At 38.3% G+C, this 72,089-nt stretch overlaps 1 long non-coding RNA gene across 2 annotated transcripts; it reads left to right on the forward strand.

Annotated features, from left to right (window-relative positions):
- Positions 1-15,786: 15,786 nt before the first annotated feature.
- On the forward strand, positions 15,787-40,082 carry LOC135412949 (uncharacterized). 2 transcript variants are annotated; one of them, XR_010430041.1, is made up of 5 exons: positions 15,787-15,901; positions 16,092-30,502; positions 34,204-36,638; positions 37,672-37,696; positions 39,179-40,082. It is a non-coding gene; the product is annotated as an uncharacterized LOC135412949 (long non-coding RNA). The 2 variants fall into 2 exon arrangements; XR_010430046.1 differs by having other exon boundaries at positions 16,092-27,417.
- The last annotated feature ends 32,007 nt before the right edge of the window (positions 40,083-72,089 follow it).

The following is a 72,089-nucleotide window of genomic DNA, read 5'->3' on the forward strand; positions in this document are numbered from 1 at the left end:
ATGTTTGTGGCTGTCTAAGAGATTGGTTATTTTTTTTCCTCTTTCTGCTATTAAAAAAATCAGATAAGACCAAGGAAGTTTAATAAGCAGTTGATTATGGACATGTTGGAATAAAAGGATAATGCTATTACGGACAAGATTTTCAGAAGCAAAATAAAGTTTTAATCCGTTGAGGTCAATGGCAAAATTCCATTTAGACTCAGAGGGAGTAGGATTTTAAACACTGCCAAGTACTTTCCAGAATCAAAGTTCTTATTTAGAAAGCGGAAAAATGATTTAACAAGTGACAGCAGTTTTCAAAAAATCTTAGGAAAGTGCTACTGTATGCCCTATTTTGCACACTGAAAAAACCAAAAAAATCTATTTTTTCTGAAATGGCGCTTATTTTGCTCATAATAATAGCTAGTTTAAAAACAAAAGGAAACTGCATTGAAATATATAGCTTTTTTTGTAATTTATTTATTTCAACTTCCATGCCCTTTAGCTTCAATGTCACTTTATTTTCATGGAGCTGCTTGAATTTTATTAAGGTTTCTTTTTTCTTGATGCTACCATATTTGTGTTGACATAATTAGAGCTTGTGGTCATGGACTAACACTTATTTGGATGAATATTCAGCATTTATTCAGTACATGTCCTGTTTCATTAACAAATTCTAACCTACAGCTCTTCCTCTCCAGTAACATAAAGCAGAGTTCATGAAATTTGCAGTACATTTTCTGTGAATGAATTCACTTAAAACATTAGGGTTTTTGTTAGCAACTGTATTCCCTGAGGGAATTTCTGGGTGGTAGCCTTGGGTTTTTTGCATATAAGGAAGACTCTTTTTGTTTTCAGTTAAAATTCACATCAGACTTTCTTACTAGAAATAGAGATACATGGCATTATTTTCACACAAGGCTGCATTTATATAGCAGGTTCATACAATTTCTAGCAATGACATCAGACCTGTGTGTTAAACACGATATTCCATGTGATAAATAGTCCAGTGTGGCACTGGTATAAGACACGAGGTCCTGCCCCATCATGAGCAGAATGCAAAAAAACCCATTTCTGCAAAATACTTCGAAGATTTACTCTTGTACGAAGCAGTTGCTTACTCATGAGTCACCTCCTCTTGTGGTGTAGGCAACCTACTGTAACAAGCTAACTTGTACCCAGATCTTTTTTTAGTTCTCTCACCTCCTTTCAATCTGCCTATCAGCTTTCAAGAGCTAGACATGTCCCTGTGCATGTAAAGAAGCAAAAGCAGCAGTTCATATCACCTGGGTGGGTATTTGTGGATTTTGGAAGATAGAGAAAATACCTGTATGGATATAAGCACAGGAAAAGTTCAGTCTTCAGTGGACAACTTGTTTAAGTTCCAGTGTAGGTGTGCTCAAATTAACAGGGGTCTGTGATTTTTGGCACAGGTCTGTAAAAGGAAGAAAGAGAAACTATAATATAGAATAAGCTTCTTATTTAACAAAGTACACATCTCAGCATGAAAATTCACTTATGTTCCTCTAAGATAAACAAAACCTTAAATTAACTGGGAAGGAAAAAAAATAGAACAGGCAACATAGCTTAACTGAGCTGTGAGATTGTGGTAGGGCATATCTACAGAGTATTTTTTCAGACAGATTTGATCTCACACTTCCCATTCCCTGAGCCAACTGCAAACCCCAAATCTCTGTATTGGCAGACATGTAGCTGTAGTCTTCACAACACTCATTCTAAACTAATAAGTCTGGCAGAGGGAGAGAGTATATTAGCTCATTCTTAGTTCCAGCAGCTACCCAGAAGGCATTACAACACACTTGAGATATATCTCATACAAACTACTGATATGCCTGCACTGCACAGAAGTGACTGCAGTGTGCTGTAGGGACAGCTCAGGCACCAGGAGTTCTGACAGCTAAAAGTGAGGTATTATACCTTACATCCCAGGCAGGCTACTGCTGAATTAAAGCTGGTTTAGCTGTAACTCCTGTGGTTGAACCTATGAAAAGAGTCCAGTTTCTTCCAAAAAAAAAATAAAAATCAGTATTCCCAGGGCAGTGTGCATGCTTTCTATTCATGAGCTCAACAAGCACTATTTTAGCCTCAGGTACCTCTGAACATTTCCTGGGTGTAGAGTTCGTGTAATATAACTTCTAAAATGTGCCTTGGTTACAATGGGAAAAAAAACGCTGTAGGAGTGGGATGAGCTAGGAGAAAATGTAACATATGGTCAGAGGAAAGAAATTGGCACTTTGTTGTCCCTAGCATTAAGCTAAAGAAAACTGCACACTTAAGAAGAAAATGAGCATAATATTTTTTTTTTTCCAGACCCCAAGTAGCATATCTGGAGCTGTCAGCTGAATTCAGGGCAGAGCTCAGTATTACTGATTCAAAAGCAGGGCCACCAGTGGTTTGTTTACTCCTTACAGAGACAGAGGTTGAAGGTGCTCGCCTGGGGGCCAACAAGGCCAACAGCACCTGAGGCTGTATCAAGGGCATCACGGTCAATGCATCAAAGGGAGTGATCAGTCTCCTTTTTTCAGCACTCCTTGGAGGGCATGTAGAGTACTGTGTCCAGTTTTGGGCCACCTGGTACAAGAAAGACATGGATCAAATGGGGCAAATTCAGTGGAGGCCCACTAAGATGGTCACGGTCTGAAGCACTTGCCTTATAGAGTAGAGGCTGAGGGACCTGGATTTGTTTGCCCTTGAGAAGGGAAAGCTCTGGGGGAACCTAAGCAGGGCCTTCTAAGACCCACGAGGAGGATACCAAGAAGACAGAGCTGAGCTTCTCACAGCAGTATGTGGCAGGAGGAAAAACGACAGTGAGCATACATTTAAATAAGAGGAACTGGGACAGCCCACAAGTGGAAGAGGTAGTCTAGGGGCTCATGCAATCTTCGCACTTGAAGGTTTGCAGGACCCAGCTGTATAAAGTCCTGAGATATGTGATTTGATCTCATAGCTGAGCCTGCTCTGAGTAAGAGGTTGAACTAAAGACCTCTAGAGATCCCTGCCAATCTCAATTATTTTGTGAGCCTATTAATCCAACTGTTTTTTTGGAGAGTTACAGGTTACTTTGGAGGTTACAGTGCTCTCAAGCACTTCCATGGCTCAGACTGCTCATAAAGCCTCTCCTAAAGGCAGTAACTGTAAGCAAACATGTTTTGATCAAAATGCTGGCTGAAAAAAATAACTGTTTCTTTCAGGTTTTACTCTGAGTTGACATTAGACCTTTTCATGAGTTTCACATGCAAACTAATGCATGTGAAACTTCTTTCAGCAGCAGATGTCTTTTTTTGCAGTCCTTCATCACTGCTTAGTTCCCCAACTGCATTTTCCTTCTCTTCTCAGATTTTTCCTTTGTTCCCAAGCCCTTGCTACATGTAGATATAAATTCTTTTACTGAAATTCTTTGTAGTAGAATCTGATTCAAAAATACACACAGGGGAAGGAATTGGGTGGATTACCAAACACCATCGGATCTGCAGCAAGAAATTACATACTCTCAGCCCATTGAAAACTTTGTAAGAAGCCTTTTAGCTTACGTTTCTTACATTTGTTTGTAAACTGAAGTCTTGCTTCACCCTTCCAATGAACAAGAGAGTGTGCACTGGTGTTTAGTAGATAAGCAGTAAAGCTTTAGGGCAAAATTTCTTGCTTTGGGTTTCTGGACTCTTTTTCTTTCAGGTTACTGTAGAACACCACTAAAGAGGCCAGTATGATATATTCAACCGAGAATCAAGGAAGACAGTTCTCCTGACCTCAGTGTCTTCCTTGGTATGAAGGACAGTTGGTAGAATCAGCCTTATTAATTGAGATATTTATATACTTACAATGTATCTTCATGGCATGCTGCTTTCGTGCATAGTACTCTCATGTGTATTGTATAACATCAGAATAAGCTCTGTGTCCAATCTTTGAGTATTCCGTGTACAAGCTATTTTGAACATTCAGTTCTGTTAAAACTGTGAATAATTAGAGAAAGAAAACAGTAGTTTGACCTGAGGCAGAGAGGGGGAAACTGACTTGAGAAATGCTATGAGAGGCTGACCATTAAGTTACGCCCTATTTAAAAAAAAGTAAGAGTCATTAATTTCTACCAATATAACACTGGAAAAAAAAAAAAAGATGCTTCACATGGACATCTTGCTTACCTTGATGTACTCTAACATTTTTTCCTGTGTTATCTAAAATATAGCTAAGTACTTTCCCAGCACAGTTCTGGTTACCTGCAGTTGGCTACAAATGGCACCTGATCACACCACCTTTATTCAGTATAAATCAAAACTGTCTCTAAACCCTGAAATTGGTATTTTCAAATGAAATTGCAGGATTTAGGCATCCACAGCCCTTCTACTTTTATTGGGAATAACAGTATTTGGTTTGGAGTTTTTTCTTTTGAGAATTTCAGCGTGAATTCTTCAGTTCCCAGAACATAACTATGCTCAAAAGTAAGACAGTTTTTTGTTGTTGTTACATAACAATGAGTCATTATTACATTTAATTCCTAAGAAATGGACATGCACCACAAAATGAACTTTTTCTTTGTTCTCAATTAAACCCACAGGTACAGACATTTGTCTTTAGACTGAGACGTTGGTTTGTACTATTCCAGCTGAATAAATATATTTAGACATTTCTCATTCATCATTGGTCATTCCCATGCCTTTAGGTAACAAGTTAAATGTTGTTGAAGTCAAATTATCAGTCGACTGAATGTCTTGATCTAGTGTACTGGCATAACTGAAAGGCTACATAATGCTGACTCTTTAGTTAGATGGTCAAATGGTATCATCTGTTATTTCTTGTGCTTTGATTTGGATGCAATGAACTAAATTTTATAAGCAAGAAATTAAGTATGAAGACTACTCATAGGTCACTTGTAGAGGTCACCTGGGCTGCAACTTAATAGCATTGCTTGCATGTAATTATGTCAATAGCTCGAATGTGCCTTTACAAGGCTGAAGTTGCAAAGTGGTGCTACTTCTGGATCACATCTTCAGTCCTTGTTTGAGCACTGTTGATATGAAGCACTCAAGAATAAAACTACATAGATGGAATTTTCCCTAAATAAAAGGGACTACCTTAGAAAGAATTAAAGTAATCAGCAGTAATTTACTTCTGCTCTCAATCAGTGATAAATTTAGCCATTATGAGCTGCTGAGAGAGTTTCCTAACTGCTTACTTTTACAGACCACACTTTAGAGCAACCTATGGGCTTTTTTAGCCTGTGACAGCCTGACTTTCTTTAGCTTCTGCTCAGCACTCCCCATCTTAGGCAGATCTTCACTGGTCTCACAGACTTACACAGAAATTATTCTGAAAAGCCTAATTATTTCCACTCGCAAAAGGCTAAGGCTAAGGAATGAAACCTAGGTCATTTTCTTTGCTATGCTTGTGACTGAAAGTCTTGAGGTGTGCTTAGTTCAAACAGCCTTGCTTCTCTGTTTTCCGCTGCAGGTAACCACTCCATAGCAAAGACAGCTGAGTACGTCCTCTGAGCACTTCTCAGTGGGTCAGTTTGCACACAGGTGGACTTCCACATGCTTTAACTACACGCCTCAGCAGGTCAGTGCTTAGAAGATCTATATCTTACCAACTTTATTTGCTGTCAGTCAGGGTTGGTCTTAATCTAAGAGTCTAGTCGTGAGATCTGAGATGTTGCGTGGACAACACAAGAGGTAGAGATAGTAAAGGAATGGTCATCTGGCTTCTGTAGTGGAGCAAAGAAAGTCACCCTTATAAAAAACAATGAATGAGGAGGACAGGAAGACCCTTCCTGGCAGTAGACTAAAACTTGTTTGTTAGGGTATTTTAAATTAGACAAACGTAGTCAAACTGAGACTTACTTCACATCAATATTCAAAGTGAGAAACAAGATGTACTGTGCTGCCTTCAGACTGATGAAGCAATAAGGTATTCAGTGAAGTGAGTCTTAGAGTATCCAACAAACAAGAAGGTACCTGAGAAAGCCACGGATCACAGGTTTTGATTGTTATCAGAGAATCTGTCTTTCAAGCTGCTTATCTGTGCTAAAAATTGGTTTGAGCACTTCAAATTGCAAGTGCCCAATCTGCACAAAATGGAAGTAATATGCTGACAAAGTCCTGTGCAAGTACCAATCAACATTATCCTGGATGAGCTACAATATTGCTAAGATGTTTTAAGGAGGACCTGCCAGAGAAACATTACAGTAATTAACCCTGATTGTCAGAACGTTGGGCAGGCCTGAGTTTCAGGAGCTGAAGCATTCAAATAAATAAATAAAAGGTTACTTGATGTACATCACTGCTTAGGGACTGCAAGCCTGAAACTAGCATCCTGAGTCCATAAAGATAATAGCTTGCTCACAATTGATGTGAATGGAGGACAACGGGAACCTTTAAAGGTGATCTGTAAAGGCAGGAGGGAAAAAAAAGGGTTTGCACCATTTTCACTTTTTTTTTTTAATGACTAAAGAAGGCTTGAAAGCCTCTGCTTCTCCTCACATTTCACATCTTATCTGATCTGCTTTCCTAGATGATTCTACAACAGACTAGAGGGAAAGTATAATTATGATGCCACATCGTACCACGGAAGTGATACTGAGTTAGGAGAGAAAAAGGAAATGTTTTTTTAAAATTAGAGCCACTGAGCTCTTGGTAGGGTTTTTTAAATGCATATTTTTGTTGGCAACTAGTTAATTTTGAACTCCATTCTTAGACATTTCAGTTCCATTCCTTTCAAGATTCAATACTTCCAGTTCTACAAACAAATGCAGAAAAAATTGATAAATCCATTTCTTTGTGTACTCCACAGATATCTCCCAGGATATAAAATGAAACCTGATATTACCAGTATGTTTAGTCAAAAAAAAAAAAGAGTTTAAAATAAGTGTGAAGCTGCCACTCTGTGTTGTCACACAGCAAAACAAGGAATGATAGTAAGTGGCATAATGCCATTCTTTCTGCCATCTTTGAATCTGTAAATGTTGCAACATTAAAAGATGTGTGTTTAAGCTCTTAAATGAGATATCGTGTAAATAGCATCAATATCTGACACATTAGCATACAGAAGTTGCTACAGCAGCCTATTTACTCAACAGGATTGATAGAAACTTGGAGATAAAAGCCATGTTCCAGAAAAAAAGTACACTGCACAAAAATGTACAGGGCTGGGTTTTCCTGGCAAATTACATCAAGATTGGTTTGAGGGAGCTTTTTTGTGACTAATGTTATTGCTCAGCAACAGCATTTACTGCCTGAGAGGGAGAAGGAATAATCAAAGCTGACCCAAACACTATAAATAGATATTCCACATGGGAAAAAATTTTGAATGATTTATGATAGCCAAAGCATACGTTAAATCTCTCCAAAAATAAGCACAGATAGGGAAACAGTCACAGATGGCCAAAAGATCAATCAGAAAATAACCCACAGGAAGCTTAGTGCCAAAAGTAATTGACATAATCATCAAATCAATTTCTGATGGTACAGACACTTTTGCATTCAGTCTCCTTCCTTATGCTGTAGATCATTTAGCATGTCATTCTGATCACTGGCACATGTTGCCCAATATAAGCTTGTAACATTTTTGAGAAGTCCAGGTACTTTCTGGAGTTTTCTTTCCCCATGCTCACAAAGATGTCAGGTGAGGACCAGGTTATTGTTTCTGGTATGTGAGCATTTATACAATATTTACTTTTGAGATGTAGCTTTATCACCAGATATTTTCCATTTTGTGTACAAAAATAGACAGCCCTAGGGCACTGTGGACCTTTGTGCAAGATGTTCCCTCACAATGATTACAAGAAGGGAAGAAGTGCACAAACCTGGTTGCCGACGAGCTTTTCAGGCCAAGCCTTTAGGTCACTGGTCAGAGCAGTAGCAGTGCCTTACACAGTTCAAAGATTACTGCAAAAAGTCATAATGGAGAACACTTCTCAGAAAAAAAAAAATCTATTGTTTCATCATAACTAAAGTACTTTTCAAAATCTGAGAGGTTTAAAAGTAGAAAAACGAGCACATTGTCGTATGTGGCAGGATAAAGCAGAGAGAAAAGAATTCTACTGGGAGATACACACACTGAGGACCTGAATCCAAAAAAGAGTTTAATGCTTCTTTCAGGCAGTAGATTGCCAGCTGAGTAGGAATATATTTTGTTTGGTGGTGTGATCAGTAGAAATCACACAATAGTAATTTCCAACTGCCTAACTGTCCATAAAGTGCTTATCTGTGCACTACCCAGAAGTTTAAAATTGTTCAGAAGCATAATAGTTGAAAAGTGTTTGAGGTATTGATGGATATTTATGTCTGCTTATCTGAGGAAAGGAGGCCTCTGCTTATTTCAATAGGCCTGAGCACAAAACTATAATGTTTTTTGTGTGCTTGTGCAATATAAGAAACATATTGAGAGTCCTAATTTGTGGTACATCATTCAGAAATATCTTGGCAATCTAGGAATCTCCTGTGTTATGCAGCTAGTGGAGATTTCTGTCACTTTGGGGTTGGATTGGATTTTTTGGACAAAAGGGTAATTTCTGCTTGTCACAAATGTTTGCTGCCCCTTTTGGGAATGAAAGACAGAAGAGGCAGGTGATTCTTCCGGAGGCACGCCAGGATGGGAAGAATCCTTCTACATGTAAGAAAATAGGAAGCAACATACAGACAGCTAAATACAACAGCGATAGAGGGCAGACTGTCCTAACTAAGATGATATCATTCGTCCTAAAACATTTACCAAGACAGTACAAAGGGCTGAGTTCCCAGCGTCCCACGGCAAGCCTGAGCGCACTCACTACACATAATAAATCTGTAATCTCAAACCTGAGTCCCTACAGCTGCTCAACAGTAACCCAAATCTGGCCCAAGAGATAGACCCAAGTATTTCCAGACCTAAAAGCATAGGTTCCTTAGCACTGAGCTAAAGGAAAAATGTTGCTGTGTGTTGCAACACCAAAAGTTGTAATCCCCTGAGATACACATACACATTTATACATACATGCGAACATATATATAAAATAGGCCAGAACTGTTAGCCAACATCCAGATATATCTATTTGCAACCAGATAGCACAAGTAAGCAATTTCAAATCCTGTAATGTAAAGAGGAAAAATGAAACTTTTCTAAAAAATGATAAAGAATGAAATTACACTTCAAATTAGATTTTCTAAAGAGATTTTTCTTTTTAACTTGCTCATACCACAGAATGCTGAAAAACTAGCAGGAAATATGATTGAGATCCAGAGTGTGTACTCCAAGGATGGAAATCATATTTGTACTACGTAAGTCCCAAATCGTTAGGGGTTGAAATGAATCAAATTGATACATATAGAGACATCATGTGGAAAGGCCTTTTCTGTGTTGTGAATGATGATGGATTCATGGAAAAAATAGACTTTCATAAAAAATAGAGTATAATTTGGGAATGCCTAAAGGAAGAAAGCAAGAAGTATCTAAAAAGTGGGTTTTTTGGGTGTTGATTTTTCTCAAAATTCATATCCATTACCAGAATAAAGAAATACACAACAAATATGATGCATGCAGTCAAAGAAATAATGCAGTAAATAATATATAATTTTGGTCTATATTTCATTTTTGTGATTTCACTTATATTTTAAGTCCAAGATGTTCAATGATGAGTACAGATTTTGGATGGACAAGATGAAATACTGTAGTTATTCAGTGTCTGAAATGCCAAATTGACATGCTTTCCTCCACCCTCAACACCCCAGTCACTTTTCAGATTTCTTTTGTAAACAAGTCAATAGTTTCTTCTCACACCTCTTCGTCTGCCTGTAAAGGCCTCCCTTTGCATCCACCTTTTGCTGAGGGGATACCTCAGTTCACATCTCCTGGTTCAACAGGTCAAAACAGTTCCCTCAGAGCTACTGCAGTCTATTATTATGTGAGTATTGTTGCCTTGATGCAGTAAATATGAAACCTACATTTCTTGCAAGGAATTAGATTGTATGGTTTCTTTGCTAGACTTAGTGAATGAACTAACTCCCTCCTCTAGTAATAAATAGTAATAAAACCTTTTGCTGACATTTTAAAGAATAGTGCAGAATGCAGGTAAAACACTGCAGAATTGATTTTGCACTTATCAAACAAGAAGAAATGTAATTATATTGCATTTCCCCAAGGATAATTTTCTATTATCTAGCATCTTTCTTTTAAAAAACTTTAGTATTCAGTAGGTTTCTATGGAAGGCAGAAGGATTCCAAGCCACTTCAATTCCTGTATTTTTCTTAGAGAGGCACATGCTCCTTAGAGGGACCAGTGTGACTCTCTATTTGTGCCCTTTTATTTCAGAAAAAAACAACTGGACTCAATTTTTCTGTGGAACTATGGGTTCTAAAGTGAAGAGAGTTTCTGCTTTGCCCTTAGATCTCCTTTTACAGCCTGCTGTTTTGCAGACCCTTATGTCACTCTGCTAAGATAGGACTAAGAAAATTTCCTCTCATTCAGCTCTTGATCAGGTAAGCTTTTTTGCTATGTTTTGGACCACATGTACACAGGAATAACCTGTGTTTTACATTCCTGTAGAAGAAAATTTTGGTCTTATTAATTTTTTTTACTGCATTCTCTTCTTGGAATGAACGGGATGGAGCGGGGGGAAGCTCTCACTGATATGAGGTAATAAAAGAACAACAAAAAGAATTTCAGTTCCTATTACTACATGTAATTTCTCTGTCCTTCTGAATCCTGCCTCTGTCAGTCGTTGGTGTTAGCAAGGCATCTTGACCCTCAAAGAAGAGGTCTGTGCCTTTGAGATAGTGTTGGACTAGAAAGCCAAGCAAAATTCATCTAAATAAAGGTGAGGATGGCTGACCTGTTGGAAATAAAGAAGTATTACTTCCAGGTTCTTCTTAGTGGTGCCAACTAATAGAACAAGAGGTTATGGGTAGAAAAGGATGCACGGGAAATTCTAACTGAATACGAGAAAGATCTTTACTGTAAGAGTGACTGTGTACTGGAACAGGTGGCCCAGGGAGGCTGTGGAGTCTCCCTTGCTGAAGATATTCAGGAACCATCTGGGCACAATCCTCTGTCATGTGCTCCAGGATGACCCTACTTGAGCAGGAAGATTGGATCATATGACCCACTGTGGTTCCTTCCAGATTTACCCATTCTGTGATTCTAAACCTGTCTGGAAAGATAACCATTGACCTCAGTGAGTGTTTGCTCTGACCTGAGGGATATCCAAATAAACTTTGATACTATTGCATTTCAAATAAAAACTCAAATACCAACCAATTCATGATTTAAAAGCATGAAAACTATTGCAAGCGGTTATCCCTTTTAGTATTACTTTGCAGTTTCTGCAGCATCACAGAAATAGTCCAATGAGTGAAGTTTGAAAATAACAGATAATTTTAAAAGTCTTAAAAAAAATCATTTAATTACTTTTCATTTCTCCTATTTGCACTTGATAAATGAACATATTAAACTGTGAAGACTCAGGAGCCTCTAAAAGCCTTTGATGTGTATAAGAATAATCTAATAATTAACCTCAGGATTCACCAGCATGACTCATTGAGGTGAAGTGAAACAGTGCTTATGGTGAAGGGAATTCCAGATCTGTCAGCCCCAAGGAACCAAGCTGGCTTCATTCTCTTCTGCTTTGTCATGGAGAGCTGTGAGCTCCCCTTGATCTACCTTTTTTTTGCATTTCATTCTTGATGAGAGGATCTTTTTTCAACGCAGTGATGCTGGGTGCATAATTTTTAAAATGACAACACTGAGAAGTAACATTTGGCTTACATAATACATATGCAACAGGAAGATATATTTTCTCTCTGGACTATTTTTTCCAGTACCTGATATTAAAGAACACTGTTCAGCCTGGGGTATCTATTAAATACTTTATATTGATGTGGTTACCTGAACTAAGCGTGAGCCCTCTCTTTAAAGTAAGAAAGCCTATGCTCACAACTTATCCTGCTTTGGCAATTACAGCATGAATACTAGTCTTACCTCTGCTCTAGAGAAGTGGCTTCTACAAGTGCCACTGAAGAGGTGCCTGTTTTGTGTTAATAAATTGCTCCCCTTGCCTTTAACTGCAAGCATAACAATTCATAATAATGCAACTTCATATTTGTACCAGGGCCAGAAGTGGTCGCTGATTTTATGTACTCAGAATAAGTAAGTACTTTCATCCTAATTTTGTAATGTACTGAAAAGCTTCAATGCCAATTGGACTGAATTGTAAACGAGGGCATCAGCAGCTCCCTGAAAATGAACACTCAAAACCTGGAATTGATTAAGGAGTGGACATTTAAAAACCTGGGCAGCAGTTTCTGTTGTCTGTGACTATCTGAGTGCTTTTATAATACGCTGTGGGAGCCAAGGTAGTCTCAGACTCACTGAAGATGGCCACAATGATGATACAGTTCAGGAGGGAGAGGGTTGACAGAAATGTCTGCAGATTTGTGCAGCAGCAATACTAAGAACAAAATTACACAAATCAATGTTTTAATCTAGTTTGAAGATTACCTCTCTGTAAGCATACCCTGTCTTAGAGCTGCATTTCCAGAGTCCTTTTCAAAGCAAATCAAAATATGCACAAGAGTGAGACTCAGCAATACTATGTACAATATGTTCCCAGTTTCACAGATTTTACCTAAGTCTTTAGAGGAATATCTAGGAGAAGTCAGGGTGAGGAAGGATTGCCCTTGTTGAACCAAGGAAGAACTAGCCAAGGAGGTAAAACTTTTGAGGTGTCCTAATACTGCCCCTTACCCTTGAACACCAAGTAGTAATTTCTCAATGTTAACAAAAGTTGTCTTAAACCTATAGTTGTAATGTTGCATCAGGGAAGGGGCAATATATGTAGTAATATGTTATCACAGAATCACAGAATAGTTTGAGTTGAAAGAGTCCGTAAACATCACCTATTTCCCACTCCCCTGGGCAGGGACACCTTCCACTATACCAGCTCGCTCAAAGCCCCTTGAACACTTGCACAATTTCTGTGGATTTCCCATCCCTGCAAGTGTTCCAGTGTCTGGATTGCTCACAGACAGTTGTGTTGCTTCCCCAGCAGATATCTGGGTGGTTGAAATGTCCCATAAGGTTAAGAGCTTGTGAGCATGGTGCATCCCATATCTGAAGGAAGAAGTCCTTATCGACAGGCTCCCCCAATCAGGCACCTGTAGTAGACATCAACAACAAAGTGCCCTTTGTTGGTCCTGTCCTTGATTTTTACCCACAATTTCTCAACCTGTTCATAGCTGGTTTGTGCTCTTATTCTCTCTTCTTAGTCAAGGATTCACCAACAGTGACCGACACTTTCATTTGCAAAAAACTAATGAATTTCGTTATGCCTTGAACTGAGGGTCAGAGTCTCACAAAAGCATCTGAAAGTACCTCTCAAGAAAGCAGATAGATGCTTGCTTTCTCTCTCAGAGACACTATATTAAATACATCTCCACTGTACATCCGCTACTTCCCAGTGCACATCCAAGTCCAAATCTTCAAGATCACTGACACACCAAATTAATCTATGGTTTTTTTCAACTGACTGGTTTCAAAGCATTTATGTCTTTCAAAAACAATGCAGTTTATCCAGATTAAAGGTAGTATGTTTCTTCTGTTGAAGTGAAGCAACAGATTTATTCAAAATATTACTTGTATTAGGGCAACCTGAGATTTCACCCAGGCTGCCTGGGTGAAATTTCCCTCCATCTGTGATGAGTCTGACTGAGTCATACTGATACTGAATTGATAATTTATTTATTGCTGTCAAAGGAGCTTCCTTGCCTTTTGTACTTGAATGCAGTGAAAAATCTTAGATGAAATGTAGTTAATAATGGTTTATGGTCAACCTGGGAGGGCACTTCAAGCAGTCATGTTTGCTTTTGACCATGTTCTGTTCAATACTGTCACTGCTGATATGGCCAATGGAGTAGGGGGAGTGCTTGCATTAGTTAAGAGGTTCAGCATTTGAAAGACTACATAGGATTTCAAAGCCAGGTGAATATCTTCAGTTTGGAATCAGCAAAATAGGGATTTGGAAAAAATAAGTGGAGCCTGGGAAGTGAGGATGAGGATTTTAAATGGGTCTGGTAGCAACTGGTTGGAAAATAATTCAAAGTTTACAATGTGCAACAATTGTGTATAAGGCTGCTGCAAAAGAACAAATCTCATTCTGGGATGCTTTAAGAGCACTGTTGGCTGTAAGACATAGGAATGAAATTATTCTGCTCTACTTGCCACTGGAGAAGCCTCAGTGGAAGCACTGTGTCCAATTTAGGGCATTGCACTTAAAGACAGATGTATACCAACTGGAGATAATCCAGAAGAAAACAGTAGGAATGATCAGCCAAGGAGGAAAGGCTGAATGAACTAGCCTCCTTTCATTTGATATAAAGGAAAGCAAGAAAGAAGGGTGATAACAACCTCCCATTTTGTAAAAGTTTGTTCTAAAAAGAAGGTGGTCAGTTATCCCTCAAACCTAAGAGAGGGAGGCCTAGGAGAAATCAACTTGCTTCCAAACAAATTATATTTAAACTATATAAAAGAGAGAAAAATCTAGTCACAACACTTATGAAAGCACTACAGCAAGATGACAAGATACAGGACAAATTTCAATTTTCAATTAATGAAGATTTTTACTTAAGCTAATTTAGGTGTGGTGGGTTAGGCATAATTGATTCTTGTTCTTTGAAGGAGTATGAAGAAGATGATCTCTTGATGTCCCTTCCAATACTGAAATTTCAGAAGTGTGAGTTCCACCTTCCCCTTTCTCTGTGCAAAGGTGTAAAATGGGAGTTCAGAGGTGGTGCTGTGATGGCAAGTAAAGACAGTCATTTAACTTTAAAATAAATTATCTTCTGCCATGTGTGCTTCGAACATGCTGTCCCATATCTTGACAGAGAATAACTAGAAATTTGGACCCAGAATAATAAATGCTGCAGAGTTAGGAGAGTTAGGAGCTGGTAGAGATCCATATCCCTAGAATTTGAGAGTCCGAATTCCTCCTGATTGCCTAATGTCCATCTGAAACACTTAGTAGAAATGTATCCCAAATTTATGTTCCCATGATGTTGCCTTTATGGTTCTCAATGGAAAAAAAAAATAATGTCAGTTCTCTGTGAGAGGATCAGGGCATGAACCGCATGAACTTTTAGACTGTTAGCTGAGACTACTTTTTTTCCCCTCATACTTCTGATGGATTTATTGAATTTGAAAATTTTGCCATGAGATTAAATCATTTTGTCATACAAAATATATCTAATCAGACAAAAACAGACAGCTAAAATTCACAGGATGATTTTCTATAGCAGGGATCTTCCACAAGAACATCTCCACCTTTCATAGTCTACAGGACCACATGACTGTGAAAAGACAAACTTGAAAATGTTTCCCTTTTAATTATTCAGCAGACAGATATGGAATTTCTGACTCAGCACAATAAAGCCTTTTCCCAATCAACACATACTAATGATTAGGAAGGCTTGGAAAGTGTTATGTAGGATTATTCTGGAAATTGCTGTCTGAGGCTGCCTTAATCAGGATATGACTGGTTTTGAATAAGGATGTGTAAGTCACTATCAATTTTCATCAAGGTGGCCCAAGCCTGTTTATCCTTTTGCTGTATGTGATGACACGCATTGCAGCCTAGGTGAAAATGTCCTGTCCATCTCCTAGAAAAGCTTAATAATTTATTTGTAGCCCATCTCATGCTAGACTAGTGCACACTGTTCATTCTCTGCACTTCACAGCTGTCTCTTAAAGCAGCAGTACTGCATGCTACAAACAACTTTGCCTGACACCCTCCTGTTTTTCATTATGTTGTTAAGTTATGTTTTCAAAACAATACAGAATGAAGTCAACACTGGAGATGTTTGGGAGAAATATCACAATCTTGGTTACAACTGGTACAACTCAGCAACCAAGCTGCAAAAGCAATTTCACCCCAGGACCATCGAGGTGAGGATGTAGATGAAAAAAGTTGCCCGCAACATAACTTCCCTATAGGGTGTTAGATTTAATATGTATCAGATGCTGCTAAACTAGCAGCAGCTCATTAGCTTTCTTCTCTTTTGTTGTGCTGAGCCCCTCTTTGCTGTGTGGTAACGCTTTTGGCATATGAAAACGTTTCCTCTTTTTTCTCTTTCAGGGAGTTTATGGTTCTATTTTACCAGACCAGTATGATGCTGTGTTCCACCAAGAAATGGCTCATGTCACACCTGAAAACACAGTGGGCTGGAGGAGGTGAAGCCATGTAGTCTCACAGCTCAGGTTTTCTGTTGTTCTCTTGCTTTTCTACCTGAGCAGAAAGTCCTACATTCAGCTTCAGGTTTATATCCAGATTTTTGAGATCTTAGCGTACAGTTGGTCTGTGATTCAGCAGTTCTCACTGCAGTAGTTTTGCAGGATCAGTTCCCTTAACACTGTAGCTGCAACTGTCCTGTTTGTGCCGCTTCCAGTAGCAGCCAGCTGCTGTGCTGCAGGGGATCCCATCACATGTTATGTTATTAAGTTATGTTTTCAAAACAATACAGAATGAAGCAGTGCACGTTGCACTGCTACTGGTCAGAGGCCTCCTGAAATCAGAATTTATCTAAATTTCTGCCTTTATCCCCACAATCACTTTTAAAGCATATTTTTATACAATTTCGAGAAGTACTTCTCTCACTCTCTGAGCACTGCTGAACACCCAGAAATTAGAAGCAGGTGAGAGCACTTAAACTAGGCAAGATGGTCTGGGACTGTAAAACTGAGCTACAGAGAGTCTCACACCCAAACTTCCCCCTTGCATCAAATGAAGTTACTGAATGAAGAAAAAAACAGACCAACAGCTTCGATAACTGAAGGGCTATCCAGGGCTGGATAACTTTGCAATATGCAAGTAGAAAGAGCGTTTTCCTTTTTCTCATTATTAAGTTCTCATTTTCTGACATCTGTGAGTTTGCCACTCTCTGCCTCAGTTTCTTTGCAGCAAACTACACTTCCGCAGATCATCTGGGCATTTTCCTGTTACTGCCTCCCTCCTCTTCCAGAGACCTTCAGTCATGGTAGTGTCCAGGTTCTCCCTTTCTGTGGCACACTGGGATTTTTAATGTTTTGGTCTTCTGTACTAAAGGACTGCATGCTCTCTAGTCTGCTTTGAAGGGTTTAGTGGCTTGGGACAGCTAGGGACATGTGATTAGATGTGGACATTAGATTTTGTCTGCAATATATGAGCGTGGACTAGATGGCCATTTCTAGACTCCATGAGGTTACTTCTCACCCCACACCACCCTCACTCTCCTCCTCAGTGTTTTCATAACTTAATACTTGTCAGAACCGTACACTTTTATGCCAATTTCTGGACTGATCATTGGTCTTTTCTGTAATGCAAGGTTAGAGAGCAAGCAGTATGTATGCACCATTACAGGGTAATAGGTTCTAATATTCAGAGAATCCAGGCTACTTTTTTTTCCCCATGAACTTGCCTGTTCTTTCAGACACAGTTGCCTATTCTTTTCAGTTCTTGCTGATAAAGTAAACAGGGCCAGAGCTTTTTCTCTTTCCCTGAATAGCCATGCAAAAACATATCTATGCATTTTCTTATCCTCCAATATAGCCTCAAGCTGTCACCTGCAAATGGTCTCTGGCCCATGTTAACTTCCAGCTGTACCCAGCATTGCTGGTGAGAGACCCCGACCAAAACAGCAGCATGAGTTGTGCCAGTGACTTGCTCATATGGGCACCCACATGCCAGGTGGCTGTGTTCTGTGTCTGTCTGCTTTATTAGTACAAATGTAGCCTAAGGGAGCCAGAAATGGCTGATCTTGAGGCATGCAAATACCAAGAGGCTGGCAAGAGAGACAAACCCACAGATCCTGAAGAAAGGTTGCATATCTAAGTGAAAATGCAGACACACATCTATTACACAGCTTGTATGAGGAATGATAGCCATGGGCATACAGTGGCATGAGCACTAGCTTTACTAGAAGCCAGAGGAGATACAAAGGATCCTCAGCAACAATATGTTCTGATTTGCATTTTGTAGAGCCAGTGCTGATGTGCTCTCAGTGCTCTTTTTACCTATACCAGTCTTGACAACCTAGCAGAATCATACTAGCTCATGCTCTAATTTAGCCCTCATTTTGCTGCACGGACAGCACAAATGCTGGATTGCCTGCAGTGCAAGAACAAGCCAACTCATAAGCGCATATTGGCTCAAACTAGAGGTCCCTTTAGCCCATTTCTGTGTCTCTCATAGTGGCCCACAGCAGATTCTCAGGGAGTAGCAGGGCATGCATCATATGTCCCAAAGACAGCAGCTGAGCAAATCTGGGACAAGGAAGACGAATGAAATAGTGTGTTCATCACTTTTAGAGTCTGGGCTTCATCCATGTGCTCTGGCAAAGGGGAAGAGTTTTCTGTTTACATACATCACATCACTTCTACCATAAAAACAAATGGCTCTTTCTGGCCTGTTGTAATGAACAGCAGAAATGGTACCATCCAAAGCACACTGCTGTTCTGCCCCTCCACACAAGCCTGACATAGCACAGCTCCTCACAAGCCATTGAAACAAGAGAGAGGCCTTGCTTTTTTGATTTCTTTGTTACAAGATCTATAACAGGATTCAGATCTTGTGGCACCTTTGAATCTGGGGATCATCTGGTCCAAGTCAGGTTGGATAAAGACCATTCTTCTCCAGTGTGCTTTTCCTGCAGCACAGCTGAAATAAGGAGCACTGTGTGCACACAGGCATCTCTTTGCTCTGAGTCTGGGCCTCACAAATCTCTCTGAGGCTGTGGAAAGCCTTCCAGCCCTCGGCTCCTCTGCAGCAACATCGTGAGCTAGTTCTGCTACCACCCTGCAGGCCACAGTTGTCTCATTGTTCTGGGGAGCTGATGGTAGATGTCCCATCATGAGTGGAAGAGTGTACCTAGGATGGGTCCATCCACTCTGAAATATTCTGGTTTTTTTCTCAGAAATCAGGATTAAACAAAGCAGGTCAAATTGGCTTGCCTGAATATACAAGGTGAATATACAAGCTTCGACTACTACTGCCTGAGCCTACCCCTAAGAAGCATCTTCAATGAACAGAAGAGAAGGCAGTCCCAAAGGTGGGTGAAGAAAAGAAAAAGAAGGAAGATACTAATGTAATAAGCCAATTTTCTAGGACCTAATGACAACAGCACATTTACACAGCTAAACAGAACCTTTGTGTATCCTCCTGTAATGTCAGGCCACTAAAACAACCTCAGCAATTTAATAGACTTTACTCTTCGTCTCACTTTTCCTCTCCTTTCCATACCAGTGATCCTCAAGCTTTGCCAGTAACATGTTAAAAGACAACCACAACCCATGAAGAGGTAGCTCCTGTCCATACACATATGTGCTGAGAGTGGTTTTGTCTAAATTTGTGTTTCTGCTCTGGTTGCTCACTAGAAGACTTGGGCTATAATTCTGAGCTTCATCTCAGCTTTAATAAGTGGAATGCTGCAAACCTTCAAAAACATCATTGTTTTGAAGCTGCCTCTGCACGTAACCGATAGTTTCGCTGTCCCCCAACACATTTACAAGAGCAGGTAGTAACAGGGAGGGAATGGCTTCAAACTAAAAGACAGTGGGTTCAGATTGGATATTAGGAATAAATTATTTATTGTAATGATGGTGAAGCACTGGAACAGGCTGTCCAGAGAAGCTGTGCATGCCCCATCCCTGGAAGTGTTCAAGACCAAGTTTTATGGTACTCTGATCAACATGGTTTAGTGAAAGGTGTTCCTGCCCGTGACTGGGAAGCTGGAACCAGATGGTCTTTAAGGTAGGCCATTCTGTGATTCTGTGAGCATTCCCACAGCCCTCATCATATACATAGTCAATGTTAGTTGCCTTATCATAACAAGATGGGCAAAACTAACAGAAATTACAGAAGGTAGCACTACAGCCTGCCAGCTACACCCTTCTATTTTACTTAGCCTCTCAGAGTCCCTCTGGCTGAGAGGGTGGCCAGACTTGTGCTGGAGGCTTGCAAGTGTATGCCACATCAGTTTACCCAGACTTAAAGCAGAGAGTCACAAGCAGAGGTTTGTCCTCATTGTTATTCAAAATAAGATACTTCAATACAGCCATGCTGCTGATGCTTTTGTATCAGAAGGCTCATCTTCTGTATGTGCCCTACAGCTGGTCTTATGCATGTGACTGCCATGTCTGAGCACAGCTTGAGCATGGGGGGGACAGCCTTTTGTGTGCTATTTCTTGCCGGCTTGGCCCTACAGCATGAAGTCATGATGCTGCAGTTGTTTCGCACCGTCCCCTAGTGGGCTCAGGCTTCCTCCCCTGAAAGAAGTGCATGTCCTGGAAGACAGGGAGGATGGACACCTGCTTAATATCAGTGCTTGGCTGTGAGTACTCCTCTGAACACCGCCAGCATCACTCAGCGAGGTTTGCCCCTACACAGCCAGCATCTCTCTGCTCAGTCATTTTTGGTCTTCCCTATCTCCTGTGTTCTTTGTGCTGCCTTGACTTTCTTTTTTCTTTCCCTACCTCTCCCCATTTCTTTTCCCTTTGGGACTTTGCTCTGCCTCTCCCCTTCAGGCTTCCTGTCTCCCCTCCAAGCCAGCACTTCCGACAGCAGGAATTTCAAGATATGGCATGCTCATACATTTTGTATTAGCTCTAGGCTCTTAAGCCTTTTGACATCATGGGGTTACACAAACTAGCAAGCACTGTAGCCCATGAATGTACCTGGAAGTAAGAGAAAAGGAGAGGGACTGGAAATTAAATGCTTAGAAACAGGAATGCCATACTTTTGAAAATTTAACTAGCTGTTCATTCAGTCTGAAAATGTTGATGCACTAAGAATTCACATTAGAATTAAGGGGGGGGCGGGGAGAAAAAACACTTGCTGGCAAAGGCTGAGGATAAACCCAGCATTTCTTTATCACTGCCTAGGGTAAAGAAAAACCTTAATCACAATACTTGTCTTTGAATAATATTTCAGTCATAACAGCACATTTCTCAGATTCTGCATGATAAGTGCATTAATATTTATTCATTCTCTACAGCCTTTAGATAATTCCTGAAGGATCTTATTTTGCTAGCGTTGATGGTTCCTTACTTTTTTTCTCCTTCTGTACACTTGTCCGAAGTTTGATCACCATATATCAGCATCTTGCTTGTCTTTGGAAACCTATTCCTGTGAACGTGGTAAACAAAACTTGCTGAGTTTGTTCTTAAGCCTCAAAACTAATCTTTGGGGCAGAGACCTTCTGCCATGGTAGACCCTGGTGGACCTCAGGCTTAGTACAGAAACTATTCCTGTTGAAACTGGTGAGACTGGGAAAGACTTGCAGTCAACCTTTTTACACTAGTTTTCCTTTCAATCCCAAATGTTTGCCATTCATGGATAGGTAGTTCTCTTTTATATTCCGAATCCACATCCTGTCTTCCTTACACAGGAGGGCTACTTTGGAGACTAGAAGAGTAAAATCATGTCCCTTTTGACTTTGCTATTTAAAAACATGTATCTTTGCACCTCTAACACCTTAGAAATGCTTTCCAAACTCTAAAAACTTCTTAAAAAACTTAAATACTAAACACAATTGAATTTGTCTTCACCTACTGACATTCAAACATGAAGGAGGTTTGGTGAATTTTTATAATTTAAACAATGGCTAGGTGAACATTTTTTAGTCTATGTTAAGGCCACCGTCTTTTCAAAATGTTTGGTTTCTATGAAAGTATTAGTACCTTCAAATTACATACATCTCTGTTGGTTTCCAGTTATAAAAACAGGATAGAGAAGACTGAGTATTCAGACGCTGGCACCTGGCCAGTTGATTTTGCAGAACTCATTTACAAATTGTATTTTGAGCAAAATTACTCATATTAAAAAGTCAGAACTAGATAAGACCACCATCCTCCAAACAGTTTATAGGCAAAGACAAATCTGTAGTCCTTCACCAAATGTCTGTGTGCATATTTACATAAAGCCAGAGCACTCTAAATTTCTAGAAGCAAGCACATTTGAATGAGACCATGTCTCTTTCGTTCGCTTTGATACATCAAATACTAACTCCTAATCATACTGTTCAGTCTTTGGGGATAAAAATGCAATTCTGAGAAGAGTGTAAATGCCCTTTATGCGAAGAAAAGTTTCTTATCAGCAGTAATTTTGTGAATAGGCTCTGTGATGATATCTGAAGTGCTGTGCTTCACCCACAGAAACTCTGACTCCCACTTTTATTTTTTGGATCAGTAATTTCCAAAAACTGGAGTGATAGCTAGGCAGAGAGAGGCCAACATGGGACATTTATTTTTATATCAGTGGATCACAGTCTCTTTTTCAACTAAACAATTCAGAAAAACAAAAGACACTATCTTTCTGGATGGTTGTATTTCTTTCATAAACAACGTCAGTTGATAAGGGCATATTTTTGTTCTCAGCTAAGGAGCATTTTATCATGCAAAGGTATCAAACTGTTATCTAGTCATGCACTTGTCCCAGTGGAAAAAAAAGCTTTTCAAAAGCTGAAAGAGAAAAATGCAATAGCTTTAGTATTCAAAAATCTCCTACTGACAATACGGGACAATAATGACATGTTAAAAGTAAATACTGGCTTTAGTTTTTTTGTAAACACAAATGATACAAATCTTTGGATCCAAATTAATTTCAGCTACATTTACAAACCAAGAAGAATCCAGACTAGTTGTGATGATTTCAATCAGGACTATTCAATAAGGCAAGAATAAAGGCCTTTTGCTTAGAGCAGGCACTGGTTTTAAGCCTACTTTGTACTTTGTACATGTCCTTGGATTTGTAATCTGATTTTCAGCTATCCTTAATATTCACAGGAGCTGGAGGATTTTCTTTAGAAACTGGAGTGGTTGCTACTCCCACATCTTAGGCAGCATATCGATCAAACCCATTTCCAAGACAGGAGTCCCAAATCCCTCCCAGAGCTTGGAGCCCAGATGCCTCAGAGCACTGAAATGATGGATCTCTTCCTGGGAGCAGATTACTAGTGCACAAACACTGTGAACACCTCTCTAGTAGCGTACCTTTCGCTGATGTCATATCTGGAAATGAATTCAATACATTTCATTTTTTCAGAGCATCTTGTTTCAAACACAAAACACAAGATTGCTCCCTCCCATACATGAGAAACAATATTCTGGCTGACATAAATAAACATATTACACAAATCATGGGTAAAAATCTCACAATATTTGTCTCACTAGGAATAGTCATTGTCTCTTTGCTGCCAGGCAGCAATACCCTGATGAGAACTTACCTTGGTGACCAGCAAAGTATGATAAAGCATTGGGACCTAGAGCAGACGTGCTTTACATGTAGTTCAGCATGCAGTACAACCTTCCTTTTAATCATGCAGAAATCTAAATGCACAGCCACCGTGAACATTAATGGGAAGTGAAAATCCATCATTAACCCATGCACTGACTTTCTCCTGGCTATATTGATGAAGAATAAACACAGCAACCTTGTCTAATATTTTATTTTAATTAGAGTAAAAGTAAACTGCAATAAGTACACAACACAGGGAATTAACAGAAAATTAAACAAGCTCCATGTGTAAACCTGTGAAAACACTCTGAGGCAATTTGAATTCTTCATCAGGCTGGGGACTGTACACATATTTATTTATTTATTTATTTTATTGAGTGCTCATGTTTCATTCCTGAGCAGGCCTGCTCGTATTGATTCGAACTCATGTTCAGTGAAGTGTGTGTGTGCAAATGTCTAATGGGAGCAGAGACCTGAAAGATAAAATGGTCTTTTTTTGGCCAGACCCTTTGAGATTTGTCTGGCCCAAAGAGGATGTTATTGCACAAATGGCACAACCTCTTTTTGAAGCCTAGAGGGGAACTCGTGAGGCAACATTTGTGCATTGCAGCTGAGAAAAGCTCTAATTTGTACTGCTTATCTCTGATTCATGCACAACAGATCTGAGAGGAGGATTTTGCCCTTAATTTGTTCCCTGGTGTCTACACATTTTAAGCATGTTAGATCAATGAACAATGTTATATTCCATATGTGCCACAATGCATAGACCAAGCTAGGTACACTGAAGATGAAGAGGCAGTATCAACTTTGAACATCCTGTCTGTAAAACAGCTTTAAACGTTAGGCAGATGAGTTTGTAAAGTGAATTAATTAGCAATAAAGACCAAAGGCATATTCTGTGTGAATAAACAACATAGATTTAGATCTTAGTTAAAAATAGTGAATGTCAGCTAATAAGGAGGTTCGTGGAGTCTATCGGGCTTTGCAAATCCTGCTTTTCTGAAAGGAAAAGTATTACGGTTCGTAGCAGAAAATGCCTATGTAAGGTTTGAATCTCCATGGTGGAGTAAGGCTTGAAGTTCCAAGATTCAGCATCTTTAGCTTTCTGTGAGAAAGGTCTTTTTATAGTTGTTTTTTGTTTAGCTAGGGTTTTCTCCAGGGAGGGCAAGAGGGCGTTAGCTCAAGAATTCACTTGATAGATTTCAGATCAGCAGCTAATCTGTCACTTCAAGGGGTGACAATGACAGGAGGGAAAGACTTCCTAATTTATTCATAAAATACTTTATCTGTCGATTCCATTTATTTAGTTCATTCTTCATAGGTAAAAATATTGAAAAAAGGAAATTAATCCTGACCTTGGAGGTGAGAGGTAGAATGCTGATAACTTCCACTCGGGGGCCATGAGTAGGCCAGGACTTTTTTCACCCATGAGTGTGAAAAACATGATAGACTGATATCTCATGCATTTTACCCCTTGAATTCTTGTTGATACCACAATACCACAAAGGCTTGACTGCCTTATTAGCAACACTTACTGGAAGCTCATATTCAGTATGTCAAGCCACGTACCTTGTTTATTATTTTGGCATAGCACAAAAATGCCTATAGTACATTTTGTCTGCCATTATGGACTTGCTGCCAGTGAACAGATCATACCATGTCAGAAATGTCAGAATTTTCTGAAGGAATTCTTAATAAAGTTTAAGAATTGACATATATTTTTCAGTGAGCTGCAGCTTATTTGTAAGTTCATCACAGCCTTGAAAGAATTATTGTATGATTTACTGAGCAAAGACTGAGCAGCAAGAATTCATTGGCCAAATCCCAATATAATTTTCTTCTTTTATAAGTGGTGAAAAAGCATTTAGAATTTAATTTCACTAGGACTCTTATGTCCTTAAATCTTAGGTGATGTAGCATATAATTTATGGAGGGCAGTATGATACCAAGCAATTACATTTTGATTTCATAATGGTAATATGGAAGAGTGTTTTGTTGCTAAAAGTTGGTTCTTCATAACAGAATAGAGTCTACTCGTTCAACCACACTGAGGTACTATAACTTTTCTTTTAATTGAAGACTTTTTCATCATCAAACTCCAGATGTAATGCTTATTATATATTACAGGAACACTGAGTCTGTGCAAAATAAGGTGTGAAGACTCGAGAACTTGATTATGTCTTAGCTAATGGAGTGAGCTTGATTGGGAACTGAACACCTTATTTACTGATCTACACTATCCTCTGAGGTGGTAGATGGCCCATCCTTGGAAACATCCAAGGTCAGGTTGAATGGGGCTCTGAGCAATCTGATCTAGTGAAAGATATCCCTGCTTATTGCAGGAGGAATTGGGGAGGATCTTTAAAGATCCCTTCCGAATGAAACTATCCTATGGTTCTATGACTCTGTGCTTCACTTAGGATGTTTTTTACAGACACTCCCAGTCTTTCTCTGCCGGATTTCAATCTTCAAAATTCAGATGGTTTGCAGTGAAGCATATATATTTTGGATAGTATGAGATTTTTGCAGTTACTCCAAAACTTATTGAAGGGGAAATCTTCACAAAAATGCATCTCTAAAGAAACCCTGAGGTATACTTTTCAAAGGCATATAATTTGTCCAAGTTTGAGTTTGTTTTCTTGGGTCTTTTTAGCACATTCAGTAATGCATCTTGACATGAGAATGTTTTCTTGTCAGGTGTCACAACTTTACACCAAAGAATGGAAACGTTAATATTTATCAAAATACGGCTGTGCAAATAGACGTAACAGTATCTCTTTCCTTAATCTCATTCTTGGAATGGCAAATCAGTTTTTAATTAATGTATTTAAAAAAAAAAAAAGAAAAAGGAAGATGCTAGAGGCATGTATTTCTTGTAAAAAACATAAGTTTGCTCTTTTAAATACAGCAAAAAATCATAACACCACCAAACAGAGAGCTACTATAAAAAACAAAGGGTATCACCATGTGAATTTCAGACAAGTTCTTCAATTGTGGAGATCTTTGTGTGTAAAGACATATCTCTCAAGAAATACAGAAACAGAAAACAACAGTACTTTACATGGTTGGTATATCTTGGCAGCACAAGGGACAAAAAGTTTTTTGGGAAGACTTCACATTTTTGTTGTGTGGCTTTTGGTTTTGTCCTTACAGAAGAGCAGGACAGGGAGAGTAGTGCACAAGTTAGACTCATCCCAATATGCAGTTGGGATGGAGCTGAAGTGCAAAGTAGGACCTTCGAGCAGAGACCTGTTCCCTGATCACATGGTTTAGACAGGAAAAGAAAGTCTTTATATATTAGCCTTTACAATTAGACCTCAGAGCTCTTCAGCTTTTTGTTTCCTTTTACTTCATCCACCCTTGCTCAAAGAGAGTTTTCCAATTGTTTCCTCAATCTAGTATTTTTCCCTAATTATTTGCCTTTAGCCCGTAATATCTGAAATTGCTAGATGGTCTCCAGTATAAATATTTGTTAGACCAGGACTCCATAGTACATAAATCACATGGGAACAAATGCACTCAATACTGCCAACGTGACTTATGTTCAACAAGTTCAGTACACACTAGCAACCAAGGTAGTGTAAGAAGATAATATTTATACCAAGGTCAAAAAAAATATAGCTGGTTTAAAGAAGATAAAAAGAAATGTGTATTTAAATGTAAGTCATGATTTAGTTATTGATTTATCAACTCAGTTATGCATGAATATATCATTAGGAGATGTTAAACCAGAATATCAGTGAAAGTTTTATCCTTTGAACTAAGCTAATGGTCACAGTGACTTGAATATATAATATGTAGGTTCATATATATAGAGATAAACATTTCTATGCCTATGCATAAATGTATGATCTACATATACATATTTAAACATAAACATTCACATGCCCATCCATAAACTCATGATCAGATATATGCATGTCAATACGTTATTGCATGTATGTACATGTATTTATAAATACATATGTGGAAAGCTAATGAAAGAGAAGCAAAGCACCTGAAATTACTTCTACATCTTCATTTACAGGTCTCTATGTGTCATAAAGGGCCACCAGTACTGGCCTCATGGCAAAAGCTACTCCCTGAGTGATCAGAGCTCCAAGGGCCCTTGTGTCACTGGAAGCTAGAATTTTGGAGGAGCTTGCTGTGACATTCATGAATCTAGTTTCCATTAATCTGTGAGACGCTTAAGCAGGTAATAACCATTGCTGTTAATGCAAGTTATGTATATAGCATCCTGTGATACTCAGCTGGGAGAACTGTACCTTAAAGAAAAGGTATTTACAGGTATAAGGATCACACCTGAATTTAATTAAGTAATTAGATTAATAAAATGGGGCATCATAACTCTTCTGCTTGGGAAAATTAATATTAGAATCCTAAAAATGGGGGAAAACTCAGCAAATGCCTGGAGAGAAGGGAGAAATACAAGGGATAGAGGGTGGATTTTTACAGTAGCAAACATTGGGTTGCTTTTTCACTGGTTTTGTCCTCTGGCTTCTTCAAAACAAATGGATATGAGTTCCAGCTATACCACCTTTCTTCTACATCTCTTCCTTGCAAAGCATATTGCAGTAGAGAGCTCCTCCGTCTGAGCAATGTAGGACATCAGGCAGAGCTGTACAAATGGTTATGATTTATCTATTTTGAAGCTATTCAGCAGCACCTTTTTGCATTGTATTGGGTCTGGCTGAGATGGAGTTAATTTCCCCATAGCAGCCCTCACTGCAGCTGTGCTTTGCATTGTTAGCTAGAAAGATGTTGATAACACACCAGTGTTTTGGCTGCTGGTGAGCAGTGCTGGCATGACGTGGGTACTGTCTCCCCAACATTCCTCACTATCAGTAGGCTGGGGGTGGGCAAGGTCTGGGAGGGGACAAACCCCCAGGTCAGCTGACTCAAATTAACCAAAGGGATATTCCATACTATATGACGTCATCTCAGATACGAAAGCTTAGGAAATAAGGAGGAAGGGGAGGGGCATTCATGATTTATTATGTTTGCCTCCCGGATCATCTACTCTGTGTGGTGAAGCTTTGCTTCCCAGGAGGTGGCTGGACATTGCTTACTGATGTGGAGTAGAGATTAAAATTATTGGGTTTTCTCTTTGCTTCTGCACACACCAACTTTCGCTTTTGCTTTAGTAAACTGTCTTATCTCAACCTATGAGTTGTTTTCCATCTTATTCTCTCTCTTCTGTCCAGCTGAGAAGGGGGAGTGATAGACTGGCTTGGTGGGAACCTGGAGTCCACCAAAGTCAACTGACCATACATAAATAGCACGCATCTGATCACAGATCTCCTTTGACTGCTGGCAGAGTTTGCCAGAGAAGAGCATCTTTTTGCAGAGTGAAGTTAAAAATGGTGGCTTGTGTTTTCTCAGGGTTTCTTCCTAGACGCTCCTGCTCCTCTTTTGTGACTGGATCTGTGGGAAGGACTGAGAAAAGAGGAGCACAGTTCAGAAAATAAAAGCAAGGGATAATGAATATAATTTGTAATTTCAGATTTACTAAAGATGTGGATAAGTGTTAGGATGTATTTTGTCCCTACCTACAGATCTTTGACCATAAGATAATTTGGAGAAGAAAGTTACTTGGGAGGGGGGGAACACACAGGCTGCATGCAGAAAATGGATAACCCTCAGAATGTAACATAGATCCAAAATTAGAGTGATATCTAGGTACTCAGGAGCTCCATTAGATGTCCCACTTTGCTTTCTAAAATTCTTTGCTCCTGCTTGCAACAGAAACTTAATTTTTAAAAAGGCTAGTTAACCCAAGTCACATTTTGAGTCATAGTATAATTATAGTCAATTTTTTCTATTGAATCAGCCTAAGAGTTGATTCTTTTGTGCTGGCCGAAGAATGTTACTCTTTGACCATTTTAGAAATACAGTATTAACTGTGTCTGAAAAAATGCAAAATACTTGCCATGATATGGAAGTGAGTCTAAGAAACTGAATATTAAATTCTATAATGAGAGATACAAGTGAGACAGATGATTTGATTAAACACAGAAATAATGGATCATGCTGGATTTTCATTTTCCTTGTTTGGGAACTGCATGATTGTGCCAAAAATAATTGTTATTTTTAAATTAGATAAATAAAGCCCCATTCAATTTTGCTTTCAAAATAAAAGTATTTCATCACTTTTATTTATATTCATTGAATTCCAGGGTTAAATTTCAGAAACAGTAGGATACTTACTTTGATGCTGAGATCAGAAAAATGTCCACTCTTATTTTTTCCAACACTGAATTGAACACAAAATACTTTCTGAAAATCAGTTGGGCTTTTTCAGCCAAAATTTCTTAAGTATGCCTGTTCATTGTAGAACTGAGGAAATGAGGAGAGGATAAAGACTGCTGAGGATTGTTTTTTTTGTGTCTGCAAAGCATTTTTTATCATTTTCCTTTGAAGCCTCTGCAAGTTATCTGGTGTTTGTGTTAACTTTTTATATGAAATGAGAAACTGATTTATCCTCCTAGGAACCATTTTAAATATCAGAGTAAGTGAAGAGCGGGAACGAAATCTACCTGACTAAACATAGCCCAGCACAGAAAGCTCAGCTATTGGGAGGGTTTGTTCTAAATTCTGACTTGACTCCTGCAATAGTGCTATCCAAAATCACCTCCTAAATAAGTGAACATTGCAGCTTCCACTACGATGCATGAAATTTCTCTCTGCATGCCTCAAGGTTCTTTTTGACTTATAACCGCTAGATTTCAGAGCAAGCATCTGCAGCAGGCCCATGGAACGAAGAAAAAGTTTCAAAGATGGAGAGAGCAGTTAAAACAGACACTTGGAGGGACAGTGACGCCGCAACACCCGCCAGGAACTGAAACATTGTGACGCTAGACATATAAAGACAGTTTTACGGAAAAGGGAGTTTTAATATTGTCAGTGCATGCGTTAAAATGGTTGTACCCTGTTTTTTTCGAGTTTATTGTATTTCTTCTCCTCATGTTTAATCCCCATTTTCCTATTGGTCCAAGTTTGCTGCATTGCAGATGTTTCCCTCATTGGTCCTTACTCATCTCATGTTCCCTCCTTCCTTCCCTGGATGGTTATCACCCCTGTCAGTCCTATGCTCCTCCCTATTTTCCAGAACCTTCCTACCATACCCTATAAATAGAGCTAGCCACCTCCAATAAACTGTGATAGCTGTGAGCTAACTACTACTCTGCTCGAACCCTGTGAATTTGTCGTGTCATTCTTTCCACAATCAACTGCGGCAAGCATCCATGGGGTAAAATAAAAAAAAAATGCAGAAAATACAGGTAGGAACAGTATTTATAGTAGTTCTGCACCTCTTCCTCTGTCTGGGCCTGTAAAGGAACACAATGCACAAGTTAGTTTTGCTTTCAGTGGAAATTAATCCCTCTCTTATTTCAGCCTTAACACAGGACATCCCAATAAGTTTATTTTAGGATCTCTAAGATTTGTTTGGCCCTAAAACTAGGGGAAAGATAATTGAGTGTATGGGATTTAGTCTCTGTAACTCAGATGTCACAGAAAGTCATAAGAGTCCTGACCTTCTGTGCTTGATTTCCTGATGATATATGACACATATGTCTGCTTAATTTAGTGCTTATTAAATGAATAATGTTAATGGTTAAGCACTATGAAGTCTTAATGAGATTTTGAAAGCAGCTAACTACTGTAGCAAAGAGTCCTTTATTCTGTATTTACCACAAGCATACCAGAATGACATCAATATAATCTGAGAAGACTAAAGTCAATACAGAAGCTGCAACCATTGTTAAAAACTGTTGTGTTATACATAATTTTAAAAATTTGATTTTGATTCTATCCACTGGTGGAGATTTATTTTTTATTGAGTCTTGAAAATGAATAATTATGGGAGACTTTAGATATAAAAGAACCAATTGACAAGGACACTAAGGATCAATTCAGCAGTTTAGAAACCGCTCTCAATTTGAGCTGCTCTACATCTTTTCAAGAGGTTACATTAGTTTATGTGTGTACTTCAGAGTTAGAGATGTTGAAATGATGCAAGAAATACTCTTGCAATATAATCACAAGTTGATGACCATAGATTTATTGCTACTCTTACCACAATAGCAGAAGATATTTCCAAATATCTGTGCCACAGTATTCAAAACACTGTCTGTGATTCTGTAATATTGTCCAAATTTGTACCTGAAGTGCATTGTTCATTGCACACTGTTCACTATTTGTTAGTCATAACTCATTATCTTTTGTTAATGTTTCAGTCAGCTAATCAAGAAACAGAAAATATACTGTATGACCAATAACATCCCACGAATAATGATTAATCAAAATGAGCAATTCCTGAACAGCACAGTGACTAAAAATCATTCATCTGAACCAGTTATCAAAGACATAAAATACTCATGTATTGACACAAATCAAGAGTAGTTTGTGAAAGTATCATGAACCAAAACCCAATTTAATTTGGGGGTCCTAATAGCACCAAAAATGAGTGTTTTGACATAAAATACCACTTTTGGGCATCCCATTTTCCTTTCTTTAAATAGTACCTCTGCACGCCTTATCAGAGTGAACTGGACAATCTCAGCTGACTGTAGAATTGCCACTGTCTTTAGTGAGAGAAGGGTTAGTTCCTGTATGTGTTTTATTAAGACCACTCGCTAGTTAATGCTTCCTTATCTTGTTTTCTCTGTACCTTTGTGTTTCCATGGATCTTTTCCTGGGTTGTAATTAACTTTTGTCATTTTCTCATACTATTTTAGCAGAAACTTTATTTTTTTAATTGAATGATGCAAGCAGGCATTTCTGGGACTGCGAATGTGACCCTATATCATAGTTCTAGTCATACATTTAAATTGACCATTTTTATATGAATTCAAACTAAAGAATAATTTTGCTACCCTTTAACTATATTTCAGCACTCTATGCCTCAGCATTTTGAAAGATCAGAATTTCCTGAGTTAGGGTAGTCCCATTATATGATGCATTAATACATTGAATGGATTATCCACTTCAAATAAGGCTCCAGTAATTCATGACCAAATTATATACTGCATCTGAAAAGAAAGTAGTTAAATTTAAAGATGTTCTGAAAAGACTGAGGAAAATATAAAGGCACAAGGTTTACCTTGGAGCTCCCCAAGACCTTACTATCATCACTGAATTATGTGACTTCTGGTTTGTTTAGATGCAATTCCATTTATCAAAAATGACAGTGGGAAGATATGGTTTCAACCAATTATATTTACTTATTTTTTCTAAGAAAGTTGATCATGATGCATTGTGCAGTTCCCTTTCTAGAACAGCTACACTGAGATGTTCTGAGATTCCTCTTCCAATTGATAAATCCAGAGATGACAATTTGCATCAGCCAGGAGGTCTAGTTAACTCAAAAGTGCTGGAGTAAGACAAGCCAAGAGCTTTTAGCATTGCCTAAACAGATTGTGCCATTATTTACCTGGAGAGAGTATTCTTATTTTTAGGTCATATCTAGAGATCTGTAGGTGTAAGAGGCCATAAACATAATCAAATTTAGTGTCAGAGGACAAGAACACCTGCTGTTATCTTTGCATGATGTCTACTAAGACCCTGAAGAAAAGCCTCTAGCTTCACATGTGAATATGCAGTATTATTGCCATATTTTATGTGAACATACATTTTCCACAATAATTCATTAAACGTATTTTTGCAGGAAAATACTGATATTTTTAAGTAGCTTCTTCAAAGAAAAAACAAAGACAGAATATTTATTTATTTATAACCATAAGTTACATGTAGTATGTTACAATGTCTTTGCAATGTAATAAGTGTCCTTTAAAGAAAAAGACAAGAACAGTAATACTACGTGAAGGTTTGCAAATCATAAACAATGCACCTGGTACCTAAATCCGAAGGAAAAAAAAATCCTTTGCATAGATATACACTGCATTTGTCAAACCCAGTCAGAATAACAGTTCTAATGGACAGCTCTTTCCCATAGGGGTTGAAGATGTTGATTCTGCAGTGTAATTCCCTTCAATTTTTCCCCTCTCTGAGCTGTACTGTGATCATGCAGAGCTATTCGCTGGAGAAATTGCCATTTTTTCCCATTAAAGGAAACTGGTTATCCTTCTAGCTTCCCTGATTTCATGTAGCAGATGATACCATGCGTTTAAGAGAGCTCAGAGTGACCTTTTGGGCATGATTTTGATGCTTTTATTGAGAAATGCTTCACACACATACATCCTTTAAAGCAGCACAAATGTTCATACATATACAAGAAAAAAAAACACTTAGAAGCTACAGCATGTTGGTGGTTATAATTCTTTAATTCATATGGCAATTAATTTTGAAGATTATCTACAAATGTTGTACTTCTGATAGTTTGGATGTCTTTTGTTTTACTAAGTGTTTTCATCCAAGTTTTCACATGAAAATAGTGGAACAAGACTAGAAAAAAAACCTGAGAAATAGGATGCATTTTTTAACATAATATTAACAGCTTCTACTACTTAATTGTTTAACAATGCAGAGTTGAATACAAAGAGCAAGAGTGGAAATGAAGGTACACAGTGTATGATAAGAAAATCCACAATCATTGGCTTGCAGAGGAAATAAGTATCTAATCTTATTTAGTGGGAACACTTCTTTATTTGTGAAAACATGAATTTTAAGGATTTATAAAAACTCTCCTTCAATTCTCTAGCCTCATATTTATGCTTCAAACAAAATTTGAAATGCTGTGACTACATATAGGTTAGCTATGCCTGAAGGGATAAACTCGGATGTTTAGAATAAGAATTTTCCCAATAAATAGTGGTAATATCTGGTGATTTCAGAGTTTTTGCTGGTTAACTCCAGATAAAAGAGAAACTGCTTTTAAATCAGTGATATTTTATCATTTACACACCATATCACTGCAATCAGATCAAAGGAGTCTGCAAAGTCCTATTAAATATAAATAGGTCTATCTCATCCTTAGTTCTGTTCTTATGGTATTTATTTCTCTGTGCTTTCTATTCACAAGGGTGAAGAGATCTCAGCGACTGAAGAGATTCTTGTTGCTTTTGCAATGGGTTTGTTCTTTTGCGGTTTTGTCTTATATGTTAGTGGCAATATTGGAGCGTACTGTGCTGAACTATCAGTAGGTGTACATTCAGAGCAGCAGAAGGAGGTCCTAGATGATTGTCTTCTTTGTTAGCTAAATAGTAAATATTCATTTATGCCCGCTATGCCACATAGTATAAACCAGTGCCTTCACTAGCTGGGCGTGTTCCAGAAGGCCAAGGAAGTCTCCTGCTTGACCAATTCCGCATTTTTCCGTGTTTCTCTAAAAAGTAAGGAAAATACCTCTGATTACATACAAGTTTTATGGGTCTTACCTAGAGGGCACATGCAAATGAACTACAAAAGCATGCCTGGCATATGACAATCTTTTCTCCATAAAAACATGAACAGCTTCCATTCACAAGTACAGAAATCCCTCTTGTTTCTGAAGTGAAGTAAGACTGGTTTGAGGTCTGCTGTCAGTTCTAAAGCATATATTAAAGATTTGTCACTGTTCGATCTAACTGTGATCTCAGAGATTCACAGAAACTTGCATTGGGTGTCACTGTGTAGAAGCTGACCCCTGTGAATCTGAAGAAGTGTTGATAAAACAGATAGATGCAAGGAATATGTTTTGGTGTTAAGATTTCCAAACATTGCTAATAAGCAATAAGACATCATTTATGGCTCAGAATTGGAACCAGAATCTTTTCCATTTGAATGTGACTTGTGATTTTATCCCTTTGGAAGTGACTTCCTTGCCCATATATATACACACACACACATACACATATATATATATAAAAAGACTTTTGATGATATTACCCCAGTGCAAACTTTGCATCCAGGATAGAATTGAGCTCACAGAAAATGTATCCAGAACCATATATACCTATAACTCATATGGATATTGAGAGCAGTAGTAAAATTAGATTTTCTCAATTTAGAAAGTAGGACCAACAGGTATATACATACAACATTTGCAGTTATGTTATAAAATATTTCTGAGGCCATTAAAGAACAAAATAACATGAGAACTGTCCTATAGGTATTCTAGTAGTGTTAATGTCTACTCACTAGCTGGATTAATTTAGTTATTACAACAACTTTTCATATTTCTTAACGTTGGTCAGAATTTTTTGACTTGTTAGGAAAGCACATTGATATTGAGTATACTACACAGGCAGTTTGATTTTTCATAACAGTTGATGAGAACCTGTTTCCATATCTTGGACAATATGAGCAATTTGAGTATCGACGGGAACTGATCGCAGGGAATTTTGGTATCACTGTATTAGAGGCATCTCAGAATTTACTGTATTACACAGATCAATTTGAAGCAGCAGTATGTATAATTGCTGTTGTACATTGAGCTCATAGGATAGTTGCAGCTAAATGCAGGTAAACAAAGTTTATCTATTTCTGCTTTAGATAGGTTGGAGTTCACGGATCAATCACTATTAGGCCTGTAAAACTAAACCTGTGGATTTATCCACTGAAGTATCGTGCAAGTGAATTTACCTAGTATAATGATGTTAAGGACTGTGACTTTCATAAGATATGTCATTTGCACATCTAACACACTAGGTGGTATTCAGACCTATAAAAGTCAAGGTCCAGAATGAAGTGTCTAAAACAAAACAAAACACAATATCTGTATCCACTTTCCTTAACTGGGGATTGATATCTATTTTTCCTGGTCCTTTCTATAATGAAACAGTTCATTTACAGAAATGTGTATTTATAGCAATATAAGACCAAATCATTACTCTAATGAAAATCACTGGAAGCATTTTACCCTTCTATTGACACTTTGGGAGTAAAATATGAATTTCTAACTCTGCACAGAACTTTCTGGCATGGTTGTCATTGACAGACCAGGCTGTTAATATACAGAGGTTTTAGAACTTAATTTAGATATGTTTTCCATTTTGAAGTTATAATGACTAAGTACACCTGCTCACTTAAAAATTATTTGTTAGTCGGGTAGTTTTGAATAGCTTAATCATTTGGTTGTCTCAGTTTGTATTGTAGGCAGTTCACCTGCTCTTCATCTAAACTTAAATGTTTCCTGTTTACACATCAGAAAATATAGAAAGATGATAATATTTAGAAAACAAAGAAAAAATGAAAACTGTGTTCAAACACATTATTTATATAATTATCCTATAATTAAAGTAATTATAGTTTGTGATGAAAAACAGTCTATTTTTTTGAAACATTTGCAGGTTTCTTGAAGGGTGTTTAGTGATCATCACAGAGAATTGACAAGAAAAACACTCAGAGATGTTCTCATTTCTGCAAAAGATTTAAGCTGCATAAGACATGTTCTTCATGAAACAACCAGGTATCTTTACAGTCCATTAATTGGCAGGGCTGTACAAAAGGGAGACAGACTGATGTTCAAAGACATCTGTGAGTTTTTATAATTTTAACTACAGCCACAGCTACTCTGCATATGAATTTTCAGAATAAGAGAGGATTTCTAACATACAACATTGCAAGCAGTAAAAAATGGTGTAAATCAAAGATTTCTTGCTGTGTGGTATTTTTGAATATCTAGATTTAAATTGGTTTTCTTTATAGAACCAGGAAATTTGGAAACTGATAAAGTGAAAGTTTAGGTGCCCGTGAAACTACCTGAACCTAGGAGCGGTTGTTTGAAAAAGACCCATTGACTGACAAAAATACTGATCTGAGACTCAGAATATGAGGCTGTCACTCAGGAAGCCAACCCAAATAGTATTTTTACCTTTCACTGTTAGACAGGCTGTCACTGGCGTTAGAATGAGGGAGAACAGGACTAGGAACCACCTCAGAGTACTTCCACCATAGAGGAGTGCCTGGGCTGCAGCAGCATTACTCACTTAGCAGCACATCCCTTCCCCACAAAGCACCCTGCACAGAGACAATTTGGACAACTGGGAGATGACTGAGGGTGGAGGAGGGTTTCTCATGCAATCATCCTGGGTTTTAATTCTGGATTCATTGTTTTTCACCTCACAAACCATGTTTCACTTCTTCACAGAGCTACACAAGAAAAATCATGGTCAGATTAATCATGGAAACAAGTCACATACTTCAAATAACATATACGAGGGTTATATTCAGCAAGAAATACTAGTCAACTACTACATTTGTTTGATTACATTCATGTAAATATCGATACGTGTACAATCAATATCTGCCAGGACCGTGGAAAATTAGTAAAACTATAACTCTCATAGTATGACATTTTTTATTATTGTACAGCTAAGGGGAAGCGTGTATTGACTTGATCTCCAGAGAAAAGCATCTATTTATTATTTGAAATGAGCTATATCAAAGGACAAGATGAATATTTCTACAATTATAATAGACAAAGTAGAATTTGTTTGAGAAATTTGTTTTTTCTTTTTTAAATGTGACCTTCAGCAAAATATAATCTGTTTTTTTTTTCTCTATCCAGCCTCATGATCAGGATCCAAGAAACAGTGAGTATACAGGGTTTTTAAAATAAAGCCTATAAAAATCTTCATCCATCACAGCCTCCAACAACTTTCTATAATTTCCAGAGTATAACATGCTTGCACAAGTTGCTGCCTGCTATCATCATAATCATCATACATGACCACTTTCCATGCAGGCTGCAGCATCTCAGCCAGGCACAGTTTTAGTGTGCACAAGAAAATGTCTTTTTCTCTGAGGGACATTTTGAATCTTTAAAAAAAATTTACAAGACTTCCATCTGTGTAAGTTATACAACATTTACCTGAATAAATTTTTTCTTTGGAGACTTAAGAGTTCTTGACTTTGCTTTGGCCCTTTGGTCGTGGTCCACAGGCAACTCCTGCTATATCTTCCACAGTCTGTAAATGGAGACAACTGTCTGCAAGCAACCAGTGGCTCCCTATCCATCAGCTTGTAAGGCACAGGTAAGCAGTTTCTTATTAAGTCATGACACTAACCTTGTTAGCCTTAATATCCCAGAACAAATTACTTGGCAATTCATGTTTGCACATATAACCAGTTCCAGGTGAATGGAGAGTAGCCGCTTTTATGCAAAATATCAGGTATCAAGACCTCTGCAACTTTGAAGAATAAAGCAGCTTTCCAAGACTGCCTGTTTAGGATCTCGGGAATAAATTAAATGAGAGATGTGGATCAGCTGATATTCTTAAGAAACATTGAAAGAAGTTAAGAAGTTTGGGCATACAGTGCTGAAAAGACCCTGGAGCTTAGATAGGGCTGGGTTCTTGAAAGACTCGTCGTACCTGCCCTATTAGTCCACTATTCATAACACTCAGAAAAAAAATCCATTACCAAATATTTCTCAAATATTTGTCAATAGTTTAAATAATATGATAATAGTTAGGAGATTTCATAGTCTCATAGCAAGAGAGACTTCATGGATTTTTTATACTCAGTACTTCTACATGTCAAAACACTAATTTTGCTAGGCCTGTCTCTTCCTAAAAGTGCAGCCACCTTGGGCAGTCACTTCTATTTATAACTAACCCTGCTCTTGAAATATTGCCCTAGAATTTAAAATATATCTTCCTTTCAAGTTGGACTTAACAAAAAAATCTACGAAATAAGCCAGAAAGCATTCTTCCAACATTTCACAAGTACACTTTTACCACCATATTAGTACTTAATAACAGTTTAAAAAAACTATATTCCTAAGGATAACATTACTTTTGGAGGAGTGCAATTTCATATAGTCCATCTTTCTTATTCCTCTGAAGAGTTATTTTTTTGGTTAAAATGATTGTTAACCAGAGTAGTTCAGACTGGCAATTGTGTTAGACTAGCAATTTACACATTCAGCAGAAGATTTGGGAAAACTACACTGTTTTGATATGTTTCTTTTACTTTGCCTTTTTATTTGACTTAATGGATTGTCCCCTTTGTTTTAATTTTGATGTTCTGGAGGAGGTTTAAGATGCACTTTCTTAAAATGTTGATTTTCACAGAATCACAGAATATGTGGAGTTGGAAGGGACGCACAAGGATCACCGAATCCAACTCCTAGCGATGCATGGGACCATCCCCAAGAGTCACATCATGTGCCTGAAAGTATTGTCCAAACGCTTCTTAAACTCACAGCTTGGTGCTGTGACCACTTCCCTAGGGAGCCTGTTCCAGTGCCCAGTCACCATCTGGATGAAGAACCTTATTCTATATCTAACCTATACCTCCCCTGACACAACTTCATGCCATTCCCTCAGGTCCTGCCACTGGTCATCACAGAGGAGAGATCAGTGTCACCAGATGACAGCAGAAAACACAGAAAATCTGTTTACAGATGCACTTTAATCTTTGTCTAATTTTAGTGTTAAGAGCAGTTTAATGATTTGTTTTACAGTCTGATCACTGAGCTCCTGAGTTCAGCACACAGCTGATATCTGATATCTGAGGACCTTCCTTCTGAGTCAAAGCCCTTTGCAGAATTGGTTTCTATAGATATAACAGGTCTGATGTCATAACAGGTACCAATACACAAACAAAAATTGCCATGTTGGTTTGCTCTAATTATCAATAAAATGGTAAAATATTTTAATTTCAACTCTTTCTTAAGCTAATAATATAGCACATTAAGTGCATCTGAAATATGGTTAAAGAGATGAAAGTAGAATAATAAGAGGAGAGATGCTCTGAGGGATCTTAAAACCTAGCAGAAACTTCTGGAGAAGCTAAGCCCTTTGGACAGGCAGAGAGAGTTTTCAGACTTAAGAAGATTCAGGAAGCAGTTACAGTCAGAGTATCTGCTGCTTTGGGACTTGCTCTGGTTAATAAAGTGTCCATCACTTTCTGTTATAACGGTTCCTTATTAAGCTTATCTGCTATCTGAATAATAAAATCATCTGTCAACAATAATTGTCTGCTTTTTATTCAGATTGCAGCAGTGTCTCCACATTATGCCATGCTTCCAAACTTTCCAACTCATGCTAGTATGGTGTGTCCCAAATCACACCAGGTGCAGTGCAGCTCTTGCCTGGGTCTTTGTAGAACAACTAAGGTGTCCAGTGAAACAAGAATTATTCTATCATACCAGAGAAAATCTTCTTAGTAATTTCTTATTACTCAAGAAATAAGATCTGTAGATCTGAATCTTATAATCAAAGTGTAAAAAAGTAATTTTTAGGTCCCTTCAAAGTCTTTTGAATGAGGTATGAAAGATAACCCACATTTTAAACAGTGGTTCAAATTCTATCTCCTCTGGTATACGCTGTGGAATTTGGGTGGATGATTCTATTTTGCAGTGAGATGACTATTCAAAGACCTCAGTTCTTCAGAAAATGACTTTTTTTCTAATCATTATAATTCTTTAACTGCAGTTCAGAGGAGTTACTTGTGACCACCATAAATTTGTGCCCAAAGAGGCAGAGTTCAGCCTGAAAATTTGAAGGACTGATATCAAGGGGAACTCTGACAAGACATGCAATAATAGCAGAATATCTATCTTTTAAACCATGAAACAGTCTCTGGTTATTTGTTCAAGACCTCAGAATCTAATAGAACTGATCAGAAACCTTGTATACTGTTTGAACCGATTTTTACCAACTAATTTTCTTTTCTTCTGCTCAGCCTTTGTAAGAGTTTAAATAACTCATCTTAAGTTGAAATTCATAAGAATATATCCAATAAATCTTTAACTTCTCCAAAATTCCTGTGGGTTTTTTGTTTCCTTTTAGGTAATCATCACCAACATCTGCAGCCATGTGTAATTCCAGAGCATCTTTTCAGCAGACAAAGGGGTCAAAATTATTGAATCTTTCCTTGTGTCACTGTAATTAGAGGCACAGGTTCAAGAAGTTGTTCTAAGCTGCTTGCAATCTGCTTCCTCTTCTCTTATGTATTCATCACCTCAAACCTTGGAGGAAAAAGAAGTCATAAGAAGCTACGCTGCCAGCAACTATTCTATTTCCATAAAGAAATGAGTGAAAATATGGAGAACAATTTTCACAGCAGTCATCTTATTTCATTAATTTCCTAAGAAGATGCACAGAAAGAATATCAAAGATTTTTTTTTCCTTTAACTTTTTTTTTTCTTAAGGAAGTTTGGTCTAGTCAGAATGAGCTAAAGGTTTGAAGATCAGGAGATCTCAAGCGATATTGCCACTGATTTGCTGAATCATTTGGAAATACTCTCTTTGTCTCAGCACAACTATTTTTCTGATGGAAAGAGTGACATGATGTTTATCAACTTGAAAAATGGGGGCTTGTGACTAGCACACTGACTTAACCATAAGTAGTACTTCACTGCCTGAAGTACTATGGTTGCAAGTTTTATGCATGATATTATCATTATACTTTCTTGTTACTGTTATGGAATAGGCTTTACTTCACAGTTCCTAGTAAATGTATTTTCTAAAGTGCAAGCAAAACACTTCTTACAAGAGTTGCCTTTAAAATGTACACGGTGGTGCACATGAAATTATAAATATCTAATCTGAAAAAAAATTCCCTATTCTATTAAAAACGAATTAAATTAGAACAAACAAATAGCATTTTTCTCAAAAGACAAAATTATAAATATGTATAATTATGCAAATATTAAAAGAAAGATGCTGTGCTCTGCAGAAAAATAATAAGGAATTTCTGAATGTATAAACTAAACTGATTTCAACTTTAAGAGCAGGAACAATGGTCAGGTTCAGGGAAATTTTTAGTTCTCACTTGAAAAATTAAGTCCTTCATTGGGAGTTACAAAGCAAGCCTGCCTGCATAATTTTCAAGGTAAAATTGTGACTCTTTTTTTTTTTTTGTATGTTCCCAATATGTCTTTGCCATACAAAATTTTAAAACAAATGGGCTGTATTTTTTTTCTCCAAAATATGAATTAGCCCATGGTAATAATTTCATAGAATCTATAGAACAGCTAAGGTTGGAAGGGACCTTAAAGATCATCTATTTCCAACCCCCATGCCTTAGGCAGGGACACCTTTCACTAGACCAGGTTGCTTAGAGCCCCATCCATCCTGGCCTTGAATGCCTTCAGGGATGGGGAATCCACAACTTCTCTGTGCAACATGTTCCAGTGCCTCACCACATTCACAGCAAAACATTTCTTCCTCATACCTGATCTAAACCTACTCTCTTTCAGTTTAAAACTCTTCCTTTTTGTCCTATCAACACATGCCCTTGCAAAAAGTACCTCTCCATCTTTCTTGTAGGCTCCTTTCAGGTGCTGGAAGCAATTACGTTGCCTTGAAACCTTCTCTTTTCTAGGCTAACAATCCCAGTTCTCTTAGCCTGTCTTCATTGGAGAGGTGTTTCATCCATCTAACCATCTTCGTGGCCTCATCTGGACTCATTCCAAAAAATCTATATCCTTCCCTTGCTAGGAACTCCGTGCTTGATTTCATCAAGGTATTGTTGTGACGTGGTAGTTTTTCAGGAAATAAAAGAGATTCAAAATTCTTATGAAAAAGGGAATGCCAAGAATTAGAATAACAAGAGGCAGAAATATTTAAGGATGACACTGAAGACATAGATGTTAATAGTTAATTGCCTCTGCCAATATATGATTTTCTGTAGCACCTGCAGGAGTCACACAAACAGACAGATTTAGTACAGAATGAATATACCTATGGTAAACAATCAGATTAAAAAGTGCATCAGGTCTATCATGACAGGAAATATTTCAAGGGTTTGAAATACTGTCTGTTCCTTTCTACACATTTAGTCATACTCACCTATCCTACCTAATTGGACTACCTGTATTCTTGGAGGAAAGCATGTATGTAAGCATATCCATGAAAAGCCTGAGTTTCTCTTCCTAGGGAAATTAATCAAGCTGACATGTCATGTGTCCCACTCTCTTTGAAGATGTTCATGGTGACAAGTGGACGTATCTTGTTTTCTTATGGGACAGGAATAAGAGTAGGAAATAGGAAAGGAATAGGGAACAGCACTAGATATCTGTAATATCAATTTAATAATTATGGGTTTAACCTGTCAAATACTGGTAATTTGGCAAATTCAGAAAGGTCTGTATTTATGATGCATCATCTTTGAACAAATATAGATATTGAAAATTTCAAGGCTGGGTCTCTCAGTGTGGTGCAAAAAAATCCCATTAGCTACTAACAGGATTTGTGCCCCTGTGTCTCATGTATCACTTTGAAAAGTCACTCTCAGACATCAGGAAGCAAGGTAATATGCCAGGCATTCAAGATTACATCATTCAAATAGAGACAAGAAGCTTAATTGGCTATTGCATACAAAATATTAGAAGCGTAAAGAATTGCTTATGGCTAAATATTTTATTTCAAGCTTGGATTTTTCCACTGGACCTATCTGTATATGAGTCTTTAACCCAAAAAATTACTGGATCTTTAGTCATTTGTCAGTCATAACTCAGCTCTACAGTTAATTAGAAATTCTTTCTAATATCAAAACCACAAAGTTATCTAGAGATCAAAGAATTCTAAAATAATTTACTAATAAAATGTGAACAGTTCAGTTACACAAAAAACCCAAAACCAAATCAAATACACATATGCATGTGCAAACAGCAAATTTACACACCCCGTTCCAAAAGTGTGTTATGTTAATGATAGTCCAAATAGGTCTTCACATTTTTAAATCTGTACAATTTCATTCACATAATCAGATTTTTATTGCAATGGAAATTCTTTGGCTTTTTCTTAGAGGATTTTGGATAAAAAAAGTCAGTGACATACACAGTTTGCACTGTAACTTGTGTGTTTTGCTAGCTGTAGCAACAGTTCTTATTTTCTGCCTCAAGAAACAAAATTGGAACACGCCTAGCAGAGACCATCATACTGCATTCCATCCATGAATTCATAGCAATGATTGACTCAAGTCAAAACAATTCATGCCAGGTCTTCTACCTACATAAGCCTACATAAGTCTTTTAGTCTATAAAAATGTAAGTGGACAGCCAGGGGTACTAGTTTAATTAACTATATCAAATGCATTAAATATCTTGATTCTAAAACTGTGAAAGAAAACTACATTCAGGAGATTCCTTAGAGAACTCTTCTGTTTACCAATGGCAAGACCTTTTCCCCAGTCTTAGAAAAAAATAAAGTGACACGTTGAGCATTCAAGAGATAAGTAGATTCTAATCATGATGCTTGAATTTATAATCATAATCCTTCATATGGTTGAATATGAAGAGTTTATCAGTATATTTTTTAGTGAGATGAAATAGTGTATTATAGTAAATGTTATCATTTCAAATAAGATCATTACGTGCATGAAGTAGCGATAAGTATAACTGAGAAAACCAAATATTTGAATGCAAAAGATATTGGTTTTGTGTTCGGACGTTTGGCAAGGCTGTTCTGGCAATCACTGCATAATCTGCCAAAATCTTGTTCATTATACTGGAAGTCCTTCTGATAAAATTGTACTGCCTTTCCTCTAAAACAGCTCCTGAAGCTGTTCCCGTGCTTTAATGTGGAGACCAGTAAAAAGGAAAATCTAATAGCCTTCCAATGGTTTACATTGTGAAAGAATGTTTTCCAGAAGTCAGCCTTTTTAGATAGTAGGTAGTTATTTTTCAGAGTTCTTTGCATTTTAAGTAAAACTTAAGCAATATCCCCAATTTCTCTATTTTTCTTAAAGTACCAACAGGCATTAAAGATCTTTAGGCAGTGCATTGGAGGACACAGAGTGTTAGAACAAAACTCAAAACACCCCATGGAGCTAAGCAAAGAAGATACAATATCAGATACACGTGCAGACTGTGTAATGTGTGATGCCTGAGGTCTGCCATTTCAAAATTTTAGGCAAGAGGACACGGTTTCCAGCTATTCAGGGCTGTGCAGAGTTACTTATTTCCAACCATCCTCCTCAAGGTAGGGAGATACCTGTTTTCATTCAAGAATTGACTTTTGTAATTACAATACAACATCAGGAGGAGGCAGGGCTGTTTTTAACTCTTCTTTCACAGTCCAGCCTTATGGTTCATGCTCAAGTGAATGGAAGACAGTCAGGTTTGAGCCTCTTCTCCACCTGAAAAGTCAGCCAGCAGTGTTATCAGGCTAAATAGAGCTACTGCTGGGGTAATGGTGAAGGGAGGAGAGATACTGGAATGGAACACACTCCTTCCTTTCTGTTCAACCTAATCTGCTTCACAGAAAATAAGTCACAGGCTCAGAAAGCACAGGGCCTGGGAACAGGAGTCTAACCCCTACTTCAAAGACAGTTCCTATATATTGTATTCCATAGATAGTAAAAATGCATTAGTAATCCTGAAAGCAGTTTTCAGACTCTAGTTTTGACCTGCTGGGTTCTCTTGCAGCTCTGATATAAAGTCATGCCCCATCTTTGCAGTGCATTTGAATATTCTCTTCATAAAACTGAATATGGTTATTCCTTTACATATCAAGGCCCTTTTACAGAGCCCTGGGTAGTGCAGTCTTGGTTAAATGAAAACTGCCCTCAGCTGTTGGCCTTTCCAAAAAGTTTTGCAGACCACCTGAGGTATTTTAAGTGGAAATTATGTAGTCTGAATATTTCATATTACTAATTATCTCCCCCAAATCCTTGCTGTGTCCTCGGATAGTTAAGTCTGTTGTAATTGCTCCACTGCAATTTACAGAAGGTGAGAGAGCGAGTTCACTGTGTTTAAAAATCCTTTTCCATCACAAATTATTCTTTAATTCTAATAGCAATTTAGACCACTGATGGATAAGTTTTCTTCCTTAACTGTTTGAAACAACCCAGTCATTAAAGGTCAGGAGCTTATGCTGAATGTATCTGTGCATATATAATCATAAAACCGGTGGACTCAAAACTAACAAATAAATGTGCTGATCATAGAATCATAGAATCATAGAATATATGGAGTTGGAAGGGATCTGCAAGGAGTGGGTCTACTTCATGTAGAGTACAGCAGTTCCTTCCTTCTTCTTACTTTCTGAGTTGTGGACACAAAATTGGTTCCTCTGATATGTAGTCAATTTTAGATTTTTGTGATAGAGACTTATCCAAGTTAAACCCATTTTATCCTCTGGTCGGGATTTACAGAACATGGAATTCATAGTAAATGACCATGTTTCTACTGTCTCATCAGTAGCTTCAATAATACAACAAACAGTTTTGTGCTGTTTTCAAGAAATATGCAGAAGACATGGCAATTCTACTTGAATTCTAATTGTTAACTGCTTGACAGTCTTCTTTTCCCATAATGTATTCATCACGAGATATATTGGTTATGCAATAAAGTATTTTTTAATTGCTAGCTTTAGAAATATTTAAGTACCCAATTATTTTTATCTAAAGGACTATTATGGAAAAAAAAAGGAAAAGTTAAAAATGGATAGGGCCATGGCTAGACAAGGATTATGAGTTGCACAGTAAGAGCACTGAGCCTTTGATGAAGTGTATAAATAATTAGTAACGCACTTTAAGACATCTTTCTCTTGGTTCATAGTACCTGTGCTTATTTAACTCCAGCTGAAAATATGCGTATTCATTCACAGTGAAGCACAGGTGGATTGTCGACCAAGTGTCATGGTTTATGAATGGCACTCCTCAGTTTAGTGCAAGGACCCCACCTGCAAGACTCTCCCAAATCACATACAGCTCACTCACTTGCCCCCCTTTTCTACCCCCCTCCATCCTGCTCCAGGGATGGAATTGAGAATTGAAAGCACAAAAAGGTGAAAGTTATGGGTTGAGATAAGAATAATTTACTGGAAACAGCAATGAGATAATAAATCAAACAGTAACAGCAAAAATATTAATAACAAAAGTGTACAAAAAGAGAGAATGATTCACATACAAAAATGCTCACTGCAGAACCCGACCTGATCCAGCTGCAGCCACATTTTCTTGAGCAGAATAAAGGGAAAGTCTTTCTTCCCAGAAGTGAGAGAAAAGAGTCCCTTTCCCCTGCCCCTGGGCAATGACCTAAGAAGGTACCGAATAACATTAGAGCCTTGGCCACGCCCACTCATCACAGCACACTGCAGCCCAGAACCCCTGGGCTCCAGTGATCCAGCAGGCTGAGTCTTCCCAGCACCTGGGACTACAGGTGTGCGCCACTGTGCCCAGCTACTATAAAAAAATTTAGCTCTGTTCTGGCCAGAACTAGGTCTCCAAGTCTATGAGAAAAGTGTTTCATGTTAAAGCACCTAAGGCCAAATATTTTCTGCACATATGCAGATCAGACTCTCACTGAGAGGTTAGGCACCAACACAAATTTATCCTGCTCTAGCAAAAGATCACAGGGACATGAGATAGGCATGTATGTGGTAGACTAGTGCCCATAAATAAAGGTATGTGAGTACATGTAATAATTTTAACAGCTAGTTGTCGTGTGAATGATTTTTAGTAACATGGATTAGAGATTAATAACGAGTAACACTCCATAGATAGTCTGTCTCATTTTGCTTTTTTTCAAAGTTACATGAACACCCAAGTGTTCTTTTTTGGTTCTTTTCCCTCAAACATTGATGAGAACTCTCCCCTCTTGGTCAACTTCACTGGACTTCACTAAATTGCATCTTGAAAACCTTCACAAAAGTATTTTCACATTTGAGGAAGTACTTGGAGACCTAAAGATGCAAATGGGGTGCCCAATGTAAGTTCAGTACCTAATGACTAAAGATAAATGTCTAAGTTCCATTAGGTTCTCAAATCACTTAGAAATTCTGGTCTTAGTATAAATATACTTCTTACAAGGAAGAATAGAAAAAGATCTCAGGAGACATAATCAGACAGCTGTTTTCTCATCTCAAACAGGTCATTGGAGAACAGTTCCACATCAGTCCATTGGTTTGCAGAATTCCCTAAAATATTAAACAAATAAAAAATAAATATGAAGCCAAGGGAGAATGCTTGCTAACTTTGCTTCTTGTTTTAGTGATTTACGGACGACTTCTGAAAAGTTTGTTCCCTCAAAGTTCTTCACATAACTAATACAAAATCAATTCCTCTTACTAGTGTATCCCGTTAGGACAATCGCACGCGGAGTTTTTTATGTAACTCAGCATAGTTGTTAGCTCCATCTGCTATGCTTGCCTCTTAAGTGAATTACTTTAGTTGGGATGAAGTAGCTCCATTAAGAGAAGTTGTATTGGGTCTGGCTAGGCTGGAGTTCATTTTCCCATAGTAGACCTCACAGCGCTGTGCTTTGCATTGGTAGCTAGAAGGGTATTGAAAACACACCAGTGTTTTGGCTACTGCTGAGCACAGCATCAGTGCTATAACATTCCTTCCTTAATCAAGGACATCCCTAATTCTGGGAGGGGACACAAGTAGGCCAGTTGACCTAAACTAACCAAAGGGATATTCCATACCATATGACATAATCTCAGATATAAAAGCTGAGGAAGGGGTACATTTGTTCTTTCCAATGGCTGCCTGCTAGGAAACCATTATGTGTCACTGAAGCCCTGCTTCTCAGGAAGTGGCCGGACATCACTGCAGATGGGAAGTAGAGAATAAACCCAGATATTTTTCTCTTTGCATTTGCACATTCAAGCTGTTGCTTTTTTGCTTTAGTAAACCGCTTTATCTCAGCCCATGAGTCATTTTCCATCTTATTCTCTCTCCCCTTTTCTGGCAGGGAAGGGGAGTGATAGAGAGGCTGGGTGGGCACTTGGTGACCAGCCAAGGTGAACCCACAACCGATGTCTGAAAGACATCACAGAATTACTTCAGTCTCAATAACATTTGGTTTTATCATAACAATTTTTCTGCATCAACACATATAATAAAAGGTATTGTGCTATGGATACTATTAAACAGGCTTACACTTTGGACCATTCCTTGTATTTCTGAGTTTATGCTATGCTCCAAGTGTTCATACAAATGTCATTACAAGACCCTTTTTAATACTAGGATTTTCTTTTTGAAAAGGTATAAACAGATAAGAGCAAGGAGATAGAAGGGCTGACTTCTTGATAAGAGGACTGTGACTGTACTTTTTGAAGAAGATATATACCAAATTGACTGTCAGTCAACTATGTAGTGGAGTTGTGTGAAGACTCTCACTTTTTCACACCAAGGGGAGTAAAAAAGTCGCTGAAATAACTTTCCCTTTTAAACATATGTAAAGAGGAACTTACATAAGTGTAACTAATATGCAGATGCAGTGTTTTTCACAGGAGTCTGCTTCTTTGGGAGAAACTATGATTTTTCTTTTCCTTTTCCTTTGTTGTCCAAAAACTGGTGAAAAAAACTAAAGGGGGGTTAAATTAAAATATTTAGAAAAAAACCTGATTTTTAGGAAAAATGTCCTCAGATCTAACAACTATAAACCTAAAAATTTTCAGAGAGTACATGCAGAAAACGCTATTTATCTATTCTATTAAAAACATTCTATTAACAACATGTTTCGGATTTCAGATTTTTAATTGTTATTCATTTAAAAGATATTAAAACTAGAGGGAGTTTTTCTTATTTGATCTTTCCTCTATTTTATTAATATTTTTATTTTATCCTGCAGAAAAAAAAAAAAAAGAAGGAATTGGGGAAAAAATATTCAGCATAAAATTTTGAGTATCCCAAATCATGAATAACTGTTACCTCAGTTTCTAAAAATAATGTTAATGAATCCTCATAACTTAAATTTTGATGTGAAAGAACATATATAATTTTAAAAGGTTATTTTAATTAAGGCTGTCAGCTGTCTTTAGTTTGGCTTGTTTTTACAAATAAAGAAGACTTTACATAGTCAGTGTTTGAGGTAAGACTATATTAGGGATCAGGTTTTAGGACAGCATTGTATCATTTCACTCCTGGTTGACCCTCAGGGTAATGCCCAAAGTGGTACATATTTGACCCTTGAAGGTAGTATGGTGTGTGATGTGACTCCATTTCTTCCTTTGGTAGGACCAGAAACTCTTTGGTCAAACTGTTAATGCTTTTTGGTTAGTGATAAGCCTGGTGCTGCTGGCTTTTTCATCCCTCTGCTCCATGCAACCAGAGCAGTCCTGTGGGATATCTGTGGCTGGGTTCCCATAGCCTCCCTTGCCCACTGACCTTGCTCACCAGAGCCCAACAGCACAATAACATACAGCCTTCCTTGGACTACTGGTCAAAAAGAGAGACAAGTATCCGTGCAGCCATCAGAGAGAGGTGACACCCCATGATTCCTGCACTCAGAGGAACTCCTTGCTGGATGTGGTCCACATTTGCATCATACTCTCTCTACCTTTCCCTTACACATGTGCTTAGTAAGCAACTCACACGCTACATGTGAGTTGGTCAAGCCAACACGTACAAGTGGACATGTTCCTATGGTCAACACATAGCATTCCAGGCTGAGAGGTGATAATCTTGACCACAGGGTGACAGTGTAGTGCCCACCAAACTCAAGAGAGAAGCAGCAGTTCACACCTCCCTCACTATCTGCAGTCTCCTCAAAGGGAGGAATGCAATTGAAACCTATTCTTGGTGGCACCTCCACACACTATTGCTACACTTTTCTCCATCATATGGCATGCTGTAATATGGATATGCAGTGAGATTTGTGCTTGATTTTTTTTTTTCTGGACTTCATTGGGCAGAAAACAATTCACAACTGTTTAATGGATTTTTTTTATACTTCTATACTTCTATATTTGTTTCCATTTGAACGTTAACATACTTATCAGTGCTTTCCATCAGAGATCCCCACAGATTTTGGCTATACCTAATTAATAAGTTCTGATGAGACCTATGTAGCAGTTCTGAGTTCAGCCAGACAAATTACTTGTGAAATGTTTCTGTAGTTGGGCCTCTGTGGCCCAAAGCTGGCTGACTTCTAAGAAGTCTCCTTGTAACATGTCAGCTCTTTAGTGGCTCTGAGTTTTCCTGTGGTTTATCAATCACTAGAATGCATTCTGAGAAATCAAGTAAGATAATAATTGAAACCATATGCAGAGAAGCTATGGATTCTAGGTGTTTGCCCTAGTTAGAGCAGCCGGGACCAGTTCATCACTGTGTGGGTGTAACCCAAACTGTGTATTCTACACCCTCTATGTCATTTCCCAGGAACTGTTAACAATAGACCATTTGCAGCAGCTGCCCAGAGCACACCTGACCCCTCAGGCTATAAGCTGAGTGTTAAGAAGATTGAGATAGGAGGATGTTCCTATCCTCACACCAATGACTCAGGTGTGATGACTTCGTTCCGGGGAGTCATTAGCACCTTCACACACAGCCTGAGGGGTCATGTCTGCCAATGGGCCACCAAGGATCCCAAAAATATCTCACAACTCACAATCACCCATTGTGAAACTCCCCATCCTGGGGGAGGTACTGGGCATTCCCACTTGAACCTAAGCGTTTATAATTTTGGGGTCTTGGGACTTTGGAGCCCACTCATCAGATCCAGAGGAGACCAGAACCTCAACTGGACTGCAACCACTACTCTTGGCCGGACTGCAACCACCACTCTCGACCAGACTGCAATCACACCCTCGACCAGACTGCGAGCAGCGCTCTCACCAACAGGTCTTCCTTTCCTCTTACTTTGGACTCAGGGGGACCACACGGGGCTCAGCATGGGGGCCAACAAACACCATTCTGTTCGTGCCCCACGGTGCTGGGTTATACATCTGGGTTTTGTGGGTTAAAACCAATTGTTTGTCCGTATAATTGTATTTATTGTATTATTTTTATTAAATTGTAATTCTGACTTATAATCTCTTTTGAGTTGGGTTCATTTCTCCTGCCAGTTTACCTTTAAACCAGCACAGTGCTGATCTGAAATTCCTTCATCACTGAATATTATAGTGTGTGAGGTAGCTGTTTCAGGATCTGAGATATACTTCATTCAGATCAGGGGCAGCAAAGAGTAATTTCAATGGTTCTTACTCAGGTGGGCAAGATAAACAATGAAAGATGGGGAACCAGTATGCCCTTGGTATGGGAGGAAGATTAATATAAAGCCTGATGGGTTCTGCAGTTTTCTAAAAGCTCCAAAGTCTGAGACATCTGGGAAGAGAAGAACTACCGGCATTTCTTTTAGTTAAGTGCAAGGCTTATTGAATGAGAAAGAAAGTTAATTGAAAGTTTGAAAACATATATAATTCCCAGTACTAAGGTCTTGGAAATACAGGACACCATTCGCTTACCCAGAATATTAAAATATTGTAAGTTATGGTCTATCGGCTTATGTTTTAACAGTTTCCAAGTTTACAACCATCTCAGGAGACCTGGGTCAGAGAAAGCTGCAGAGCCCATAAAGCTATCTAAGGGGAAGCAGGGCTCTAAACGAAATACAGAGAAAGAGAGTTTCTGGCTGTGCAATAGTAGGTTAAAGTGAAGCTTGCAGCTCCTCCAGAATGTCACTCTGAGAAATACATATCAAATGCCAACATCTAATTCAAAATCCTATTCCTATCCCTTCTTGACACAAGAAAATTTTCTTTTCTGAATTGTTCATTCAGGGTTGTTTTTAAGAGTGAGTTTTATGAGATACTTTCATCAAACAATAGATTTTGTTCTTAGCTAAAATAAGGATATATTTTTATGCATTCACTAAAAGACAAACCTTAATGTATTCTAGTGCCCTGGACACATTGTTATGCTGAACTCACAGAAGATTTGAATTTTAAAGGTAAAAATGCTATGTATCCTCATTATATATGAACCAATAAGGTCAGATACCCCTTTACCATATGTAGAGTTTAGAAAACCTCAAGTATATACAGCTCTTGAGATTCAATAGATCCTAAGGGCAAGAAATATAGGCATAGCTGTTAAAGTATAGCACCTCTTCAAATTTCTTATATTTTCTTAAATTATAATCTGGGGGAATTTAACACTATAGAGGAAAAAAAGTAAACTTTTCTTGCTGTTACCAAAAGGCATTTATTGTATATATAGCTCCATAAATAACTAAAGAAATTGGGTTAAAGAAATTTAGGTACTTTACACTGTATATTCATGCAGGGCTTTTTTAAAGTATTTGAAGGGAAAAAACCATCACAATGTGTTTTACTAGTTATACACACGAAAACTCTTTGCTATCTCTGGCAAATTTAAAAAGACAACACCTGAAAGGCAAGTTATAGAAAAATTCTTTTGAAAGCTTACCTATAAATAATGGTGATTGCACGGATTATACAAGACAAAGGAAGATTTTTTTTTCTTGAATTCCATTTTTTTTGCATCTCACCTTTATAATAAAAAATCCATTTATATTTCAAGTGAAAGCAGTATTAGGCCTATGTTAGAAAAAAAGTACATTTCAGTTTGTAACTTAAGACTTTTAACTGATTTTTTCCTTTGAAAATATTTTTTTATTGCACAAGATAATATATAAGTGGCATAAAATTCCCCCTTGGTTTTTATTTAAAATATTTACAGTACTCCATAAATATGTCAGCTACTTTATAAGAGTTTAGTACTGAATGGATTGATTAACTAGCTAGCTGGATACATAATTAATATCTGAAGGTCCCTTTTCAAGCTTGAGTATAACAGCCAATGAGAAGTGATGTGGCTGCTTTGGGATGAGGAAAGCTTTTAAATGCTACCCTTCAACCTACACAGCAGTCTCCCTTCACAGAACTGTGTTCTCATCTATAATTTTAAGGGCCATTGTAAATGGTGTAAGCAGCAGGACCTTTGGTTCAGCAGTGGTGATTTTTTACACTTAAATGTGTAATTCTCCAAACGGAAGGATGGATGCTTTGGAGACATCATTATGCTTCACCTATCTGCCAGAAACTACAGAGAATCTAGCTGGTTTAGTTGCAGTCCTTTTATCTTCAGTCTGATTTCTACAATTTTTCAAATAGATCCACAATGTATTCATCACACCATGAGCAGGAATTTCAGCCTGAGCATCACCAGTTATATAAGTTCTGAGCTGAGTAAACTAATTTCCCCTGATTTCAAGTCATGTGAAGCGGTGGGTGGAAAGGTCATGCTCATTAGTGGGGAGAGATGCTGCTGCCCTGGTGGCCAACTGGCTTTGCACTCTTTTAGTTATTGATCTGGGAACATATAGAAGCAGGCAATGGCTGCAGAGCAAAGTGCATCTCCCTCTTCTTGAGGCTCCCCTAGGAAGGCTACGAAAGGTTCCCTTCTACATCCTGAATCTGTGCTATGGGTAATTAAGGTTAGACAAGTGAAATAAGTAAAACTGAAATATTCAGATTACTAATTCCTCCTGGAAAAAAGATTTCAAGACAACAAATCCAGGGAAAATTTTCCTAGCATAGCAGAATCCCATCAGATTAAAGTGACTCAACATTTAGTTTTCAGAAAACAAAATCCTTCTGCAACCAAAGCATATGAAAATGTTTAATTTCCGCCATTTCCCTGTATGCTCCCTGTTCCTGACCTTGAATGGCTGATCCAGAGCCAATGTGGGATTGAGACTACAACGCCAATGAAACTGCAGAGGCAGTAACACCATTTCTTCTAGAGGGGTCATCCTACTCCCTGGGATCTTGCCAGTGAACATGATTGAGGTGAATCAAAAAATGAAATTGAGGAACATCTTCAGTATCCAAAGAAAAATCAGTTCATGCCAGAGACAAGAGGTAAAGCATTATCTCAAAGCTTAGGCCACGCATGTTTAAACATTGTTTAGGAAGGGCAGGTGTCCCGATCTCCTTTTATGATCAAGTGAGTCACCTGGTGGATGAGGGGAAGGCTGTGGATGTGATCTATCTGGACTTCAGCAAAGCCTTTGACACCATCTCCCACAGCATACTCCTGAAAAAGCTGGCAGCCCATGGCTTGGACAGGTACTCTCTCTGCTGGGTTAGGAACTGGCTGGAGGGCTGGGCCCAGAGAGTGGTGGTGGACGGTGCTGCATCCAGTTGGCAGCTGGTCACTAGTGGTGTCCCCCAGGGATCAGTGTTGGGCCCAGTTCTGTTTAATACCTTTATTGATGATATGGATGAGGGTATTGAGTGTACCATTAGCAAATTTGCAGATGATACCAAGTTGGGGGGGAGTGTTGATCTGCTGGAAGGCAGGAGGGCTCTTCAGAGGGACCCGGACAAGCTGGAGAGATGGGCTGATTCCAGCGGGATGAGGTTCAACAAGGCCAAGTGCTGGGTCCTGCACTTTGGCCACAGCAACCCCATCTAGCACTACAGGCTGGGGACAGAGTGGCTGGAGAGCAGCCAGGCAGAAAGGGACCTGGAAGTTTGGATCGACAGTTATCCTCTATGGCCAGTCTGGGGCAGGCACTCTTGTTTTAAGGCTGTCTTAGAAACAAATATCCTGCTCTCAATCCAGACTCTCAGGTTAGGCCCCTGCGTGACAAAAAGTAGGGTGAAGTGGTCTGTGCCCAGTGTACATCCTGACAGCAAGAGCCACTTAAAATAAAACAATATGGCAAGTGTCCCAACCTTCCAAATATTCTGTTAGATTCAAAGCCACTCCAATTTGGGTAAAAGCACCATTAGCAGGATGCTGGGTATACACACAAGAATTAGAAGCAACAGCAGCGTGGGAATTGACCTATGAGTCCTTGCTCCCATGGGATGCTGGACCATACTTACCATGTTATAAGGTCAAATCAGTTTATTCCCTCCTTTGCTGATGGAAGAATAAGTGCTTGCAAGTTATCGTGGGAGGTATACAGGAGCAAACTGAAGGCCAAACAGAAAGAAGCCATTGAAAACAAAGTCTGAAAAATACTGTAGTTAGTCTCTGAGAGAAATTACATGTATTTTTTCTTATATGAATATTTTTAGTTCTTTCTAATTTTTGAAGAAATCTTTATAATTTCTTTACCCTTTTCTTCTGTCAATTATTCCTTCCTTTTCTAGTCTTTTATTTTCCACATTGTTTACGGTTGTAATAGGCTAGCTTGTTGTGGGTTAGTTCGAAACGAATAAGTCAATTTTTTTCTTAAAGCTTTCCTTTCATTTATTGGTAAGCCAAATAATGATTTGCATAGATAGGTACCTTGAGCTGATTAGCACTTTAGTTTGCTGTCACACGGTGGCAAAGTTGTGTGTTATAAAGAAGAAAGTCCACTCTCTCTTTTCCTCTCTGGCTTTCGCAAAAAAAAAAGTAATTTTTTCTACAGGGAAACTCTAAGATATATAAAATTTTGTTCCACTAAGAAACGATGATTGCTTTCAGAAGTATTTCTTAAAGGGGCTATTCTTTTTAAAGGGAAACCAATGACACAGTTCTGTGAATGAAAGAATGAGCTCTCCAAAATGATTGATGGTGCTGTCTTACTTCTCTTGATTGATTAGTACTTTGGTTCTGAAACTTTGGCCCACACACCATCTGTGTCCTGCAGAGAACTTGCTCCTACAGCCTTTAGAGAGGAGATAGATACCATGATGATAGTTTCTCTGCTTGATTCCTGCTGTTAAATCATCTTAAAAGCAGTTAAATATTCATGAATCATTTTATTAGTTGGACTTCTTCTAGGAAAGCAATACTAAGTGGGGAAAATTTTTTTGCTTCTGAAGATATTCCCCTTTCTAATATGCATAAATAATAATTAATAACTTATTTATAAAGCCTAGTTGACATGACTGAAGTGCTCGGGGTACTATACAACATCATCAAAACAGAGTCAAAACAAAATGAACAAAAGTTCACCCTCATTAGAGTCGAGCCAAACACAAGAATAATCTCGGAAAAGAAAACAGGTCTGCTTCTCTAATCATGCAGACTCAACATTTATATTTTTTAAGTGATGCTGGGGTTTGAAATACATCAGCATAAACCTCAAAGCACGTACAAATAAGGGTGAAGTCTCTCTGTTCCTCCATAAACTTATCTTCATTTCACATATCCTCATAAGTTATCCTAGCTCACCTTTTTCAAATATTATGCATAAACCACAACCTGTAAGGTATCCTGCATTGCTGAGGCTCTGCATGGTGCCCCATACAGCCTTCCCCAAATAAACTGGCAGAAAAGCAGATGTTACTGGACCTGTGCAGTAAATGTTTCAAAATGTGACTTACTTTGTACTGGGGAAACTTATAAAGCAAGGAATTTGGTCTTTCCCACCCTTGCAAATGAGAGCTGTGAGGAAAAGTTCCCTACTTCCTAGCTTTGCAGACAGGAGAAAATCATATTGGTGTAAAGATCACTTTTACAGACAGGTACAACAACATGAATTTCCGTACCATCTGTCACAAACCTAGGAAACAAGGACCTACGGATGTGTATATATTTGATCACTTGAACGTACTTACATGAGTAATTTTTAGAGATCCATCTGATTCATAGTGCAGGGAAACATCAGTTATTTTTTTTCTGCTGTATCACCAGGTACCACGTCCACAATACAGATTTTTATATATGTAAGCTGGCTGTAAAAAACAAATGAATATGAACTCCTTCCCTGCTAGCCACCAGCCAAATTGTCACTCTTTACAAATAGGTTAAATAGGTTATGGAAGATAAATACAGGAGGAAAAAATAACTGAAAATAACCAGTGAAATTTAGGCTGTCATTAGCAGCAGCTGTTTCTGATAAGGCTCAGCTCTTAAACTATAGAAATGGGGAAAACAGATTAAAGCCGTTGCTTTGATGCCTTAATACAGTATCTCTTTAATTTGAGATTACATAGTTCACAAGGAATAAATCCACAAATATTTTTGAATCCTTTAACAGCCTTCAAAAATATCACAGTGTAATTTGTAGAATTCACTCTCATGAGTTGAATTTTAGAAATACACCAATGTGTAGATGATTTGATAGAGAAAAGAGCAAAACCTGAATTTGGAACTTGTATCTCAAGGTGCAACATTTGCTCTAAGGAATAAGTTTCAAAGAACTCAGCTGGAACTGAGGACAAGTATTAATGGTTGAAGTTCAAAGGCATGGGTGGGAGCAGCAAGGATGGATAGGAACATGATTCACTAATGTGCAGTGAGACTGATGAGGGGATGCATGCTCCTGTCCCTCTGTACTTTGAGAACATCTATCCCAATATATCATCTGACTAATTAAACAGTGTTTCACTCAGAGGAGTTCACATTGGATTGGGCTGCAGTATAGAGGCCAGATCCAGTGTCCTTTAAAATCCCATGAGAAAGCATTGCAGAAGAATTTTGGCTTTTACACTGTGGCCATCACTGTTACAGGGTACACATCACACTCAGTCCCAGCTAAATACATGCCAAGAGACACAGACCTGAGGCAGGAGAATGCTGTTTTCCTGATCCACCTTCCTGGATTTCATTTTTGTTTGCAAGAAAAGTGATGTTGAGCATTTCACAGCATTCATCTTTTTGAAAAAAATGAAAGCCTTGTAAAAAAAGCTTTTTCACTAAGCTTTGTGTCTGGCATTTTGATGTATAGTCTGACCTCTGATGCTTGGGAATGCTGAAGTTCTGGTCTATATCTGAAAAAATTTAATTGTATGGGAGGAAAATAAGAATGATTCTCTTGAATTGTCTATTAGTTTATATAACTGCTTCCCAAAAGCACTAGAAGAAAATGTAATATCAGCAGAATTCACACATAAGTAAAAAAACACCAAGTAGGAAAAGTTAGTCAACAACAGGCTAAAACTTATGGTCAAATATTTCTTTCTCTTAACCTCTACTTTTGTTATCATCTATTGGATAAAATGTTCTCCATTAAAAAAAAAAAAGCACATTTGTTTACTTTGTTGTAATTTATTTTAATACCAACATGACATGAAAAATTACAACCTCAATTACTAATCACCTTTATTTTTTTCATCTGATTGTTTTTAACTTTTCAGAACCCCTTGCTGGAGTAAAAATTGTTTGTCACTAACCTCTGACAACTTTGAAAATTGTCTTTGGATTAACGCAAAACAAAGCAATTTGCTATGTCCAATCATCTACCACGAGTTCAAATCTAGGAAGTCAAAGTCCATGGTTTACTTGGAATATATTTAAACAAAGACCTAGGGGATCCACACTGTACTGTACAATCTTCGACTCTTTCTTGTGTGAAATGAGTTTATGCAAGTCTGGTTCATTGCACAAGGCTATTCAGTTTTGTTAGTCTCTTGAATTAGCTTCTAGGTCAGCAAAGCACTAAGAACATTAGAAAAACAAAACAATACAAAACAACAGTGACAAAAAAAGAATCCAAACAAACAAAAAACCCCAACCCTAAACCCTAAAAAACTACATCCTTGTTATGCAAGACTTCCTGCTCACACACTTCTAGTTGAAACACCTCCTTTGAAGAACAGAAATGGGATTGCTTAAAGTTAAGTATATGAAAGAGAGGAAACAAGGCTAATGATTGTTTTGCCCAGTGGAAAACTCTCCAAGTTGTATTATGTCAGCTCCTATAAATATCCTAATAGGATTTTCATGCTGCACTGGAAAATTCCACAGCAGCGACTCAGTCTGTTTTATGTGTAATTCATTCCCCCCCCCCCCCTTTTCTTTTATGGTTGGTCATTTCTTGTGTACGAACACAATATACAGTTTACAAAAATATTTGGTAATTGTTTGAGCGAATCAAACAGTTGTAAAACCTGCATCATGACAAAACTCAAAGCAGTACCAAATTTTGCACTGCTCATGATCATTTTTAAAGCTGCCTGTATGTGTGTTGCAGACACAGACAGCCCACAAGATATAGCAGACAAATGCAAAGCCATTTTTTCTTTTCACGGTATTATTGAAATCAATGAAGTATAAGGATAAGCAAAAACAGAGAGAAAAGATAAGTCCTTCCTGATTCCGTAGTACCATCGGGCTACAGTTGTATGTTTATTTTTGAAAAACGAAATAAGTCTGTCTGGTTACTTTGTTTATCAGTGCATTTCTTGACATTTCTAGGTTTAATACACTTTAGGAAAACCCAGAGAGATTAATGAGATGCCTTCCGCTTGAAGCACCCACAAGGTACCACAGAAAGACAAAATTTTGGAGACGGTCTCCCTATGGACTGCCTTGGTAGAGTCACCTGCATCTTCACCTTCATCCATACTCCCCCACATTCCACCAGATAGACACCTACCATCAATGAACAAACAACAGCAGACACAGGGGTACATCTGAAAGTCCTGCCTCCCATTCAAAGCTAAATCGTTTATACCCAGATGGGACACAGACCTTCAGTTCCCTGAGGCCAGACGTCAAAATAAGCAGAACAGATTTTTATTTAAATATCATTTCCAGAGGCATAATGATACCTGTCTTTTGAAGCTTAGGCCAGGGCTAGGGTATTTCCTAAAGAAAAGGAATTCCAAAGTCTGCAGCTCCCACTCTAGGATGAATCCATCCATTTCGAGTATTATCTATCTCAGTTACCTTGCAGTTAAAAGTTTGCAAGTTGTTTCCAGCTGATACTGAACTGAAAGCTGTTACTGCTTCAAAAGAGCTGTCAGGCACCAGGCTGGATTCAGTTGTTTTCAGATATGTCTTTGTCTCCTAAGGTGGGATCCTACACAAAGGATTTAGGAGATGTTGAGGATTAAAACTATGGAGGATTCAAACAGATCAGTGCTAAAATTGAACCCATTTTAAAAGGATTCCTTACCTGTCCTACTTCCAGCATGAAGCAAATTATAAAATTGCAATGTGTTGTTTAGCATCTCTGTACCTTGTTTCCCTACAGCGGATGGCAGCCAAAATCTTCATCCACTGTGGTACGGCACAGATTGTGCAGCCTCTCCTTGCCAGACTTCAGGGATACTTCTCAAGGTGACTGCCCTCATCCATACATCTGGGATCCTGATTCACAATCAGGATCCTGGAATGAAAGCCAACATATTACTGTCAGTGCACTATGTTAAAATGCTGATGCTGCAGAGAGAAATAAGAGTAGAAGGTTCTGGATTCACAGACTCATTCAAAAGCAATATAAAATAAGTAGGGAAAATGACTATGTGGTACTGAAGCACAGCAGTGCCCATACTGAGAAAAGAGAGCAACTGTTTCTTTCTACTGATTTAGAGGGAGGCTGCCAAGGCACATCCAGTAAATCACTGTTGTTCAGAGTCATCTTAACAAGGTTCTCTAAAAGCTGAGTTTGATATACAGAAGAAACACTAAACTGATTGTTACGTAATAATAATTGACTGCAGAGGAATGGAGTTTATATGGCAGCTAGGACTGTATTTTGAGTTAGGGAAAGCTTTTTATTCTGTGTATTGAAGCCTAGGGCTTTATTCTATTGGAATTTACTTTTCAAAATGGCTCAGAAGGCTGCCTGTCCTCACAGCCTGTTCTGGGGACAGTCAATGGGCAGCAGTGCTGCAGAAACAAAAAACAACTCCAAAGTTTTCTAAGAAACATGGCTAGAAGGAGGAGGAGAAGCAGAGTCTACTCAAGACCCAAGTCTGCAAGTAGCTACAAATGAATCTGAAGAGGGATGTTGTGCCAGTGAAAGTAAGGAGGGATAATGTGCAAAGCAGCTGAAACAATTATGTTTTTGTGCTTTGTAGGTAACTTGATGCTAAAATCAAACACACAGTACTATTTTTAGCTCTTAGAAAACCCAAGCAAAATGCTCCAGGCAGCTGCTAGCTCTTCTGTCTTTAGTAAACACTTGTTTTTGTCAGTTTGATGCTCAATCAACAAAATTTAGAACTTCCTACTTTTCATTTTCCACTTTTCCTTTTCTTTTCCCTTTCCTTTTGGCTTTCCCTTTCCCTTTTCTCATTCCTTGTCCTTGTCCTTTCACGGTGTCATGGTTTGAGATAGTTCCAAAATCCAATTCCCTAACTCCATCCCCCCTCCCACATCTCAACCCAATGTGAGATGGGTTTTTCCAGACAAAACACACCAGACTCAAAGTGGGGGAAAGGGAATATATTACAATGACTGTACAAATAAATACCATATCACATTATACACACGATCACAACTATCTCTACCATGACATATAGTATTTACAATGGACCAGATCTCTTCTCCCCTCCAAATAAAAGTCCAGGAGGGAAAGAAGGATAGATCCCTTCCAGTCCTTAAGCAGCAGCATCTTCTGAGGCAGCAGTCTGTCTGTCTTCTCCACATGCAGCAGCTGATAGCTGGCTTTCTGCCAGCACTCACGAGGGAGTTATTCAAGCTCCCTCGGCCCCCTTGACGCAAGCAAAGGGGTCTTCCGTGGGCTTTGTAACCCCAGACAAGGTCATATCACCACGTCATATCACGAAGACACAGGGGGGTCTTCGTGACTGTCTGGTATCTCTTGCAGGGCCTCTGTGCCCTGTCTCTCAGGCTGCCACCGTGGCAGCAGTGTGAGGGGGGGAGCCAAGGTCACTCCCCCCCTGCATTCCATCTGGCCGTCCCGGTCCAGCTCCAGGACGCTCTGAGCTTCTCAGCTCCTCTCTCTCTCCGGTGCTGCATGTCTAAAACTCTTCTCCTAAATAGGAGTCCATGTCCCTCTTCTCCAAGAGGGTCTCCAAGGGAGTTTTGGGGGATCTGGTACAGTCTTACCCCAAACTCTGTCTCTCAGCTGCTCTCTTCTTCTCCTCCCTTTCCAGGAGTCTTCTCTCCGGTGCTGCATGTTGTTCCTGCTGCTCCTCCAGTTCAGGTCCTTATCTCTGGCTCTCTGCCACCGTTTCTCTGGTCAGTCCTGGCTGCTGCTCTGTGCCCATGGAGAAAAACATCTCCCGGCATAACTACAGGCACCTAGCCCAGCCTTATGCTGTTCCAGGTCCCCGCAGCCCCCAGCCAGGGGCTGGGAGGCCCCAGAGGGCCCGAGGGGCTTAGAGCCCCTTCCTCGTGGCTCTACAACAAGGCCACCTCTCCTACAACAACCAAAACTACAACTCATCTCTTCCGGTGCTTCTGGGATGTTGACATTTTTGCAGGAGCGCCCATTGGATAAAACTTCAAAACTTCTAGGGGTTTCCACCCCTTGGGGTCTACCACTTTTCTTAGCCTCTGGGGGAAAACAAAGTCCAAACCACTACACACGGCTTTCTGGAGCCTGCTGTTTTTAAGAGGAGGAGCCACCCCTGAACCATTTCCCAGTTCATAGGTGTCTGAGATGTCCAAATGTTTGATGCACCTGATTATCTGTCTGAAAGTTGAGTTGGATTTTCCTTCTGCAGACAAATATTCCTCAGAAGGAAAAAGGACAGTGAGAGGAGAGGGGAGGTCATGCATGGATTTTTAAGTTTGTTTGCCTCCTCCCCACACTGAGAACTTCTCAGTCCTAATAGCTACGTCCTTTTAAGGATACAGTACTTCATTTGCTCCTTGATGCCAAGGCAAAAAAAGAGGAAACATGACTGGTTTGTATGTTGTTCACATTCATTCTCTCCTCCTTACTGGCCTATTCTAATTAGTATAAAATGAGTCAGTCAATTTGGAGTAGAGCATAGATCACAAGAGGTTGTTGAGGATGGTGTCACACATTCAGATGCCTGGGACATAGTGTTATCCATGGTCCATTCTGGATTGTTACTACAATCAAACACTGCTATGGGTCAACACTGAGGAAATTAAAGAAAGAGTTTCCTTCATTGGAACTGATAAGAAACTGCTTAGAAAAGCATCTGCAAGGAATGGTGAATAGGATGCAGGTGATACATCCTATGTCCCCCTTGAGGTCAGAAATTCAGACTGTGTAACCAAGTGGACTTTAGGATAGATGACATTCTAGCATATCACCAGTTAGATAATTGATGTACAACTAGAATTTCCATCCATTCAGTTGCATGAGGGTTGAGTTCAGGATGTAGTATGTTTCTGATATTTCTCTACACACCTGAGAGTTAGAAGCTTTGTTTCATCTTAGGGTGTCATATCCTGAGGGCATTCAGCACATGCTCCAAATAAAAGGGGCTTTTGCAACTACTGCTTTTCCTCCTGGGGACAGGGAGGGGAGGAAGTGGACAGCATTCAAATGATTATGGTCTGGGTAAAATTTACAATCTTTCCTCCATTTTTCAGTCTGTCAGAGCCATTCAGCAGCATGTCCAGAAAGAAATGCTGACCTCATCAGTAAGTAGCAAGTTCGTTAAGGCACACAGGCCTTCTTTTCTGGAAGGGTACAATGTGCCGCTGACTCATATGGGCTGCACAGTCTAATCCTAAATTATTAAGAATGACCTAGATTCTGCTATTCTGGCTTCTGCTGATTAACATCGTACTCTGCAAGCAGTTTAGTCTAGCTTAAATGAGGCTGCATCTGCAAATTAATTTTCAGTATGGGAGAATCATGCCTTATAATTCTAACCATGGTTCCAATAGATCCAAACAGGAATTATAACATGCAGCAGAAGGATGAAAATAAACTTGATCTGGGTTCAGACTGGTCTGGTGAAAAAAGAAAAAAGACAATGAATTCACAATTCTTGCTTATATAAATAGCACCTGTTCTAACAATTTTTTTGTGCTTATATTTCCTGAATTATCATGCTTCCAAAGTGCCACTTTTTTCAGAACATAAATGACAGCACTGACAAAAAAGTTAACACAGGCTGTCACTATATATATGGTTATAATCTTTAAGCTTTGCAAGAAAAAAATTGTTGAATTCATCTGATAATTCTTAACCTAAGCACACTTGCTCAGTCCTAGCTCGACAAGAGAACTCCTTCAGCAACAGTACAAGACAGATATCTGCTTATTGGGGCTCAAAAGATTGTGATCTGCAGTACTAGTGGTGTACTCCAGAGGTAGATAATGGTTCCAATACTTCATCAATGACTAGTCAGTGACACAGACCGAATATTCAACAAGTTTTCAGACAATACAAAACTGAGAGGAGTGGCTGATATGTCAGAGGGACCTTGACAAACTGGAGAAGTGGATTAACAGGAATCCCGTGCCATTCAATGAGGGGAAGTGCAAAGCCCTGCTTCAGGGGGAGGATGAACCCCTGCACCAGCACAGGCTGAGAGCCACCCATCTGGAAAGCAGCTTGGCAGAAAAGGCCTCAGGAGGCCTGGTAGACACCAGCTTGGACATGAATCAGCAGCGTGCCTTTACCACTAAGAAGGTGAGTGGTATCCTTGGCTGCATTAGGCAAAGGAAGGTCCGTAGGTGGAGGGATGTGTTCTTTCCTCTCTATTCAGTGCTGTGTACTGTGCAAGAGACACACTGGAAATACTGGAAAAGAGACTAGTTAAATGTACAAAAATTATGGGAATGCAGTAACTTTCATACAAGGAGAAAGTGAGAGAAGTGGGACTGGTCAGCCTGGAGAAAAGAAGGCACAGGAGGTTTTACCAGCATACATAAATATCTGATGGGAGGGAATGAAGAAGAGTGAGACTCTTCTTGTGAGTGCTCATTGATAGGACAAGAGACAATGAATCAAATTGAAATACAGGAAATAGCACTGAAACATATGAAAAGAACTATTTTACTGTGGGGATGGTCAAATACTGGCACAGGTTATCCAGAGAGGATGTGGAGTCTTCATACTTGGAGATATCCAAAACCTAAGTGGACATGGTCCTGAGTAACCTGCTACAACTGACCTTACTTGCAAAGAGGGGTTGTACTAGACAATTTTCAGAGGTCCCTTCCAACCTCAGGTCTTCTGTGATTGTGTGATACTTTTTACACTACATCAGAAATATTGCAGCACTATTTTTTCATCTTATTTTTATTTTCATTTACAACATGTCTGCAAATAACAGACATATTTTTTTTTGCTCATAGCAATAAAAAATTTTGTTCTAGCTAATAATTCACTAGTGCTCTTTAGGATTTGTGTAGCTTTAACCCAACTGAGGCTTCAATGGCCAAAACTCAAGATGCTACCTTCTGTTCAGGACAACACTGAAAGACACACCTGAAAAATACCTCAGCACGGTGGATTTAAACAAGCTCTTTCCCTAGTAGGACCCACACAGCAGCTCACAAAGTGAAGTGATTTAGCTGATTGGTGTCTGTCCAGGATTTTCAAAGATGTTGACAAGGTAGACATCACCTTTAGTCTGCCATTTTTTACAATACCCTAAGCAGGCATTGTAGGTATCTTGATTGCAAACTCTTGAAAATTAACAAGGCTGAGAACCATACCTGGCTAATGTTGAAGCGTGAGACGCAGAAGATGGGGAACACAAGTCCACTTGTGGCACGTGGTTAATTTCCCAAACACGTAAAAACATTTGAAAATGTGGTCATGATCTACTTAGAAAAGTGAACAGGCTGGGAAGAACAAGCATAAGTAAAATATTTATAAAATTAGGACAAGACATACATAAGTAAAATTTGCAAAAAGTCTTTGTAAAGCTTCTTACAGCTCATTCAAAGTTTCTCTCATCCATTGAAGTCAAGACAAGAACAATACAGATTACTGTTCTATTCAACTAAACCAGATGGGATTCACCCATTATTACAATTCCAACTACCTAAAGTACATTTGTCTCTTCTCACTAATCCCTCTTTCTCTGACATTAATGCAAGAGTCATTGTAATGGGTGGGCTTGGTATGAAGAACTCAATAGTAATAAAAAAAATACAAAAGTTGTCATTCTTGTATTCCTCTTGTTATTGAGGAATAGAATTATACTGTAAATTAAATCAGATTTTATGACATTTTGCATGCATATAGATCTTCATGTGAACTCAGGGGAGCATACTTTATTTGAGCTCTGTATTCCTTATACTTTTTAATTAATTTTTCTTTGTAATTCAGAATAAGTTTCTAATAGATTCATGGAACAATATGGGGTCACATGGGGGTGATTTTAATACCTGCAATTCCCATGGTTATTAATCAAAGACTTTTTAGCCTTTTAGATAAATTATCTGCCTTCTGTTTAGAAGATTGAGATTAAGCATGTGAGAGAAATTGTCCCTACTGACAAAAGGGAAAAAAGTCAAGAAAAACAAAATGCAACATTTTGGTTATCTCACAAAACTACAGAATATGCTGCAGATTTTCAATTTTGTTTCATCTAGATTCATAAATATAACTTGTTATGAAAATAGCAATGATTCTTAAAAGGAGTGTTTTTCCTTTACTGACTATAAATCTCAGAAGGTATCAGAACCAGTACAACTTTTTTAATAGATGATTTATAGTTTACAGGTGACAGTTTTTCCTAAGAAAAGTCACTAGGCTTTTTAAACATCTAAAAAAGAAAAAGAAGTGTTTATTCAACAAGTTTAGTTGGGAATGTAAATAAATTTGCATACTATCCCTTTAGACAGAGGTGGTTACATTTTCATCTACTGAATGCTGAATTGTATAGAGATATATTCTGTGTGATTGATTTGATACCTCTTGACTTCATGAGGTTCAATAATTAGAAAAACCTGATAGATTCTCTGTTCACTAAAGAGGCAAAAAAGTTTGTTTTCCGTACTTTTTTTCACTTGATCTAGAACAGTGTAACTGTAGACTAAGGTCCTTGAGGGCTACGAAAGGGAACATGCATCTGAATTGATACATTTAATACTTTTCTATACATGCAAATATATATATATCCTAATATCAAATCTCACAGTTCTGCTCATCATTCAACAATGGTTAATCTGATATCAAGGAGTCTCAACAAAAATAAAGAATTTAAAGTAGACGTGGACTTGACATCAACTTTTCAGATGCAATCATCCTCAAGGTATATGGAAATTCAACGCTTGTCTGTAGCTCACCTTTATCTCTCTGTCAAAAAGAAATTAATCAAATCTCACAAAAGCACTTTAAGTATTTATAATAGCCCTATTATTAAAACTTCTAAGTATTTCACAGATTTTCTTCACCGGAAGAAGGACCTAACTTACCTGTTTGCTGACCTGAGGCACAGCTGCCCCCAGAGGACAGCAGTGTTAGCTATTCAGGTTACTCAGGGTGTATGTTGGTTGTTCGAAGTCATTCCTAAATCTGAGGCTGTTACCCATTCTGCATCCTTTCTTCTTTCTTAGTCACCAACCGCACATAAATTGGAAAATAGCAAGGAACAGGGAAGACAAAACGGCAAGTCAGCAAAAATTATCAGCAAGAAATAAAGAAACATAAGTGGGTAAACAAACCATAATACATCCTCCAAATTTGTCGCCAAAACAAATTGAAACACTGAGAAACACTTTTCACTTTTATCCCTCAGAGGCAATTTTCTGAAAAGAGAAAATACCTTGATGAAAGCCGCAGAGAGAGTCAGAGAAAAAAGACATGAGATGAAGAAAACTGTCCTTGAGGACAACCCTACACAGTGATGTACAAGATTCTCCGTGTCACTTCTTTCCTCTTGGCAGCATTGCACATCGCTGTGTAGGCTGCATTTCATAAAATCGAAAACATCTTCAGAAAAATACATTTATACTCATTGTAGTTTATAGGGTACATACTTCATTGTTGTGATATTATGTCTTTTCTTCCTCAAATATGTCTTCATAAGCCTCGATATTTGTACTGCCAACAAAGTAAAAAGATTAGTTTAAGTACAAGTTTTCTCCATGTAATGGAGAATATGTAGCGCGTCTTTTGCATGCTCATAAAAGGAAACTGTCAAAATACATATTATATATACATGATATATTTATCTATACTATAAAATGGAGGAAGAGAAGACACACAGACTTCAGGAACGTGCATATCGCAGCAGGTCTTATTAAGGTGTAAGAGTATTACTTGCATTCAGTGCTCAGGCTCAGTATCTTGCAGAGCATTCTGAAAGTGAAGCAATTATTCACAGAATCACAGAATCACAGAATATGCTGAGACAGAAGGGATGCACAGGGACCCTTGAGTCCAACTCTTAGCCCTGCACAGGACATCCCAAAGAGTCACACCATGTGCCATTTTCACGTGGTTTTTCACTATTCATTTGCCATGATCCTTTCATGACCTTGTGGGCAACTTTATGACATTAAACATGGCATGAGCATATTTGTCTAGTAACTGGAATACTAAAATGGTTATTAGGCACATCATCCAGATTTTCCGTAATTCAACCATCAGCTTTGTTCAGAATCACAAGTGGCCGAGTGGCTTAGTCTCAAATGTGAAAGAGAGGGAGGCAGTGTGAGTCAAACCAGATGGCTGATGACCTTAAGGCAAGATAGAAATGGCTGGGAGAACTTTTCTCAGCCGTGTTTCTTCTAGACGCTGCTCCAGAAACTCACCCAGTCCTGGTAATGGAAAAGGTTTTACTTTTTAATATCAAATAAGTTTTCAAATGATATATTTGTTTCTGATAATGCAGATACTTATTTTTTATTTCTTTTAAGATACATAAATTGGATGACAATTAAAAAAGCAATGGAATTTTTTTTCTTGAATCATAGCACTTCACAGTCTGAGTGAGTGCTATGAGAACATCATCCCTTCTAAAATCACATACTGCTAATAATTATTGTCACACTTCAGAGCTGACCATTGGAATAACATTCTAGAAAGAAAGAACTTATGTTTAAGCTGAAATGTATGCTTTCATTTTGAAACAACTTTGCAATTTGAAGGTTCTCATTCTGTACTACATGTAATGTGTTTTGATATTAAATTTTCAAAAGCTGGGGTAGGACTCTGAGACAACCTGAAATTATCATTACTATTTTCATTTTTGTTTGAAAGAATTAGGTATCTACTGAATTTATTCCAGGTAAAAGAAAGCAGATTTCTAAATCCTCTGTAAAATGGACTTGTCACTCTCTATCAAAACAAATTTGGTGTCTGATTCAACGCTTGAGTCAAAGACTTTTCAAAACAGTGGAAGTTGTTTTACTTGGAAAACTCTGGATTACGTCCACAAAGGCTAAATTTATAGGCTGTGAGATAAAGTTATATAAAAGAGACAGCTCTCTGTAGCTGTATATCTTGACCAACTCTAGTGTTTTGCTCTCATAATGATCTATTCATGACCTAACAGATAAACTGGATGGAACATAATCAGAAAATCACAGATAAATCACAAAAATAAAAAAGTAATCACTTCTACAGTTATTTTCGCAAAAAAAAAAAAAAAAAGATGGACAATTTAAATATTTCTATTTTCTTCTTTTGAATCCACTGGAAGCATTAATTAAACATTCTAACTTTGAATGTGGTAAGAAGATCTGCAAGGTCTTTTTTAGAGTTTTGTATTTTTCTGTGGTTTATCTTACTTTTCAGCAGTACCTCTAATACTACCAAGATATATTATTATTCCTGAAATTGTAGTTATATTGTGTTGTATCCTTTTGAGTGGGTCAAATAACACTTATAGCACATTTTTTAAGCATCAGTGATGCCTAAGTATTCTACAATATATGGTGTTGACTGGGAAATTATCTGTACATTTAATTGTGCCTTGCTGTGTAGAATTGAGAACATATTGCACAAAGTTGCTTTGACTGTTATATACTTTCTGTTGGTGTTATTATACACCTTCCTAATGTAGTTATCTTTGTGTTATATGGAAATGAAGGAGTATAACACTGAGGGTGTTATATATTTAGAGTTTTACAACTGTGTACTTTGCTTTCCTGGTTATGCAGCATCTCTCATTCAGACAGACTATACAAGCTTGGAAAAAATCATATATACCCTGCAGAATTTGACATTTGATAATGAAAGCCAAGTCTGTTAGCAGAGCTGAGAATGCTAGTATTTTGTATTCTCCAAAATGTGTTCACTTGACTTCATGAAAGCCCTATTAAGTGACATCAAATGAGAATCTGGCTTTGTGTGCACTGTCCCCTGGAAATGTCATGTGTTTGTTACATGAAACCCATAAATCACTTTGATATTATCTGGATCTCTATTAGCATAGGAACCCTATAGGCTGGTAAAATCTGTTTCTAAATCATGTAGAATCCACTTATTGCTTCTGGGCATTGAGTCAGATATTAAGACTGCACCTCATTCTGCCCTGAAACACATATTACGTACAGCATGGGAGCATATGCAGCCAGAAGTAGGCCATTATCCATACTTTGATTACTTTTCCATTATGTCTTTAGACAGCTATACTGACAAATTTTCCTGTTTCTGTTTTAAAACATAAACAAAAGCTGGGGAGCACTTCCCATGTTTTCACCTTTTGATATTTGAAGATTATATTGATTTGAGAAAGATGAGCAAATAGTGAGAAATGCTGCAGTCCAGTACAGGAAGACTGAGAACTTTTAAGTGCCTGGACTAAAAGATGGCAGATACAGTTCATTGATGATAAGAGAAAAATTATGGGTTTAAACAAACAGTAAAAGAAAGGAAATATTTTCTAATTGGTAAGAAACTGAGTCATGCTGAACAAAAGAAAGATTTGTACATTGATGAAAACTAATATTTTTGTAGCCTTGAACCCAGAATTCAGGCATAACAATGAGTTCCACCAAGATGTGTAGATGCAGCCTCGGATAAACATGTTACAAATCAAAGCTAAAATCATACCTGCGCAAGAGCCAGAAGCAGAGGGTATGGCATCGCACTAGGCACAGTCTTTCAGGAAAGAGAGCAAAGAATCTGAAGTCTGGGCATCCCATAATATACACACGCACTGGAGTGCAAAATTGGACTGTGACAAGATGGAAACTAATTACCAGAGAAAAGAGTATAAACTAATTGCAATGAGAAGGAACAAAAATAGGAATTCTTAGTCACACCATTAGGTACCAAGAAGGTTGAAAACAAAAGCCTTGGTAGGAAAATTCACTTCAGGAATTATTTTTCCTTTAAAAACTCACTGAAGTGTGAAGCACTGCTGAACTGAAGTGGCTGCATGATATTCTAAACAAAGGAGACAGAGAGAGCTGCATGGGAACAGAAAAAGTCAGGAGCAGAAAATGAAGAGATGGAAAGCAAGGAATAACTGTAATAATATTTTAACACCTAAAGGCAGAAGCAGAAACCGGGCAGAGATAACCAGATAGTGAGCATATGCAGAACGAGAGACAGACTTTTTAGCCAAAGGCAGGCAATTTGAATCCTGCTGCAAATTTCTAAACAAGTGACTTTCCGTACAAAGTTCATTGTGTCCTTAGCAAAACGAGAAGGTTCTGCTAAATGCTCGCTGCTTTGAAAACTTAGTTATGGGAGTCAGATTAAAAAGTTAACAGAGCACCAGATTTGCAGATGTATCCATGCATCTGACTTTGAGCGTCTGGGTACGAACCCCCCATCAATTTCTGTGGGTCTGCTTG

This window comes from Pseudopipra pipra, chromosome 1 (genome assembly GCF_036250125.1).
Source record: "Pseudopipra pipra isolate bDixPip1 chromosome 1, bDixPip1.hap1, whole genome shotgun sequence".
Classification (NCBI taxonomy): domain Eukaryota; kingdom Metazoa; phylum Chordata; class Aves; order Passeriformes; family Pipridae; genus Pseudopipra; species Pseudopipra pipra.